The sequence below is a fragment of the Gossypium hirsutum genome, chromosome A04, assembly GCF_007990345.1.
Source record: "Gossypium hirsutum isolate 1008001.06 chromosome A04, Gossypium_hirsutum_v2.1, whole genome shotgun sequence".
Taxonomy (NCBI): Eukaryota; Viridiplantae; Streptophyta; class Magnoliopsida; order Malvales; family Malvaceae; genus Gossypium; species Gossypium hirsutum.
In genome coordinates, this window is record NC_053427.1 from 35,864,194 (window position 1) to 35,936,282 (window position 72,089).

Below are 72,089 nucleotides of genomic sequence, written 5' to 3' on the forward strand. Positions count from 1 at the left end.
CGACAAAGTGTTCTTTTCATCAACTTTGCACCCCATTTCCAAAACGCCACACTACACTAAAGAAAAATTTTCTTTTAGCCTACCCATACACCGTGACATTCTAACCTTTGTAACCATCTTGAAACTGACCCCAAAGCACCAAGACGAGTCGAAAGAAACAAAATACGAGGTTACAAGAGTAAGCTTGAGTGGAAAAAGGCTAGAGTGTGTGAGAACAACCGAGAGTTTGAAAAAAAGCCTAAAACGAGTGCAAACACGAGTGGAGTGTTCATCATTCTTTCTTTCTGAGTGAACTTGTGAGGATTTTGTAGTGAGGACTTTGTGTCTATTTTACTTAACAATTTTCCTTTCAGCGATAACATCATGTCTCGCGAAGAATTTGCCGAATCAGAATATCAATATTTGGTGCAAGAAATGCGAAGAATGGTGACAACTAAGTTTGACAAATTGCACGAGAGATTAGATCGTGTGGAGAAAAGAGACCAACGGGCACGAATGTCATCAAGTTAAAAAGTGGATTCAAGAGCATCACGGAGATACACATCCAATGACTACTCAAGAAGAGATTACGATCGAGATTCTTTTTCATCAAGGAATTCAAGACGAAGAGAAGCCGATTTTGATTTTGAATCCTTCCGAGAAGACGTGCGAGATGAAAGATACACCTCTTGTAAAAAGCAAGCGAGAAAAGAAGAAGACGAAAAGCAAAAAGAGATCAAAAGAAAAGAGAGGCAAGAAAAGATTATGAGAGAAAATGAGAGGATTTTGAATGAAATCGAGAGAAGAAACAAAGAAATGAAAGAAAAAGAAAAAGAGATTGAGAGTGAAAAAGAAAATGAGATTGAAAAAGAGAATGAAAAAGAGTTTGAGAGAGAAAAAGAATGTGAACAAGAAAAAAGAGTGGAAAAAGAAATTGAGATAAAAGAAACGAGTGGTTCAGAAGAAATAGAATCGAGTGAAAATGATGTTAGTGAGCAAGCGAGAATTCTTTCTACTAACACTTATGCTCGATCTTTTAGTGATCTTTCTTTTCAGGTTCCTAAAAGTCTGTGCGACCAAATCCAACTCCGATACCTTCAAAACGAGAGGCTTTTTCAGTTGTTTGAAAGAGGTAAGTTCGTGGATGACCGCCACCTATTGGAAATCGAAGGTAAGGAAGATAAGGAATATTTGTTTATCGAATCAAGGCCGCCTGATTTAAAAATTATTCATAAAAATTTTGATGGCATAACTTCTGAAAAACTTCCATCTTTTGATCTAGCTAATTATTGTTCACATATTAATGTTAACGATGTTGATTCAATAGATGCCATGAAGATTTCGTTTTATGACATGTTTTATAATGGCAATTCTGTTGATTCTGTTGGACTGGTTCATCCTGCGCAAATTGTGAATGTATGTGATAAAAGGGTTTCACATTTTGATAAGCATGGCTATGTAAATTCTTTGAATTCATCTTTCTGTTTAAACGTGACTATTCAAATGATTTGTGATGGATTTGAATTTCTGAAAGGTCGCATGAACACAACTTCTTTGCTCGATATATATGGTAAAAGATTTTTGCATGAAATATTTAATCTGTTTCATTATGCTCTTCAAGAGAAATCTTTGAATTTCTATGCAAAATATCCATGTTTCGGATTGTTTGTTCGACTAGGATTTGTGAAACATGAATGCTTGTGTATTTGTCAGTTTAAAGTCTCTTTGATTCACTTTTGCGACCTATCTGCGAAAATGAAATTTTTGTTGCAATTTGGGATAAGTGATCAAAACAGTCGTTAAGCTGGGAGTAAGCCAATTCGAGTTGTTTCCAAGAAAAGGTAAGCATTGTGATCTTATTGTAAGTAACTTTGTTTTACCTTCTCATCTTCTTCGAGTCTTATTGATACGGGGTTGCGCGCGGACCAAGATCGAGTTGCCAAGTCACGAGAAACTCCTACGAAAACCCTAAACAATTAGATCTGAAACGAAACAGAAAATTAAAAGATTAGATTTTTGAATTTTCAGATCTGAAATAAAATCCCCAAATCAGCAAAGAATCAAATTGAGAATAGAAATAAGTGTTAGGGTTCTTGAAACCCTCAAGGAGATTGTGATTCTGCCCAATTGAACACCAAGATAGTTTTCCCCAAATTTCGACAATCTAATTTCACCTAAAAAGAGTATGGAAAAACCCTAGAAATTGGGGATTTTTGGGCTGATTCCTTAAGATAGAAAAAGGCTGAAAACACAATAAGAACAGAAAATAGATTAGATAATGATTCAGCACAAGTAGAAATAAAGAAAGAATTGACAGTAAGAAATTAAAAGATAGGTCCTAAGAAGCCTTGAAATCTCGAAAGATCTCACAACTCCCTTCAAACGGCTCTAATCTCCCCTCCAAAGAATATCAATGGCAAGAAGAAGGTTGAAGATAGCTCCCACAATCAAAAAGATTGTTAAAACAACTTCTAAAGAAAACTCAAGAGAAAATCCTTGAAGAACTCAAAGAAAATTCTGCTCTCAACAAATCTGAAATTTTAATAATAATGATAAGTGTTTAACAAGGTGGACAGCCATGCCTTTAAATAGGCCTTATAACTAGTCCTAATCTAATTAGAAAACTAAAATAAAAAAAACTCCTAATTATTTTAATATGGAAATTCGGTCAAAGGTCATTTTATCTGGGACTCTTGGACTGAATATTGACATAAAAATTTAAACTAAGTAAATAAATAAATAAAAATAAAAATAAAACTTTACAACTTGGGCCACTTTGACAATTTGGCCTGATTTTCAACTAAGTATGGATGGATTTCTTGATTGGGCTGAGAATTTGCTTATTGGGCCTCGCCTTCAAGAATTTGGGCTTTTGTGACTCATATCATTCCCCCCTTCCTCAAAAAGATTCGTCCTCGAATCTAAAAAATCAAATGAACTCGACTTTCCTCTATCGAACGGGACTAATGGCAATTGAGTCCACTGAAAAGAATAGCCATGAGATAGTAAATAGCAACGGAAACAAGCTTGTAGTCCAATCATAAGCATAACAGAACAGGTATAACGCATGTGAATGGACAGATTCAGATTACCATGCAAACAATCTAATTTACTCACCACTGCCTCGTCAAATATTTGAAACAAAGATGGACATGTTTTAAGGCATTCAGTCGTCTCACATTGTTCCCACAAACCATGAATAAATTGCGAGTAATAAATCAAATGGTAAACATAATCGTCACAAGTAGGTATTTGAAAAGATTCACATGGTTCACAGAGTTGCATAATCATACCATGCATTAATCGACGGTCTATAGATTCACTCACACATGCATTATCAAAAACAAGAATCTTTTTATCAACCATCAAAACAGATAGATCATCAATAAATAAAATAGGACAGTCAAGCACGTTTCGATCTAAGTGTTCATCAACACGATCTTTATCACTATCCGAGGAGTACAAAAGTGTTTCAAAGGTTTCAAGCATCTTACCTCGATAAGCAGAAGAATAAGGGTCGATTTTACCTTTTTCATTTAAAACAAACCTTCGCTCATCGGGGGCATAGTGTAGTTGAATCTCCGTTGTTGAGTTAACCTTTGTCAAATGGAACTCAAACTTCATGTACAACCACATAAACTGTTTAAGGCACGAATATAAATTGAAAACAAATTTGGAAAATTTCGTTACCTTATTCTCCAAAACAGATTCGGACAAATTCGAGGATTTTACACAAGGTAAATCAAGAGAATAACAAATCACGCTTCTTTTCGTAATGACTTTATCAACCACAATCGAAGAGTAACAATTAATCGGATCAAAATGAGGGGATCTTTTAAGAACTAAGTCACCAAAAGTTTTATCAATAATTTTCAAATCTGCAATGGACTCGGTTTCTAAAATTTCCTTACCTCGCTTACCTTCGGGATCATGTAGTGTGATTTCATCTTTGCCTAAGTTGATCGTATGAAAGCGTTTTTCATTTGAGAGGTATTGAAGTTGAAAGTTATCTTTCGATCTTTCAGGAACCTGAAAAGTAGCAACACAAGAAAAATTCATATCTTGGTTAGTGGAAACATTCCTCACTAGCCTTTCCTCGTCTTTTTCTTTTGTTTCTTTTTCTAACTCATTTTCTCTTCTTTCTTCAACTTCTTTTTCAAATTTCTTTTCTGTTTCACATTCCTTTTCACTCGCAATCTCTTTTTGCTCTTTTTCATTCTCTTTTTCTTTTTCCTCACTTGTTTTAACAGAATTTCTCAGTTTGATTTGGTCCTCATGGACTTGTTCCGGAGTGAGCGGCACTAAGGTAAGTTTCTTTCCTTGATGCTTGAAAGAATACCTATTGGTACGACCATCGTGAGTGACTTTTCGATCCAGTTGCCATGGTTCTCCTAGCAATAAATGGCAGGCTTGAATAGGTACTACGTCGCACACGACTTCGTCTTGATATTTACCGATAGAAAAGGCGATGCGCACTTGTTGAGTGACCTTAAATTGGCTTTCGTTGCTAAGCCCTTGTAGTTGATAAGGTCGTGGATGCTTGGTAGTGGTTAAGCAAAGCTTTTCCACCATCGTCGTGCTGGCTACGTTCGAGTAACTTTCACCATCAATAATAACTCTACAAAGCTTACCTTGTACATGGCAGCGAGTATGAAAGAGATGTTCTCGTTGCTGCTCGCTCTTTGGTTTTGCCAAAGAGGGTTGTCCACGATCATGAAGATCATAATCAGTTCTAGGGACACGCTGAGGAGCGCGCCTATGAGCAGGAGGCTGGTTATCCACATCGTCTTTAATTTGATCTCGATATTGAGGCTCTTGAATCAACCGCACCTCATTGATAGTAGCAGTCAATGCTCGAAGTGCAGCAGCCTGTTCGTCCAACTGTTGTTGGAATTTTTTAAATATGTCACTAGTATTATCACTTGTAGACATTTTTTTTTAAAACCTGCAAAACACTCAACACTCAAAAATAAAAGTTATCAAACCTCACTGTTAATCACTCAAAAAAAAATCAAATTCTCAATGAGGTCGAATTCAATCTTGTGAGTTCTTTATCAGAGTTTATATCAACCAATTAGAGAGTGTGAACCAAACTACCAAAGAATCCTAATTTGCACTAGGATGCTAAAAACTGATGAGACACCAATTGATTCGTGTTGCACCAAGGAAGAAGTTGTGCACACGTTTAAATCCTACTAACACAAGAAACAAGAAGGTGTTAGATAACGTAAAGGAAGAATAAAGGAAAACAAATGAAAACCTACAGCTAAGAATCAATAAAAATTGCTGAAAACAGAAAACCCGAAAAACTGCGGAGTAACTTGACAACTTCGTTCGAGGTGTTCCCGATCTCCAAAAATCACGAAATTAAATCTGGAGTGTCCTTATTTATTGAATTTTTGATCTGGAAATTTTGGGCACCAAATTCAACCCGCTAAATCTTTTTTAAAATTTTTATTAAATTTCGTATTTTTTGATTTTTTTGACTTTTTTGACTGATTTTTTTGCGGGAATAATTTTTTTATATTCAATCACAGTGCCAAAAATATGTATGTAAAATTTCAGATCAATCGGACAACGTTTACCCACTCAAATAAATTTTTTTTAAACAATTTTTCTGGGTAAAACTGCCGTTTATGCTTTAAAAAATAGAGATCAGTTTAGAAATCAACCAAGAACACCCAAAACACCCAAAATCTGATACCAAATGATACGGGGTTGCGCGCGGACCAAGATCGAGTTGCCAAGTCACGGGAAACTCCTACGAAAACCCTAAACAATTAGATCTGAAACGAAACAGAAAATTAAAAGATTAGATTTTTGAATTTTCAGATCTGAAATAAAATCCCCAAATCAGCAAAGAATCAAATTGAGAATAGAAATAAGTGTTAGGGTTCTTGAAACCCTCAAGGAGATTGTGATTCTGCCCAATTGAACACCAAGATAGTTTTCCCCAAATTTCGACAATCTAATTTCACCCAAAAAGAGTATGGAAAAACCCTAGAAATTGGGGATTTTTGGGCTGATTCCTTAAGATAGAAAAAGGCTGAAAACACAATAAGAACAAAAAATAGATTAGATAATGATTCAGCACAAGTAGAAATAAAGAAAGAATTGACAGTAAGAAATTAAAAGACAAGTCCTAAGAAGCCTTGAAATCTCGAAAGATCTCACAACTCCCTTCAAACGGCTCTAATCTCCCCTCCAAAGAATATCAATGGCAAGAAGAAGGTTGAAGATAGCTCCCACAATCAAAAAGATTGTTAAAACAACTTCTAAAGAAAACTCAAGAGAAAATCCTTGAAGAACTCAAAGAAAATTCTGCTCTCAACAAATCTGAAATTTTAATAATAATGATAAGTGTTTAACAAGGTGGACAGCCATGCCTTTAAATAGGCCTTATAACTAGTCCTAATCTAATTAGAAAACTAAAATAAAAAAACTCCTAATTATTTTAATATGGAAATTCGGTCAAAGGTCATTTTATCTGGGACTCTTGGACTGAATATTGACATAAAAATTTAAACTAAGTAAATAAATAAATAAAAATAAAAATAAAACTTTACAACTTGGGCCACTTTGACAATTTGGCCTGATTTTCAACTAAGTATGGATGGATTTCTTGATTAGGCTGGGAATTTGCTTATTGGGCCTCGCCTTTAAGAATTTGGGCTTTTGTGACTCGTATCACTTATCTTTATTTTTGGAAATTAAGCATGTGGCTGGATTACAAAATCAAAACCTAGTTTTTGATTTTGAAAATTTTAATTTTGATCCCGACATTAGTTTATTTGCCCAACTTTGGAATAAGAAGCTGGAGCGAGATTGTATGTTCTTCTTTCAGTGTTTCCTTAAGCTTCTTCATTATTTTGTTGTTGAAACTTTGAAATGGCCTATCCAAAAAGAGGAAGGACATATGACTAATATTTTGTCTTTTCGAGTCTTGTATGACTTTCAGGTTATTGTGAGCCATTCTACCCCATTCGACGACCAAGGGTCTAGTGACGACGAAAGCTTTTTCGCAAGCAAATGGCCCGACTTGAGGACAAGTCGCTTTGAAGACGAGGGGAATGATGTGAGCACACCCGGGGCATCTTTGAATGCAAACCAAGATCTAAACGAGCTGCCTAAAGGACTTATAACTCAAGCTCATGCTAAACATTTCCTAGAAGCTATTTTAGCTTCTAATGAAAAACCTTGGTTCGAAACAAGGGCCAATGCTCATAAAATCAGCTTGAAGCAACTATCCAAAGGACCCTTGCATTGTTGGCAAGCTGATCCAGGCTCATTTCCAACTCCTCGAGCTCTGTCCAGCTCAACTCAGCTCATTTGAGCTCGTTTGAGCTCAACCGAGCTTACTTTCAGCTCCTTCTTTCTTCCTTTCAATAAACTAAGTCTTAATTTAGTTTATAATTAAGTTTGCTACAGCTCATGCCGAAACCCCTAGCTCAATTTCAGCTCATTAAGTGTTTTGACTATTTTTGAGCTAGCCGAATTTACTTCATAAGTTGACTTATAATTATTATGTTTGAATTTAGTTAATTTCATTAAATTGTTTAATTATTAATTATGATTTTTATGAATAGTTGTATTTTAATTAATTGTGTGTTAATTCATGTAGGTTAGCCGAATGTGGAAGGTACATTCATGAAGAGATGCATGAACGGGAAAGTTCAATGAACGGGAAGATTCATGCACGGCCTGGTTCAATGCTTGGAGGGAATTAAGTTCATATACATGGGAGGTTAATTACATGCATGTGGATTAAGAAGATACATTCACTTTAGACGGCACACATGCATGAATGAAGGCATTTATTGCATGTTCATGTATGGCCAGATTCAAGCTCCCTTCTAGTTCATGCATGGCCGAATGTATGTGGGTGAAATACATGAATTGTTTGCTGTCCAATTGACTTCCCTATGTGTCTATTTGGCCAAGAGACACTTTTTGAATGATTCATTCATCCCATGGCTGAATTTAGGCAAGCTATTGAGTTCCCAAGACATCACATTCATCCAAGATGCTTTGCTTACACATGAAGCTGTCCAATGGAGTTCCCATTAGCCGAATTTAGTCCTAGCTAATTAAAGACTTGTTCTAGATTATTCTAGTGCATTCATAGCTGAATTTATTTAGTCTTTAAAGCTATTAGTTTGTCCATTCGGCTACTACTTATTAGCCTATAAATAGTTTGCACATTTCATTGTAAAGGGACTTTTTAACAAAATTGTTAATGAACATTTGTTCTTGTGAGGTTGCTTCCTCTCATATCTCGTACAAGTTTCGAAAGACTTATCTGGCTTGTGCTAGTGGCGTAAATCGTCTTGTTTGAACTTATCACCAATCTTGGTGTGGCGTTCACCTATCCATCTTTTCACCTTAACAATATAGGAATCGGAGTGACACTTCTTAGTGTTGAATCATTCCTGACGTTAAGTTCGTTTTCCATTCCCATCCTTCGAATTATTTTCTTGTTATTCCAAACCGAGCCATTTAACCATCATCCATCTTTGCTACTAAATCGAACCTATTACTAAATTCACCCTTCTTTGAAACCTTCCGCTTACCCGTATCTTTTCATTCACTTCTAGTTCTAAAACCCGAAGCACGAATGACTCTCTCGAACGACGATCGGGCAACTAAGTGAATTCGACTCATCATCCCGAGCCGAATCACATCACCAAGAGTAAGAAAAATATTAAGACTGATACGGCCACGCCTCGGGCACACTTTTGGACCAGCTCCCTAAGCATTGCTTGCAAATCCATGCAAGCTGAAATAGTTCAATTTCTTTTCGTTGAGCTCCGTTTAGCTCGTTTCCAGCTCACTCGAGCTCAAGTCAGCTCAATCGAGCTCATATTAGCTTCTTTCCAGCTCGTTAATTTTATTATTTGAATAATTTGAGTGATAGTTTTATTTTAATTATTTTTACTACAGCTCATAACTGAATTTTCTAGCTCAATTCAGCTCATCAAGAATTTTGACTATCATTGAGCTAGCCGAATTTATTATTAATTATATTTTATTTATGTCTTTATTTTAATTTGTTAAATATGTCTTGATATTATTTAATTTAAGCTGAATGTACCTTGAATCTAATTTGTTTATATCTTTTGTAGGTACATCCACATGTGGGAACACAATTAATGAGGATTCATGAACATTTCTGGTTCAATGTATGTTCGGGTACATGCATGACTACCTACAACGAATGGTTGCCTTAAAGATGATGCATGAATGATTCAATACAATGAATGGAAGAGTGCATGAATATCCACCTACATGCATCGGTGGCTGACCATTGAATTTCCTATGCACCTATTCGGCCAAAAGATATCTTTTGAAGTGTCCATTCACACCTTGGCCGAATCTAGACAAAGCTATTGGCATCCCATGCATTCATCAGCCCTCAAGTGAGCCGAATTTGGAAGAGACATTTAGCAAGGTGCATTCACATCAGATTCAATGAACTTGATGACACATACATGGATCTTCAAGTGAATGTTCAGCTGACCGAATTCATTCCCCAAAACAGCATAATGCCGTTCACACTTGGAGTTCACACCCATGTCTATTCAGTTGGCCATGTTCACACCTAAAGGACTCTTCAAGGCTGACTTTTCACACTTATTTTGGCCATTCACGTTCTCCTTTAATGCTGGTATTTTTTCAGCCAAGAGTTGCATCTTAATGAGCTCATTTAAGCTCATTGGCCGAACCTAGCTGCTGCCATGCACCTTTCCAAGCATTCCAAGTTCATTTGCTTAGTCAAGAAGCTGCCTATTGGATTTCAATCAGCTGAATTTAGCTACAACAACTTAATGCTTCAATTCTAGAATTTTCTAGCTTAATTTGCTTAGCCATGAAGATGACCATTCGGCTAGCTAGTACTTAGTCTATAAATAGTTTGCTATTTCATTTTGTGAGAGGACTTTTTGTCAAATTTTTGAATGAACTATTGTTCTTGTGAGGTTACCTCCTCTCTTCTTTCGTTCGAGTCTCGAAGCGACTTATCTAGCTTGCTAGTGGTGTCAATCCGAACTCCATTGAACTTATCACCGAATCGGTGTGGCGTTCAACCATATTTTTATACCTTTGGTTCTTACCTCTATTGATGTGATCCGGCCCAGGTTAATCGAGTCGTTTCACAAAGTTGCCCGATCGTCGACGAGAAGTTCGTTCGAAATTGTTTTAAGATGAAGATTGTTTTCAGTTTAAGCGGAAGACTTTTAAAAGGGTTCAAAAGATAGGCTAAATTCGGATATTTTGTAGGTTCGGTTTAATAAGAAAAGAAATAAAGTTTATATTTAATAAATAGGATGGAGATGAAAAAAAAATGAACTTAAGTATTAAGAACGATTCAATACTATGTAAAGTATTGCCCCGGGACTTATATTGCTTAAGGTGAAATTTGTGGAAGGATAGAAGCGAACCTTGACCCAATACCTATATAGAGGTAAGAACCAAAGGTATAAAAATATGGTTGAACGCCACACCGATTCGGTGATAAGTTCAATGGAGTTCGGATTGACACCACTAGCAAGCTAGATAAGTCGCTTCGAGACTCGAACGAAAGAAGAGAGGAGGTAACCTCACAAGAACAATAGTTCATTCAAAAATTTGACAAAAAGTCCTTTACAATTGAAAATAACCAACTATTTATACTAGTATCTTATGCTAGCCGAATAGTCCATTCATGAACTTAACAATTAAGTAATGTACCTAATTAAAACATGAAACTTCTAGAAAAATGTCCAATGATGTTCTTGTCCATGTTCGGCCGAATGGGAGGTGAGTGGTTAGCTTCATGAATATGCATTGATGTACTTGGATAAATGTTCTTCATGCATGCATGGCTAGATTCGGCTAACTCCTTTAATGGAGCCTTTAATTCATGTTGTTTCACCATGAGTGGCTTAATTAAATGAAGCTTCATGAAGGATCAAACTTGGTGTGAACAAGGAGCTTGAGTAGACTCTTGTGTGTGAACATCCAACTAAATGGTCATCATGGTGTGAACACAAGGTGTGAACACATGATCAATACATGAACCGTCCAATGCATGGTCCATCATTAATTTGATCCATGAATCTTCAAATACATGAATGACCATCATGAACATGCAAATGCCTCTTGATTGCCGTCCATTGAACCTTTCTATGCATGCACCTTGCATTAATTCCTTACATGCATGTGCCGTCCAAAGGGATGTACCTTCACATTCATTGAATCTACATGCATGAATCTGCCCAATGTATCTTCAAATTTGGGTGCACCTACATAAGACAAATGAACTTAATTAAAACATAATGTGAACATCCTAATTAACATTGAGACAACTTAAATATTAACAAATCATAACACATAAATTCGGCTGGACAAATTTAAAACATGTAATAATTTAGACAAATTAAATGACATCTAGACACCTTTAATTCAGCCAAATCAAGACATATTAAACACTTGTAATAAATTAAGACATATTTAAAAGCTGTAATGAAACTTATTTACATGCTTATTTAAATGGTCTAAAACTCCAGCAAATAAAATTAATTTAGCTAAAAGCTAATAATGAGCTGAATTGAATTTAAACCAAGCTCAAACGAGCTGAATTAAGCTCATGTGAGCTAAAATAAAATTCGGTGAGCTGAACCAAGCTAAATGGAGCTTGAGGAGCTGAATTCAAGCTGAAATCAAGGGCATCCTTGACCAGGGTCATATCATTCCCCCCTTCTTTAGAACGACTTGTCCTCAAGTCGAGCCATTGGTTCACTCGATCGCAGCAACTTTTACTTAGCTTTCCTCGGTCGAACGGGATGGATTGGAATTGGGACAACTGAAAGGAATAACCATGAGTTAACAAAAATGGTTTCAAATAAATTTGTAATCCAAATGCAAGAAAAATAGAATAAGAAAATCCCATGGGAGTGGACGGATGCAAAGCAACATGTTCACAACCATGCAAACAAACTAATTTACTCGTTAATGCCTCGTCAATTATTCGAAACGTAAATGAACATGTTCTAAGGCAATCAAATGTCTCAAATCGTTTCCACAAGTCATAACCAATATGTGAATAACGAATCAAATCAACAAAACAATCTTTGGCACCACCTAAAGAGAACAACGATGTTTCAAAAAGTTCATGAGCCTTACCTTTAAAAGTAGTAAAACAAAGATCATTTTTAAATAAAGCTGAACAGTTAAACACATCACAATTTAAATTCCTTGCAACAACCAATTCTTCAACAAAAATTTTATTACCAACCGAATAGGGCAGAGAAATTTTAAAGTTATCGTAAATCATACCTTGTTTACCTCGAGGGATGGAAAAACAAGGATCATTTTTACCTTTGTCAATTATCATAAATCTTCTCTCCTCGGAAATGTAGTCTAGTCGAATCTCTGTGGCTGAATTAACCTTAACGAAATGAAATGCGAACTTCAAATACAACCACAAAAATGGATTAAGGAATGAATTTAAATTGAAATCAAATTTTTCATACCTCAGTTCCTTATTCAACACCCAATTATCAAAACAATAGAAATTGTTCACACAAAATTGATGAAGCTTGACTTTCCCATAAAACGAACCAAAATAGATTCCGGGTTTAAAAACTTGATTTTGAGTATTCATGCCAAAATGTAGCAAAAATTTCATTAAACCAAACATGTTAAACCAATGGGATTTTTGCATACATAGGGACAAACAATTAAAACTTTTTACATTCATCAATTCATACTTGCACAAATTCATGGATTTTCCACAAAGCGTTAATTGGTGCACAAAATTGTCACAAATGAAGAATTTAATCGCCTTTCGTGAAATACCATCATCATGCAAAACCAAATCTTTAGTTTGTCGTTCGTACCGAACAACATCAACCACATTCAAAGAATAGAAATTAATCGAATGAAAATAAGAGAATTTTTTTAAAACAAAGTCATTTTCAACAACTTTCAAACTTGATGGCCATGACTCGATTTTTAAAACTTCCTTACCTCGCTTACCTTCAAGCTCGTGTGGTTTGATTTCAACTTCATCATTACCTTTTTTGGTCATGCAAAATCATCGCTCGTTAGGAAGATATTGAAGTTGATATTCGTCACAAAGATTTGTCGGAACCTGAAAAGAAGGAACAGAACAAAAACAAACATCACGGGGGTTAGTTAAAATTTCGTTCTCCTTTTCTTGTTCTCGCTCACTATCTTCATTTTCTCTCGTTTCTTCTTCAACATCTTTTTCTTTTTCAATTTTTTTCTCAATCTCAATTTCTTTTTCAATTTTCTTTTCTTCATTTTCTTTTTCACTCACTATTTTGATTTCTTTTTCTTTTTCACTACAATGTGCGGATGACACGAAAGAATCAAAGAGATAATCATTTGGCTCAAAGAAAGAGAAAATATTTTCATAAGCTTCTCGTCCATTTCTTCGAGAACAATCCTTTGGGAAGGACTTCTTTGAAGCATACGAGGAAAAGCTCGTCCTTTCTCGCTCATCTCGAGTGATTTTTGACTCAAAGTTTTCTTCTCGCGGTCTGGAAAGCCTTGTTGAATAGGAGTCTTGATATGTGTCTCTTCTCGAATAATGTCGTTGTGATGAACTTAACTCTATTTCTCGACTCGGTGTAGTTTGCTTCCGTCGGGCTTTTTCCTCCACTCGGTCCAAACGACTTTTTAATGGGCTTAGTTTTTCCTCCAATATTCGACCCATCTCGTTCACCAAGTATTGAAATTCATCGGTAGAGAATTCTTCTTGAGACATGATTCAAGAAAATGTTAGAAAATCGAAAGATAGAATAAATAGTAAATGAACCTCACCAATTCAAAATCCTCACCAATCTCTCACAAAGAAATAATGATTTTCACTCGCACTCGTGTTTACACTCTTCTAGGCTTTTTCTTTGATGTAAAACACACGTGCCTTTTACCTCTCGACCTCGTCTCACAATTTCGTAATACGTCTCGACAGACTTAATTTGCTGCTTGAGGGTCGGTTTCAAAATAGGTTACAAAGGAATGATGTGGGTGTTGGGTAGGCTAAACAAAATAAAATCAAGGCTAAGTGTGGCGTTGGGATGGGTAAATAATGGTAGGAAGGGAAAACTTGATGATCGGAGCAAATAAGAGAGAAAAAAAATAAAAACTCGCAAGACTTTTCACTTTTTTTTTTTAACTTGATCTTTTTGGTCACCTTTTTTTTTTTGCTCGATTTTTTTTTTCACTTTTTTTTTTTGAATTTTTTTTTTCAATCAATTTTTTTTTTCGAATTTTTTTTGATTTTTTTTTGTTACTCCAATACAATAGTAAGCTAAATACAAGGGAAAAAAAATTAAATTACAACTCAAACTTTTTTTTATTTTTTTTTTCACGTTTCGAACCTACTTGCGGCCTTATTACGAACGTCGGCGCTCCTCGTTTTAGTAGCTCTGATACCAAATGATGTGATCCGGCCCAGGTTAATCGAGTCGTTTCACAAAGTTGCCCGATCGTCGACGAGAAGTTCGTTCGAAATTGTTTTAAGATGAAGATTGTTTTCAGTTTAAGCGGAAGACTTTTAAAAGGGTTCAAAAGATAGGCTAAATTCGGATATTTTGTAGGTTCGGTTTAATAAGAAAAGAAATAAAGTTTATATTTAATAAATAGGATGGAGATGAAAAAAAAAATGAACTTAAGTATTAAGAACGATTCAATACTATGTAAAGTATTGCCCCGGGACTTATATTGCTTAAGGTGAAATTTGTGGAAGGATAGAAGCGAACCTTGACCCAATACCTATATAGAGGTAAGAACCAAAGGTATAAAAATATGGTTGAACGCCACACCGATTCGGTGATAAGTTCAATGGAGTTCGGATTGACACCACTAGCAAGCTAGATAAGTCGCTTCGAGACTCGAACGAAAGAAGAGAGGAGGTAACCTCACAAGAACAATAGTTCATTCAAAAATTTGACAAAAAGTCCTTTACAATTGAAAATAACCAACTATTTATACTAGTATCTTATGCTAGCCGAATAGTCCATTCATGAACTTAACAATTAAGTAATGTACCTAATTAAAACATGAAACTTCTAGAAAAATGTCCAATGATGTTCTTGTCCATGTTCGGCCGAATGGGAGGTGAGTGGTTAGCTTCATGAATATGCATTGATGTACTTGGATAAATGTTCTTCATGCATGCATGGCTAGATTCGGCTAACTCCTTTAATGGAGCCTTTAATTCATGTTGTTTCACCATGAGTGGCTTAATTAAATGAAGCTTCATGAAGGATCAAACTTGGTGTGAACAAGGAGCTTGAGTAGACTCTTGTGTGTGAACATCCAACTAAATGGTCATCATGGTGTGAACACAAGGTGTGAACACATGATCAATACATGAACCGTCCAATGCATGGTCCATCATTAATTTGATCCATGAATCTTCAAATACATGAATGACCATCATGAACATGCAAATGCCTCTTGATTGCCGTCCATTGAACCTTTCTATGCATGCACCTTGCATTAATTCCTTACATGCATGTGCCGTCCAAAGGGATGTACCTTCACATTCATTGAATCTACATGCATGAATCTGCCCAATGTATCTTCAAATTTGGGTGCACCTACATAAGACAAATGAACTTAATTAAAACATAATGTGAACATCCTAATTAACATTGAGACAACTTAAATATTAACAAATCATAACACATAAATTCGGCTGGACAAATTTAAAACATGTAATAATTTAGACAAATTAAATGACATCTAGACACCTTTAATTCAGCCAAATCAAGACATATTAAACACTTGTAATAAATTAAGACATATTTAAAAGCTGTAATGAAACTTATTTACATGCTTATTTAAATGGTCTAAAACTCCAGCAAATAAAATTAATTTAGCTAAAAGCTAATAATGAGCTGAATTGAATTTAAACCAAGCTCAAACGAGCTGAATTAAGCTCATGTGAGCTAAAATAAAATTCGGTGAGCTGAACCAAGCTAAATGGAGCTTGAGGAGCTGAATTCAAGCTGAAATCAAGGGCATCCTTGACCAAGGTCATATCATCTATATAGGTATTGGGTCAAGGTTCGCTTCTATCCTTCCACAAATTTCACCTTAAGCAATATAAGTCCCGGGGCAATACTTTACATAGTATTGAATCGTTCTTAATACTTAAGTTCATTTTTCCATCTCCATCCTATTTATTAAATATAAACTTTATTTCTTTTCTTATTAAACTGAACCTACAAAATATCCGAATTTAGCCTATCTTTTGAACCCTTTTAAAAGTCTTCCGCTTAAACTGAAAACAATCTTCATCTTAAAACAATTTCGAACGAACTTCTCGTCGACGATCGGGCAATCAAGTGAATCGACTCAATCAACCGAGCCGGATCACATCATTTGGTATCAGAGCTACTAAAACGAGGAGCGCCGACGTTCGTAATAAGGCCGCAAGTAGGTTCGAAACGTGAAAAAAAATCAAAAAAAAAAAATTGAGTTGTAATTTAATTTTTTTTCCCTTGTATTTAGCTTACTATTGTATTGGAGTAACAAAAAAAAATCAAAAAAAAATTTGAAAAAAAAATTGATTGAAAAAAAAATTCAAAAAAAAAAAGTGAAAAAAAAAATCGAGCAAAAAAAAAAGGTGACCAAAAAAAATCAAGTTAAAAAAAAAGTGAAAAGTCTTGCGAGTTTTTATTTATTTATTTTTCTCTCTTATTTGCTCCGATCATCAAGTTTCCCTTCCTACCATTATTTACCCATCCCAACGCCACACTTAGCCTTGATTTTATTTTGTTTAGCCTACCCTACACCCACATCATTCCTTTGTAACCTATTTTGAAACCGACCCTCAAGCAACAAATTAAGTCTATCGAGACGTATTACGAAATTGTGAGACGAGGTCGAGTGGTAAAAGGCAAGAGTGAAATACATCAAAAGAAAAAGCCAAAAATTGAGTCTAAACACGAGTACGAGTGAAAATCATTATTTCTTTGTGAGAGATTGGTGAGGATTTTGAATTGGTGAGGTTCATTTACTATTTATTCTATCTTTCGATTTTCGAACATTTTCTTGAATCATGTCTCAAGAAGAATTCTCTACCGATGAATTTCAATACTTGGTGAACGAGATGGGCCGAATATTAGAGGAAAAACTAAGCCCATTAAAAAGACATTTGGACCGAGTGGAGGAAAAAGCCCGACGGAAGCAAACTCCACCGAGTCGAGAAATAGAGTCAAGTTCATCACGACAACATTATTCGAGAAGAGACACATATCAAGACTCCTATTCAACAAGGCTTTCGAGACCGCGAGAAGAAAACTTCGAGTCAAAAATCACTCGAGATGAGCGAGAAAGGACGAGCTATTCTTCGTATGCTTCAAAGAAGTCCTTCCCAAAGGATTGTTCCCGAAGAAATGGACGAGAAGTTTATGAAAATATTTTCTCTTTCTTTGAGCCAAATGATTATATTTTTGATTCTTTCGTGTCGACTGCACATTGTAATGAAATCGAAAAAGCGAGAGAAAAAGAAAATGAAGAGAAAGAATTCGAAAAAGAAATTGAGATTGTACAAGAGTACGAGCGAGAAAAAGAAATCGAAAGAAAAGAAAAAGAGATTGAAAAGAAAAAGAAATCCAAAAAGAGAGTGAGGTCGAAAATAAAAGTGAAAATGAGAGAGGAAATGAAAAGAGAAAAAAAGAAGTTGAGATTAGAAAAGAAACGAGAGAAAAAGAGATAAACGAACCAGAAAAAGTGAGGAGCATTTCGACTAATCCATATGAAACTTGTTCTTGTTCTGTTTCTTCTTTCCAGGTGCCCGAGATATCAAACGATAATTTTCAACTTCACTACCTTTCCGATGAAAGACATTTTCATATGGTCAGTATAGGTAAGGTTGAAGATGAAAACGTGCCTCAAGAGTTCAAAGGTAAGAGAGGTGAGGAAATGTTAACGATCGAGTCACGACCCCCAGGTTTGAAAATTGTTGAAATACTTTTTAGTGACTTAATTTCTAAACGCTCTCCTTATTTTGGTCTGATTAATTGCTACTCCCTGAATGTGGTTGATTTTTGTTCCAATCAACAAACCAAAGGTTTAATTTTGCGTGATGACGGTTTTTCACGAAAGGCGATTAAATTCTTCATTTGTGACAATTTTGTGCACCAATTAACGCTTTGTGGAAAATCCATGAATTTGTGCAAGTATGAATTGATGAATGTAAAAAGTTTTAATTGTTTGTCCCTGTGTATGCAAAAATCCCATTGGTTTAACGTGTTTGGTTTAATGAAATTTTTGCTACATTTTGGCATGAATACTCAAAATCAAGTTTTTAAACCCGGAATCTATTTTGGTTCGTTTTATGGGAAAGTCAAGCTTCATCAATTTTGTGTGAACAATTTCTATTGTTTTGATAATTGGGTGTTGAATAAGGAACTGAGGTATGAAAGATTTTATTTCAATTTAAATTCATTCCTTAATCCATTTTTGTGGTTGTATTTGAAGTTCGCATTTCATTTCGTTAAGGTTAATTCAGCCACAGAGATTCGACTAGACTACATTTCCGAGGAGAGAAGATTTATGATGATTGACAAAGGTAAAAATGATCCTTGTTTTTCCATCCCTCGAGGTAAACAAGGTATGATTTACGATAACTTTAAAATTTCTCTGCCCTATTCGATTGGTAATAAAATTTTTGTTGAAGAATTGGTTGTTGCAAGGAATTTAAATTGTGATGTGTTTAACTGTTCAGCTTTATTTAAAAATGATCTTTGTTTTACTACTTTTAAAGGTAAGGCTCATGAACTTTTTGAAACATCGTTGTTCTCTTTAGGTGGTGCCAAAGATTGTTTTGTTGATTTGATTCATTATTCACATATTGGTTATGACTTGTGGAAACAATTTGAGACATTTGAATGCCTTAGAACATGTTCATTTTCGTTTCGAATAATTGACGAGGCATTAACGAGTACATTAGTTTGTTTGCATGGTTGTGAACATGTTGTTTTGCATCCGTCCACTCCCATGGGATTTTCTTATTCTATTTTCTTGCATTTGGATTACAAATTTATTTGAAACCATTTTTGTTAACTCATGGTTATTCCTTTCAGTTGTCCCAATTCCAATCCATCCCGTTCGACCGAGGAAAGCTAAGTAAAAGTTGCTGCGATCGAGTGAACCAATGGCTCGATTTGGGGACAAATCGCTTTAAAGAGGGAGGGGATGATACGGCCACGCCTCGGGCACACTTTTGGACCAGCTCCCTAAGCATTGCTTGCAAATCCATGCAAGCTGAAATAGTTCAATTTCTTTTCGTTGAGCTCCGTTTAGCTCGTTTCCAGCTCACTCGAGCTCAAGTCAGCTCAATCGAGCTCAATTTAGCTTCTTTCCAGCTCGTTAATTTTATTATTTGAATAATTTGAGTGATAGTTTTATTTTAATTATTTTTACTACAGCTCATAACTGAATTTTCTAGCTCAATTCAGCTCATCAAGAATTTTGACTATCATTGAGCTAGCCGAATTTATTATTAATTATATTTTATTTATGTCTTTATTTTAATTTGTTAAATATGTCTTGATATTATTTAATTTAAGCTGAATGTACCTTGAATCTAATTTGTTTATATCTTTTGTAGGTACATCCACATGTGGGAACACAATTAATGAGGATTCATGAACATTTCTGGTTCAATGTATGTTCGGGTACATGCATGACTACCTACAACGAATGGTTGCCTTAAAGATGATGCATGAATGATTCAATACAATGAATGGAAAAGTGCATGAATATCCACCTACATGCATCGGTGGCTGACCATTGAATTTCCTATGCACCTATTCGGCCAAAAGATATCTTTTGAAGTGTCCATTCACACCTTGGCCGAATCTAGACAAAGCTATTGGCATCCCATGCATTCATCAGCCCTCAAGTGAGCCGAATTTGGAAGAGACATTTAGCAAGGTGCATTCACATCAGATTCAATGAACTTGATGACACATACATGGATCTTCAAGTGAATGTTCAGCTGACCGAATTCATTCCCCAAAACAGCATAATGCCGTTCACACTTGGAGTTCACACCCATGTCTATTCAGTTGGCCATGTTCACACCTAAAGGACTCTTCAAGGCTGACTTTTCACACTTATTTTGGCCATTCACGTTCTCCTTTAATGCTGGTATTTTTTCAGCCAAGAGTTGCATCTTAATGAGCTCATTTAAGCTCATTGGCCGAACCTAGCTGCTGCCATGCACCTTTCCAAGCATTCCAAGTTCATTTGCTTAGTCAAGAAGCTGCCTATTGGATTTCAATCAGCTGAATTTAGCTACAACAACTTAATGCTTCAATTCTAGAATTTTCTAGCTTAATTTGCTTAGCCATGAAGATGACCATTCGGCTAGCTAGTACTTAGTCTATAAATAGTTTGCTATTTCATTTTGTGAGAGGACTTTTTGTCAAATTTTTGAATGAACTATTGTTCTTGTGAGGTTACCTCCTCTCTTCTTTCGTTCGAGTCTCGAAGCGACTTATCTAGCTTGCTAGTGGTGTCAATCCGAACTCCATTGAACTTATCACCGAATCGGTGTGGCGTTCAACCATATTTTTATACCTTTGGTTCTTACCTCTATATAGGTATTGGGTCAAGGTTCGCTTCTATCCTTCCACAAATTTCACCTTAAGCAATATAAGTCCCGGGGCAATACTTTACATAGTATTGAATCGTTCTTAATACTTAAGTTCATTTTTCCATCTCCATCCTATTTATTAAATATAAACTTTATTTCTTTTCTTATTAAACCGAACCTACAAAATATCCGAATTTAGCCTATCTTTTGAACCCTTTTAAAAGTCTTCCGCTTAAACTGAAAACAATCTTCATCTTAAAACAATTTCGAACGAACTTCTCGTCGACGATCGGGCAATCAAGTGAATCGACTCAATCAACCGAGCCGGATCACATCAAAGACTGTGGTTAAGAATCATCAAATAATTGATAAAATGGACCTTTTTTATTTCAAAATTTATCAAGATCAAGAAAGCAGCCCATCCAATAAAAAAGGAAGCCATTTTGATTGGATGGGACTGAATGAAGAAATACTAAGTCATCCTATACCGAATCTAGAACTTTGGTTCTTCCTAGAATTTGTGCTGCTATATAATGCATATAAGGTTAAACCATGGATCATACTAATAAAATTACTTCTTTTCAATTTTAATGGAAATAAGAACATTAATAAAAATATTATTGAAAATAAAAAAGGGACTCCCTTATAGCACCAAACGAAAAACAAATTATTGGATTAGAGAATCGAAATCAAGAAGAAAAAGAACCCATAGGTGAAGGGGGTCTTGTATCAGATGCACAAAAACAAGGAAATTTTAAATCTGTTCTCTCAAACCAAGAAAAAGATGTTGAAGAAGATTATGATAAATCAGACAAAAAAAAATAGAAAGAAAAAGCAATACAAAAGCAACACAGAAGCAGAGCTTGATTTCTTCCTAAAAAGGTATTTGTGTTTTCAATTGAGATGGATGATTCTTTAAATCAAAGAATAATCAATAATATCAAAGTATATTGCCTCCTGCTTAGACTGATAAATCCAAACGAAATTGTTTTATCTTCTATTCAACGGGGAGAGATGAATCTGGATATTTTGATGATTCAGAAGGATTTAACTCTTAGAGAATTAATGAAAAAAGGAATATTGATTATCGATCCAGTTCATCTATCGGTAAAAAATGATGGATAATTTATTCTATATCAAACTATAAGTATTTTGCTGGTTCATAAAAATAAACACCAAATTAATCAAAGATACCAAGAAAAAACTATATTGATAAAAATCATTTTTATGAATTTATTGCAAGACATCAAAAGATGACTGAAAATAAAGACAAAAATCATTATGATTTGTTTGTTCCTGAAAATATTTTATCCCCTAACCACCGGCGAGAATTGCGGATTCGAATTTCTTTCAATTCTAGGGATAAAAATCGTATGCATAGAAATGCAGTATTTTTAAATAATGTAAAAAACTGTGGTCAAGTTTTGACTAAAAACAAACATCTTGATAGTGATAAAAAGAAACTAATCAAATTAAAGTTTTTTCTTTGGCCCAATTATCGATTAGAAGATTTAGCTTGTATGAATCGATATTGGTTTAATACTAATAACGGCAGTCGTTTCAGTATGATAAGGATCCGTATGTATCCGCGTCTGAAAATTCGTTAATGGTACATTTTAATGGTACATTTTCCCCTATATTATGTATGTATCGTGCCGGGTATGTGAAAACAAATAGATGGTCACAAGGATTGTCTTACATTTTATTCTGATGCACGATACTAATTTAATGACATACATATCAATTAAATCGACAAATGAATCAACAAAATCCTCTTATTTGAACTCTAAAATTTTCTCTTTTGTAGAAATCTCTCACTCTTTTGTATCCCTATACGAATCAAATCGAAACCCGGATTGATTAATTTTATTTGAAAAAAATGATAAAGTTCATAACGAACTTAAAATCATCGTGTATATCAAAATGACTGGTATTATTATTACTGATCAGTAAAATTCACATTCAAAAAAGGGGGAAATTTCTTGGTTTTATGGTAAAAAATTCATTCATCTCAGTTATTTTTCAAGAAAAAAAAGAAGAAAATAGGGGGTTTGTTGAATTTCAAATAGTTAGTTTCACCAATAAGATACGAAGACTTACTTCACATTTGGAATTGCACAAAAAAGACTATTTATCTCAGAGAGGTCTACGTAAAATTCTAGGAAAATGTCAACGACTGCTATCTTATTTATCAAAGACAAATAAAATACGTTATAAAGAATTAATTGGTGAGTTGGATATTCGGGAATCAAAAAATTGTTAATTTGAAAAATTTGAATTAGTCGATTTATTAGATTTTCATTTTGATGTACTTGTTTTCGTTTTCAACAATTCATGTAAGAATGAATCGAGGAAAAACTTATGAATCTATCAGCTACAGAAAAAGACCTTATGATAGTCAATATGGGGCCTCACCACCCATCAATGCATGGTGTTCTTCGTCTCATCGTTACTCTAGATGGTGAAGATGTTGTTGACTATGAACCAATATTAGGTTATTTACACAGAGGAATGGAAAAAATTACGGAAAACCGAACAATTATACAATATTTGCCTTATGTAATGCGTTGGGATTATTTAGCCACTATGTTCACGGAAGCAATAACCGTAAATGAACCAGAACAGTTGGGGAATATTCAAGTCCCTAAAAGGGCCAGCTATATCAGAGTAATTATGTTGGAGTTGAGTCGTATAGCTTCTCATCTATTATGGCTTGGACCTTTTATGGCAGATATTGGTGCACAGACCCCCTTTTTCAATATTTTCAGAGAAAGAGAATTAGTATATGATCTATTTGAAGCTGCCACCGATATGAGAATGATGCATAATTATTTTCATATCGGAGGAGTGGCGGCCGATCTACCTTACGGCTGGCTAGATAAATGTTTGGATTTCTGTGATTATTTTTTAACAGGAATTGTTGAATATCAAAAACTTATTATGCGAAATCCTATTTTTTTAGAATGAGTTGAAGGGATAGGCATTATTGGTGGAGAAGAAGCAATAAATTGGGGTTTATCCGGCCCAATGCTACGAGCATCTGGAACCAAATGGGATCTTCGAAAAGTTGATCATTATGAGTGTTACAACGAATTTGATTGGGAAATCCAGTGGAAAAAAGAAGGAGATTCATTAGCTCGTAGCATTGGAATTCTATAAAAATAATTCAACAGGCCCTGGAAGGAATTCTGGGAGGTCCCTATGAGAATTTAGAAATTCGATGCTTTGATCGTGATACGAGCACGCCCCGCGAACTTTATCGAGCAAGTATGTCAAGCCGAGCAATGACATGTTGGCAAGCTAATCTGATACGAGTCACAAAAGCCCAAATTCTTGAAGGCGAGGCCCAATAAGCAAATTCCCAGCCCAATCAAGAAATCCATCCATACTTAGTTGAAAATCAGGCCAAATTGTCAAAGTGGCCCAAGTTGTAAAGTTTTATTTTTATTTTTATTTATTTATTTATTTATTTACTTAGTTTAAATTTTTATGTCAATATTCAGTCCAAGAGTCCCAGATAAAATGACCTTTGACCAAATATCCATATTAAAATAATTAGGAGTTTTCTAATTAGATTAGGACTAGTTATAAGGCCTATTTAAAGGCATGGCTGTCCACCTTGTTAAAACACTTATCATTATTATTAAAATTTCAGATTTGTTGAGAGCAGAATTTTCTTTGAGTTTTCTCCAAGATTTCTCTCTTGATTTTTCTTTAGAAGTTGTTTTAACAATCTTGTGATTGTGGGAGCCATCTTCAACCTTCTTCTTGCCATTGATATTCTTTGGAGGGGAGATTAGAGCCGTTTGAAGGGAGTTGTGAGATCTTTCGAGATTTCAAGGCTTCTTAGGACTTATCTTTTAATTTCTTACTGTCAATTCTTTCTTTATTTCTACTTGTGCTGAATCATTATCTAATCTATTTTCTGTTCTTATTGTGTTTTCAGCCTTTTTCTATCTTAAGGAATCAGCCCAAAAATCCCCAATTTCTAGGGTTTTTCCATACTCTTTTTGGGTGAAATTAGATTGTCGAAATTTGGGGAAAACTATCTTGGTGTTCAATTGGGAAGAACACAATCTCCTTGAGGGTTTCAAGAACCCTAACACTTATCTCTATTCTCAATTTGATTCTTTGCTGATTTGGGGATTTTATTTCAGATCTGGAAATTCAAAGTTCTAATCTTTTAATTTTTCTGTTTCGTTTCGGATCTGATTGTTTAGGGTTTTCGTAGGAGTTTCCCGTGACTTGGCAACTCGATCTTGGTCCGCGCGCAACCCGTATCATTTGGTATCAGATTTTGGGCGTTTTGGGTGTTCTTGGTTGATTTCTAAACTGATCTCTATTTTTTAAAGCACAAACAGCAGTTTTACCCAGAAAAATTGTTCAAAAAAATTCATTTGAGTGGGTAAACGTTGTCCGATTGATCTGAAATTTTACATACATGTTTTTGGCACTGTGATTGAATATAAAAAAATTATTCCCGCAAAAAAATCAGTCAAAAAAGTCAAAATAATAAAAAAAAAGACGAAATTCAATAAAAATTTAAAAAAAGATTCAGCGGGTTGGATTTGGTGCCCAAAATTTCCAGATAAAAAATTCAATATAGAAGGACACTCCAGATTTAATTTCGTGATTTTTGGAGATCGGGAACACCTCGAACGAAGTTGTCAAGTTACTCCGTAGTTTTTCGGGTTTTCTGTTTTCAGCAATTTTTTATTGATTCTTAGCTGTAGGTTTTCATTTGTTTACCTTTATTCTTCCTTTACGTTATCTAACACCTTGTTGTTTCTTGTGTTAGTAGGATTTAAACGTGTGCACAACTTCTTCCTCGGTGCAACACAAATCAATTGGTGTCTCGTCAGTTTTTGGCATCCTAGTGCAAATTAGGATTCTTTGGTAGTTTGGTTCACACTCTCTAATTGGTTGATATAAACTCTGATAAAGAACTCACAAGATTGAATTCGACCTCATTGAGAATTTGATTTTTCTTTTTGAGTGATTAATGGTGAGGTTTGCTAACTTTTATTTTTGAGTGTTGAGTGTTTATTTTTTACAGGTTTTGAAGATGTCTAAAGGTGATAATAATGATGCACTTATGAAAGTCCAACAACAGTTAGACAGACATACTACTGCAATCACACAAATAAATGCTACACTTCAAGCATTGAATACTACTTTGAATGAGGTATGAGTGAATCAAAAACATCAATATCGAGATCCAATTAAGGAAGATAGGGATAACCAGCCCCATAGGTGCAACCCTCAACGTGTCCCTAGAATGGATGATGATTGTCATGATCATGGACAATCATCTTTGGCAAAACCAAAGAGCGAGCAGCAACGAGAACATCTCTTTCATACTCGCTGCCATGTACAAGGTAAGCTTTGTAGAGTTATTATTGATGGTGAAAGTTGCTCGAACATAGCCAGCACGACGATGGTGGAAAAGCTTTGCTTAAACCACTACCAAGCATCCACAACCTTATCAACTACAAGGGCTTAGCAACGAAGGCCAATTTAGGGTCACTCAACAAGTGCGCATTGCCTTTTCTATCGGTAAGTATCAAGACGAAGTTGTGTGCGACGTAATGCCTATTCAAGCCTGCCATTTGTTGCTAGGAGAACCGTGGCAACTAGATCGAAAGTTCACTCACGATGGTCGTACCAATAGGTATTCTTTCAAGCATCAAGGAAAGAAACTTACCTTAGTGCCGCTCACTCTGGAACAAGTCCATGAGGACCAAATCAAACTGAAAAATTCTGTTAAAACAAGTGAGGAAAAAGAAAAAGAGAATGAAAAAGAGCAAAAAGAGATTGAGAGTGAAAAAGAAATTGAAGAAAGAAGAGAAAATGAATTAGAAAAAGAAACAAAAGAAAAAGACGTGGAAAGGGTAGTGAGGAATGTTTCCACTAACCAAGATATGAATTTTTCTTGTGTTGCTACTTTTCAGGTTCCCGAAAGATCGAAAGATAACTTTCAACTTCAATACCTCTCAAATGAAAGACGCTTTCATACGATCAACTTAAGCAAAGATGAAATCACACTACATGATCCCGAAGGTAAGCGAGGTAAGGAAATTTTAGAAACCGAGTCCAGTGCAGATTTGAAAACTTTTGGTGACTTAGTTCTTAAAAGATCCCCTCATTTTGATCCGATTAATTGTTACTCTTCGATTGTGGTTGATAAAGTCATTACGAAAAGAAGCGTGATTTGTTATTCTCTTGATTTACCTTGTGTAAAATCCTTGAATTTGTCCAAATCTGTTTTGGAGAATAAGGTAACGAAAATTTCCAAATTTGTTTTCAATTTATATTCGTGCCTTAAACAGTTTATGTGGTTGTACATGAAGTTTGAGTTCCATTTGACAAAGGTTAACTCAACAACGGAGATTCGACTACACTATGCCCCCGATGAGCGAAGGTTTGTTTTAAATGAAAAAGGTAAAATCGACCCTTATTCTTCTGCTTATCGAGGTAAGATGCTTGAAACCTTTGAAACACTTTTGTACTCCTCGGATAGTGATAAAGATCGTGTTGATGAACACTTAGATCGAAACGTGCTTGACTGTCCTATTTTATTTATTGATGATCTATCTGTTTTGATGGTTGATAAAAAGATTCTTGTTTTTGATAATGCATGTGTGAGTGAATCTATAGACGACGATTAATGCATGGTATGATTATGCAACTCTGTGAACCATGTGAATCTTTTCAAATACCTACTTGTGACGATTATGTTTACCATTTGATTTATCACTCGCAATTTATTCATGGTTTGTGGGAACAATGTGAGACGACTGAATGCCTTAAAACATGTCCATCTTTGTTTCAAATATTTGACGAGGCAGTGGTGAGTAAATTAGATTGTTTGCATGGTAATCTGAATCTGTCCATTCACATGCGTTATACCTGTTCTGTTATGCTTATGATTGGACTACAAGCTTGTTTCCGTTGCTATTTACTATCTCATGGCTATTCTTTTCAGTGGACTCAATTGCCATTAGTCCCGTTCGATAGAGGAAAGTTGATGCGATCCGGCTCGGTTGATGGAGTCAAGTTCACTTAAGTTGCCCGATCGTCGACGAGAAGTATTGGTTGATGTCAAATTGAGATAACTTTATGGAGTTGTTTTAAGCGGAAGTAATTAAAAGGGTTCAAAAATGGCTTGGTTTGGAGAATGGATGGTTCGATTTAACAAAGAAAATAAAGTTTAAGTAGATAGATAAAATGGAATGGAAATTGAACTCAAGCGAAGAACGATTCAATACTATGTAAAGTATTGCCCCGGGACTTATATTGCTCAAGGTGGATTAAATGGATTGTAGAAGATGGACCTTGACCCGTTACCTATAGAGAGGTAGGAACCAAAGGTATAAAAAGGTGGATGAACGCCACACCAGGATGGTGATAAGTTCAAGAAGTCGGGTTGACGCCACTAGCGAGCTAGATAAGTCAGAACGAGACTCGTACGAAATAGGATAGGAGGAAACCTCACAATCAAGTTTTCAATAATCAAATTCTGTAACCTTTTACAATAAACAAGTAAGCTATTTATAAGCCTAAAATGCCTATTGATATTCGGCATCTATGTTGTTCACACTAACTTAAATTCTGTTCACACAGGTATTTAACATGTTCACACAAATAGCATTAAAATCCAGTTCATGCTTGAAGATGGAACATGAATTGGCCGAACCATCATGATGCTTCACTTGATGCATTCATGCATCCTTAGCCTTGAAGAATCTCCATAATTCCATGAATGTGCAGCTCTTTAATGATCCTACATCTCCCTTGGCTGAATGAGGCATTAATGTGCCTAAAATACTTGAATGGTCATCTTGAAAATGCATGAATCATGCATGAAACGTCCCATGTATTTTCCCCCATAAATATGATCCATGAATCTTCAAATACATGAACTTTCAGCAACTCCCTCTTGCATGAACGTCCCAAATGCATGTGCTCCTTTAAATGCCATCCATTGAACCTCAATTGTGCATGCACACTCCCATACATTGCACCAATCCGTTCATGAACCTGCATCAAATTAAATCAGCAAGTTAAATGCATTTCAAACACATTAAATTAGCAGCATATGAACTCAATAATTTGCACATTAAATTTGGCCATACATATTAACAATTTTAGACATATTTAAAACATCATAATTAATTAAGTATTTAATTTAGATATAATTAAAAAACTTAATTAATTATTTGTCCAGATTTTAACAAATTAACTAACTTAAGATAAACAACTAATTTAACTAATGACAAATTAAATGGTTTATTTCAGCAAAATAAATGCAAGCTAAAGAAAGCTAAAAATAAGCTCATTGGGTTAAGATTGAGCTGAATTGAGCTTGAGTGAGTTGACTTGAGCTCGAGTGAGCTGGAAACGAGCTAAACGGAGCTTAACGAAATGAAATTGAACTAATTCAGCTCGCATGGATTTGCAAACAATGCTTAGGGAGCTGATCCAAAAGTGTGCCCGGGGCATGGTCGTATCAAAAGTCGAGTTCATTTGATTTTTTAGATTCGAGGACGAATCTTTTTGAGGAAGGGGGGAATGATACGAGTCACAAAAGCCCAAATTCTTGAAGGCGAGGCCCAATAAGCAAATTCCCAGCCCAATCAAGAAATCCATCCATACATAGTTGAAAATCAGGCCAAATTGTCAAAGTGGCCCAAGTTGTAAAGTTTTATTTTTATTTTTATTTTTATTTATTTATTTATTTATTTATTTACTTAGTTTAAATTTTTATGTCAATATTCAGTCCAAGAGTCCCAGATAAAATGACCTTTGACCGAATTTCCATATTAAAATAATTAGGAGTTTTTTTATTTTAGTTTTCTAATTAGATTAGGACTAGTTATCAGGCCTATTTAAAGGCATGGCTGTCCACCTTGTTAAAACACTTATCATTATTATTAAAATTTCAGATTTGTTGAGAGCAGAATTTTCTTTGAGTTTTCTCCAAGATTTCTCTCTTGAGTTTTCTTTAGAAGTTGTTTTAACAATCTTGTGATTGTGGGAGCCATCTTCAACCTTCTTCTTGCCATTGATATTCTTTGGAGGGGAGATTAGAGCCGTTTGAAGGGAGTTGTGAGATCTTTCAAGATTTCAAGGCTTCTTAGGACTTATCTTTTGATTTCTTACTGTCAATTCTTTCTTTATTTCTACTTGTGCTGAATCATTATCTAATCTATTTTCTGTTCTTATTGTGTTTTCAGCCTTTTTCTATCTTAAGGAATCAGCCCAAAAATCCCCAATTTCTAGGATTTTTCCATACTCTTTTTGGGTGAAATTAGATTGTCGAAATTTGGGGAAAACTATCTTGGTGTTCAATTGGGCAGAATCACAATCTCCTTGAGGGTTTCAAGAACCCTAACACTTATTTCTATTCTCAATTTGATTCTTTGCTGATTTGGGGATTTTATTTCAGATCTGGAAATTCAAAGTTCTAATCTTTTAATTTTTCTGTTTCGTTTCGGATTTGATTGTTTAGGGTTTTCGTAGGAGTTTCCCGTGACTTGGCAACTCGATCTTGGTCCGCGCGCAACCCCGTATCATAATCCCAGTTCGTTTCCAGCTCCACGAGCTCTGTCCAACTCAAATCCAGCTTATTCGAGCTCAATCCATCTTGCCTGAGCTAAACCGAGCTCACTCCTAGCTCACTTTCAACTCACGAGCTAAACCTTAGCTCAACTTCAGCTTAGGAGTTTAGCCTCAGCTCAACTTTAGCTCACGAGCTAAAGCTTAGCTCATTTTAGTTTAAACTCGGTTTTTTCTTTAATGCATTAAATAAAAATTTGCACATATTTATTTAAGCATTAAACTTGTCTTATATTAATACTTGTTATTAATATGTCATAGTCATTACATAAATTGATTATGTTCACATAGCTAAATTAATGCATGACAGTAATGTGTTCACATCATGCCGAATTTATGAGTGTTCATGAGATATCTTAATGACTTGTTTATTTCATGTAGGTACATCCCTTTGGACGGTACAATGTATGGATGAAGAAACATCTCTTTTGGGCATTCCACACTCATGAATGAAGAAGTATTAAATGCTGGTGCATGTATGGCTAGATGCAAGGTTTCTACAAATTCATGCATGTGTCGAATGCATGTATGGACATTGAAGGCTAGTCCATGAATGGATCAAATGCATGGGATGATAGAATGCATGAATGGCTTAAGTGCATGTATGGTGGCTGTCTCCTAACTTTCCAAGGCACTTATTCGGCCAAGAAGTAGTTGTTCACACTTTGAATTGACCTATAAGCTACTACACATGCATGGATGGGTTCAAGAACGTCCAAAGGAAGGAATTAACTCAATAATTGAACACATTGATTGAACTAAGTGTATACACAAAGGGGAGAACGAATTTACTAGGTTCATGCTGCCATTTATGAACCTACATGCTATTAAAGAGTTTAATTATGAGGATACATGTTCCATACAAGTGCATGAACGTCCCAAGGAGATGAATGCAACCTTTGGTGCACATACAAGTCACTTGAAGCCTTTCTTTATGATTAAGTATTCATGCACACACTTGGGGGGAAGAAAGTGTCCATTGAACTAGTTCATGAATCTGCCGAATTTATGAACTATTTTAATACATTAGTGTGAACGTTTTTATTATTGTGTGAACACCTAGATGCCGAATTTGAATGGTCATCTATGTGCCTATAAATATTTGTTTTTCTTTCAATTGTAAGGGACTTTTTGCTAAAATTTTTATTGAATTTAATCTTGTGAGAATTTTCTTCTCTAAACTTTGTTTGAGACTTTGTTGACTTATCTACCTAGTAGTGGCTTCAACCCTGTTTCGTTCACCCATATACCGAGGTTCCTACTTTGTTAAGTAGTGGGTCGAGGTTCTATCATTTTCATTTTCGCCTTGAAAGCCTATAAGCATTTGGGTCGATATTTTCTAATATTGGTTCGTGCTTGCTTTTGAGTTCCTTCTTTCCATTCTTTCATTTACTTTAAATCGAACCTTAATATTCATATTTTAAACCCTTCATTTGAACCCCTTGAATAGCTTCCGCATAATTTATTTAGGAACATTTTTTTTGAACAAATCGAACGATACTTTCTCGTAGACAATCGGGCAAACTCGCATACGACTCGACTCTCCCCGAGGCGGTTCATATCAGATCGAGAAAAGGATCCAGAATGGAATGATTTTGAATATCAATTCATTAGTAAAAAACCTTCTCCCACATTTGAATTACCGAGACAAGAACTTTATGCGAGAATGGAAGCCCCAAAGGGAGAATTAGGAATTTTTCTAATAGGGGATCAAAGCAGTTTTCCTTGGAGATGGAAAATTCACCCGCCGGGTTTTATCAATTTGCAAATTCTTCCTCAGTTAGTTAAAAGAATGAAATTGGCTGATATTATGACGATACTAGGTAGCATAGATATCATTATGGGAGAAGTGGATCGTTGAAATGATAATTTATACGACAGAAGTAGAAGATATCAATTCTTTTTACACATTGGAATCTTTAAAAGAGGTCTATGGGATCATATGGATGTTGGTCCCTATTTTGACTCTTGTATTAGGAATCACAATAGGTGTACTAGTAATTTATACGACAGAAGTAGAAGATATCAATTCCTTTTACACATTGGAATCTTTAAAAGAGGTCTATGGGATCATATGGATGTTGGTCCCTATTTTGACTCTTGTATTGGGAATCACAATAGGTGTACTAGTTGTATGGTTAGAAAGAGAAATATCTGCAGGAATACAACAACGTATTAGGCCTGAATACGCCGGTCCTTTGGGCATTCTTCAAGCGCTAGTAGATGGAACAAAACTGCTTTTCAAAGAAAATATTCTTCCATCTAGAGGCAATACTCGTTTATTTAGTATTGGACCGGCTATAGCAGTCATATCAATTTTACTAAGTTTTTCAGTAATTCCTTTTAGCTCTCGCCTTATTTTAGCCGATCTCAATATCGGTATTTTTTTATGGATTGCCATTTCAAGTATTGCTCCCGTTGGACTTCTTATGTCAGGATACAGATCAAATAATAAATATTCCTTTTTAGGTGGTCTGCGAGCTGCTGCTCAATCGATTAGTTATGAAATACCATTAACTCTATGTGTTTTATCAATATCTCTACGTCCGATTCATTGAACTAGAAACTTTCATTTTTACCTATTCCTTTCGTTCTAGAAAATAAGTTGAGTTGATAAACTAAATTAGATAGTTATATATGAGTGAAAGAAAACAGCTTATATATTCGCAATAAATTAAACAAAAAAATAGAATCTCATTTCCTATGTACAAAAGTTAAGTGGAAGAAAACGTAAGCGGAAGGAGTCTTTACCCCAAGACGGGTTGATTAGTCAATCTAGCTTGAAGCGGGCTCAAAAGATCAACTGATACGAGCACGCCCCACGAACTTTATCAAACAAGTCTGTCAAGCCGAGCATTGACATGTTGGCAAGCTGATCCCAGCTCGTTTCCAGCTCCACGAGCTCCGTCTAGCTCAAATCCAGCTTATTCAAGCTCGATTCAACTTGCCTGAGCTAAACCGAGCTCACTCCTAGCTCATATTCAGCTCACGAGCTAAACCTTAGCTCAACTTCAGCTTAGGAGTTTAGCCTCAGCTCAACTTTAGCTCACGAGCTAAAGCTTAGCTCATTTTAGTTTAAACTTGGTTTTGTCTTTAATACATTAAATAAAAATTTGCACATATTCATTTAAGCATTAAACTTGTCTTATATTAATATTTGTTATTAATATGTCATTGTCATTATATAAATTGATTATGTTCACATAGCCGAATTAATGCATGACATTAATGTGTTCACATCATGCCGAATTTATGAGTGTTCATGAGATGTCTTAATGACTTGTTTATTTCATGTAGGTACATTCCTTTGGACGGTACAATGTATGGATGAAGAAACATCTCTTTTGGGCATTCCACACTCATGAATGAAGAAGTATTAAATGCTGGTGCATGTACGGCTAGATGCAATGTTTTTACAAATTCATGCATGTGTCGAATGCATGTATGGACATTAAAGGCTAGTCCATGAATGGATCAAATGCATGGGATAATAGAATGCATGAATGGCTTAAGTGCATGTATGGTGGCTGTCTTTTAACTTTCTAAGGCACTTATTCGGCCAAGAAGTAGCTGCTAACTAATTCTATGTTGACCATAGAGCTCCTTGAACATGTTCACACTTTGAATTGACCTATAGGCTACTACACATGCATGGATGGGTTCAAGAATGTCCAAGGGAAGGAATTAACTCAATAATTCAACACATTGATTGAATTAAGTGCATGCACAAAGGGGAGAACGAATTTACTAGGTTCATGCTGCCATTTATGAACTTACATGCCATTAAAATGTTTAATTATGAAGATACATGTTCTATACAAGTGCATGAACGTCCCAAGGAGATGAATGCAACCTTTTGGTGCACATACAAGTCACTTGAAGTCTTTCTTTATGACTAAGCATTCATGCACAAACCAAGGGGGAAGAAAGTGTCCATTCAGCTAGGGCATGAATCTGCCGAATTTATGAACTATTTTAATACATTAGTGTGAACGTTTTTATTATTGTGTGAACACCTAGATGCCGAATTTGAATGGTCATCTATGTGCCTATAAATATTTGTTTTCTTTCATTTGTAGAGGACTTTTTTGCCAAAATTGTTAGTGAACATTTGTTCTTGTGAGGTTGCTTCCTCTCATATCTCGTACAGGTTTCGAAAGACTTATCTGGCTTGTGCTAGTGGCGTCAATCATCTTGTTTGAACTTATCACCAATCTTGGTGTGGCGTTCACCTATCCATCTATCCATACTTTCACCTTAACAACATAGGAACCGGGGTGACACTTCTTAGTGTTGAATCATTCCTGACGTTGAGTTCTTTTTCCATTCCCATCCTTCAAATTATTTTCTTGTTATACCAAACCGACCCATTTATCCATCACCCATCTTTGCTACACATAACCGAACCTATTACTAAACTTACCCTTCTTGAAACCTTCCGCTTATTCTAATCCATTATTTTACTTTTATTACTAAAATCCGAGACACGAACGACTCTCTCGAACTACGATCGGGCAACTACGTGAATTCGACTCATCTACCCGGGCCGGATCACATCATCAACCGTATAGAGTTTTCGCTATCCTTTGTATGGATTCCCATACATGTATTGCTAAACAAACGCGGGATTGAACAAAAAACGAGTGGATGGTTAGGAACACCAAAATACATAAAGGATTGGTAATGGAGATTATGTAAATTATATAAAAAGAGACTTCTGGATAACATAAATAGAATACTAATTGGGGCTTTAAATTCGTAGAAATGACTAGGCAGTACTCCCCATGATTCCGGTCCAGAGTATCCTCCTATCTGCCGATTAAAGTATATGACTATCAGGAACGAAATAATCCTTTACTATTTTTGAGTTTAAGCCCCATTCGTTGTTTTATTAGATCCGAAAGCAGAATCGGAACGAAAAAGAAATAATAAAGAATAAAAAAGAAATCTTTTTTTTATTCTTTCTTTCATAGATATAAATAGATCTAATCCGTGTCATGATTTATGAGCTAATTGAATGTTTCATTTTTTTCGTAATAGAAAACAATGGGTTGAAATATCTATTGATATTCTACAAGAAGTATTTTATTGAAGGCTTAAGTTATTACTCAACAAATAAAAATTGAAATTATGAACGAGCGAGATCAATTCAGAAGTACATTTTTTTATTCTTTAGAATATAGCAGACAGAATTCCATTGGTATAATTTTGGACCTTCCAAACTATTTTTTCTCTATCTATTCTACAAATATACGAAGATAAATAATACTGATTCGGTCCTAAAATTTATTTGTGACCCACGAGGAGCCGTATGAGGTGAAAATCTCATGTACGGTTTTGGACTAGCGATGTAAACAGTGATGTTATCATCGACTATAATTATCTAATAGTTCAAGTACAGTTGATATAGTTGAGGCGCAATCAAAATATGGTTTTTGGGGATGGAATTTGTGGCGTCAGCCAATAGGGTTTATCGTTTTTCTAATTTCTTCTCTAGCAGAATGCGAGAGATTACCTGTTGATTTACCAGAAGCGGAGGAAGAATTAGTAGCAGGGTATCAAACCGAATATTCAGGTATCAAATTTGGTTTATTTTACGTTGCTTCCTATCTAAATCTATTACTTTCTTCGTTATTTGTAACAGTTCTTTACTTGGGGGGTTGGAATACTTCCATTCCGTACGTATTCGTCCCTGAGCTATTTGAAATAAATAAAATAAATGGAATCATTGGAACGACAATTGGTATCTTTATTACATTAGCTAAAACTTATTTGCTTTTGTTTATTTCTTTCGCAACACGATGGACTTTACCTAGGTTAAGAATGGACCAATTATTAAATCTAGGGTGGAAATTTCTTTTACCCATTTCTCTCGGTAATCTATTATTAACAACTTCTTTCCAACTTCTTTCACTGTAAAGAAAAAAAGAATATGAGATTCATGACTTGGTTCAAACAAGAGAAAAAACAAACATAAAATTATTCATAGATATTCACGATATGTTCCCTATGGAAACTGGGTTCATGAATTATGGCCACCAAACAGTCCGAGCAGCAAGGTACATTGGTCAAGGTTTCATGATTACCTTATCCCATGCAAATCGTTTACCCGTAACTATTCAATATCCTTATGAAAAATTAATCACATCAGAGCGTTTCCGCGGACGAATCCATTTTGAATTTGATAAATGCATTGCTTGTGAAGTATGTGTTCGTGTATGCCCTATAGATCTACCCGTTGTTGATTGGAAATTTGAAACGGATATTCAAAAAAAATGATTGCTTAATTACAGTATTGATTTCGGAATTTGTATATTTTGTGGTAACTGCGTTGAGTATTGTCCAACAAATTGTTTATCAATGACTGAAGAATATGAACTTTCTACTTACGACCGTCACGAATTGAATTATAATCAAATTGCTTTAGGCTGTTTACCAATGACAGTAATTGACGATTATACAATTCGAACAATTTTGAATTCAATTCAAAGAAAAACTCAGTAAGTAAACCTCTTGTTCTATTAAAGTAAAGAGAAATTTCCCATTCATTCTTTTAAGGTTCCATTTTGGTTTAAGTTAAAACACTGTTTGGTTTGAATTAAAAAAAGAATGAGGCATTTGGTCAATAAATAAAAATTCAATTACAAATTAACAGGTTGATAAGAATTTCAGATTCCTTTTTATTGAAAATTAAAATATATTAATATATTCGTAATTATTTCGAAATATATAGTTTCAAAAAACAAAATACCCTTTTCTTTTGAACAAAAAAGAATAAAAACGAAACTATCCAATAATTGTGCTTAGAGCAATTCACGCCTAATAGATTAGGATTTTATTCAATTAGGAACATATCATAAAAAAAATTCCTGGTCGGGTCAATAAGATCATGAAAAGCATTTCAATTTATTTATCTCTTATTTTACACAGAATGGATTTGCCTGGACCAATACACGATTTTCTTTTAGTTTTTCTGGGATCGGGTCTTATATTAGGAGGCCTGGGAGTGGTATTACTTACCAATCCAATTTATTCTTCCTTTTCATTGGGATTGGTTCTTGTTTGTATATCCTTATTTTATATTCTCTCAAATTCTCATTTTGTAGTTGCTGCCCAGCTCCTTATTTATGTGGGAGCCATAAATGTTTTAATCCTATTTGCTGTGATGTTCATTAATGGTTCAGAATATTATAAAGATTTTAATCTGTGGACCATTGGAATGGCCTTACTTCGTTGGTTTGTACAAGTATTCTTGTTTCGCTAATTACTACTATATTAGATACATCATGGTACGGGATTATTTGGAATATAAGATCAAATCAAATTATAGAACAAGATTTGATAAGTAATAGTCAACAAATTGGAATTCATTTAGCAACCGATTTTTTTCTTCCATTTGAATTCATTTCAATAATTCTTTTAGTTGCTTTGATAGGTGCAATTGCTGTGGCTCGTCAGTAATAAATCTTTCTAACTAGGAATAGCAAGCAATCAAAATGAAACCTTTTTCTGTTTTTTCTATCTTATCGCATCCAATCATTTCAACAAATGAACATTGCTCGTGTATAAAATAGAAATTCGTTGATTCGATATATTTCCAATAGATTCTTTTTTTTTGTTATACTCTAGTCAATCAAATCTGTTGAATTATTGTTCATATTAATAATGAATCGAAATTGATAAGAAGTTGGTCAATGATGCTCGAACATATACTTGTTTTGAGTGCCTATTTATTTTCTATCGGTATTTATGGATTGATCACGAGTCGAAATATGGTTAGAGCCCTTATGTGTCTTGAACTTATACTGAATGCGGTTAATATAAATTTTGTAACATTTTCTGATTTTTTTGATAGTCGGCAATTAAAGGGAAATATTTTCTCAATTTTTGTTATAGCTATTGCAGCCGCTGAAGCAGCTATTGGATCAGCTATTGTGTCCTCGATTTATCGTAACAGAAAATCAACGCGTATCAATCAATCAACTTTGTTGAATAAGTAATATTAATAATATTAAATTATAAGATTCACCAATTTGAATTAGGAAGTACAATATGTTGGAATCTACATCATGTTTTCGAAAACATAAGAAATCAAAGTATCTTGGTCCTTTCTTATGAGTTGATCCCGAAGGAAATTGATTAGAAAATTTCTGGTAAATCGTTGATTCATTTGGTGTTTAACTATATTTATTTACAATTTTACTAGATTGAAATTTTATGATGTTCAAAAATTTATAGATCCCATGTCACATTCAGTAAAAATTTATGATACATGTATTGGGTGTACTCAATGTGTCCGAACCTGATACGATCCGCCTCGGAAGAGTCGAGTCGTATTAGTGTGCCCGATCGTCAACAAGAAGTTATATTGGTTTAATTGAAAAGGTCGGATGAAGGAAGGAAGGATATTGGTTTTGGGTTCGGATTAGAATAGGTAAGAAGAATTTGAAAGTTCGAGTTTGGAGCCTGAATAGGTATGGATGAAGGAATTGGTTCAATTAGGTAAGGGGAAATTGAAGAAATGGAATAGTCGGTTTAGGTACAATTGGTAAATGGAGAAATGGGGTTGAACAAAAAGTGCAAACAAGAACCAATACCGATTTGGTATCGACCCGTTGTTTATAAGCTCTTTTAGTTCGGTTTGGAATTGGTAAATGAAAACCTCGACCCACTATCTAACAAGATAGGAACCTCGGTATGTTTGAACGCCATACTACGAGTAGTGATAAGTTCGGTTTCGACAAAGAACAACGGTTGACACACTAGACGCTAGGAAGCCAATCGAATCTTTGAACGAAATTTGAGAAAAAGTTTTGCCTAACAAATTCGGCAGCATAACATTAACAAAAGTCTCAAAAGTTCTTTACATGAAAAAAATAACAAGTATTTATAGGCCTAAAGTCTAGGTAGCCGAATGGCTTTTCATGCTTACAAATTAAGTAAAAGAAAATTCTAGAAAATTAATCCTTAATGTGCATGACTAGATTCTGCTATGGAACATGAATTGTGAATGCTTCACGTTTAAGAAATGACAAGTGAATGAATGAAGCTCCAAGGGACACTTGCTAGGTTCGGCCTCCCTTGTTTAATAAGCAATTAAGTGGCAACCTTTAGCCAAAAATCATGAATTAAATGGTGTAACTCCAAGGGCCAACCTTTACCGTTATCTTGTTGATTGGGCGACAATCAACACACATACGAAACGTACCATCTTTCTTTGGCACCAATAAGACAGGAACAGCACAAGAACTTAGGCTCTCACGAATGTACCCTTTGTCTAGTAATTCCTCCACTTGCCTTTGCAATTCCTTTTCTCCTCGGGATTGCATCTATAGGCTGGTCGATTTGGGATTGAAGCTCCAAGTACTAAGTCAATTTGATGTTCTATCCCTCGCAAAGGTGGTAAACCTTTAGGGGCCTCACTAAAAACATCCTCATAATCCTGCAAAAGAGATTGAAACACACTAGGCAAATTTTCGTTAATGTTAGATAAAGATAAATAATTTTGCCTAAACCTCACAAGGATACAAGGCTGTTTATTAAGTAGGGCTCTCTTCACATCTTTTTTTGTTGCCAAAAGATTTTTGCCGCTCATTTTACCACTAGAGGATTCACTCACCTTTGGGCTTTTTAAATTTTGACTTTTTCCACTACTATTAGCCTCTTTTCTCTCTGTCTTTTGTACTTGCTCTTTCTCCCTTACCCCCTCACAAAATTTTATCATCCTCAATTGATCTTTATATACATCAATAGGATTTAAAGGAGAAAAAGTGAATTTCTTGCCTTTATATACAAGGGAGTATCGATTAAGTTTACCTTGGTGTGTAACATCGTGATCAAATTGCCAAGGTCGTCCAAGGAGCAAGTGTGCCGCATGCATGGGGACTACATCACACCATACGTCATCCTCATAATTGCCGAGTTTAAAAGTGACCAAGGAATGTTTCGTAACTTTAACTTCGGAACATTCATTAAGCCAATGAAGGTGATATGGCTTAGGGTGTTTGGTACAAGGCAACTTTAAAGAATCCACCAAATAACTACTCACTACATTCGAGCAACTCCCACTATCAATAATGAGTGAACATAAGTTACCTTTAATAAAACACCGAGAATGGAAAATATTGGTCCTTTGGCTCTCATCATCTTTTATCTGAATGTTAAGGGTTCGACGAACTACAAGGCATTGAAAATTAGCAAAGTCCCCTTCCTTTGGTGGTTCGACCAACTCGTCGCCATTATCACTGTCATCCACAAGTTCTGGCATATCTGGATCTGTATTATCAGAGTCGGAAGTGTACTCACCGTTATCTTTTAGAAGAAGTAATCTCGTGTTAGGGCATTCTCTACTATAATGACCACGCCCTTTGCACTTAAAGCATTCAATCTCACGAGTCCTCTTCGCACTCGAATCACCTAAATTGGGCTGCTTAGAAGGTGTTTGCGTTTTTGCAGGAGCCCCTTTTTTCCAATCTGATTGTTTACTTCCATTACTCAAAGAAGACTTGTTAGTAACAAAAGGTGGTTTTGAACTCTTAAAATCAGAATTGGAATTGTTACCTCGATAATATTGTGAAGTAGATAAGGACCCAAACCTTTGTTCCTTTAATTGTTGCTCGATCTCAATGGCTTTGTGAACTGCTTCTTCCAAATCAATGTAAGTTTGTAGCCTCAGTGTATTAGCTATCGGCCTGTTCAAACCATCAATGAATCGAACCATAGTTGTTTCTTCATCTTCCTCCACATTAGCTCTCTGAATGAGCATCTCCATCTCTTTAAAATATTCATCCACCGTCCTACTACCTTGGATAAGTCTTCTCAACTTTGTTTTAATTTCTCTATAGTAGTGAGGTGGAATAAACCTTTTACGCATAATCTGTTTCAACTCATCCCATGTTGAAATCTCACCTTCATAATTCCGATGGCAGTTTACCCCAAGTTGAGTCCACCAACTTAATGCATAATCAGAAAATTCCAGTGTTGCTAACGCTACCTTTTCATCATCCGGACATTTATAATACCGAAACATGAGTTCAATCTTAGATTCCCATTCACAATAAGCGTCAGGATCATTCTTACCACAAAATTGGGGAATTGTGAATTTCGGTTTTGCCAAAGAAGGTTGTCCACGATCATGAAAATCATCATCCATTCTAGGGACACGTCGAGGGCCGCGCCTATGGGGCTGGTTATTCCTATCTTCCCTGATTGGATCTCGATATTAAAGTTCTTGATTCATTCGTACCTCATTCAAAGTAGTATTCAATGCTTGAAGGGTAGCATTTATTTGTGTGATTGCAGCAGCGTGTCCTTCTAACTGTTGTTGGACTTCCATAAGTGTATCATTATGGTCATCTTTAGACATCTTCCAAAAAAGCTGCAAAAATAAACACTCAACACTCAAAAATAAAAGTTATCAAACCTCACTGTTAATCACTCAAAAAGAAAAAAATTAAATTCTCAATGAGGTCGAATTCAATCTTGTGAGTTCTTTATCAGAGTTTATATCAACCAATTAGAGAGTGTGAACCAAACTACCAAAGAATCCTAATTTGCACTAGGATGCCAAAAACTGACGAGACACCAATTGATTCGTGTTGCACCGAGGAAGAAGTTGTGCACACGTTTAAATCCTACTAACACAAGAAACAAGAAGGTGTTAGATAACGTAAAGGAAGAATAAAGGTAAACAAATGAAAACCTACAGCTAAGAATCAATAAAAAATTACTGAAAACAGAAAACCTGAAAAACTGCGGAGTAACTTGACAACTTCGTTCGAGGTGTTCCCGATCTCCAAAAATCACGAAATTAAATCTGGAGTGTCCTTATATATTGAATTTTTGATCTGGAAATTTTGGGCACCAAATTCAACCTGCTGAATCTTTTTTTAAATTTTTATTGAATTTCGTCTTTTTTTATTATTTTGACTTTTTTGACTGATTTTTTGCGGGAATAATTTTTTTATATTCAATCACAGTGCCAAAAACATGTATGTAAAATTTCAGATCAATCGGACAACGTTTACCCACTCAAATGAATTTTTTTGAACAATTTTTCTGGGTAAAACTGCTGTTTGTGCTTTAAAAAATAGAGATCAGTTTAGAAATCAACCAAGAACACCCAAAACGCCCAAAATCTGATACCAAATGATACGGGGTTGCGCGCGGACCAAGATCGAGTTGCCAAGTCACGAGAAACTCTTACGAAAACCCTAAACAATTAGATCTGAAACGAAACAGAAAATTAAAAGATTAGATTTTTGAATTTTCAGATCTGAAATAAAATCCCCAAAACAGTAAAGAATCAAATAGAGAATAGAAATAAGTGTTAATAAGGAATCTTGAAACCGTAGAAGAGATTGCGATTCTGCCCAATTGAACACCCAGATAGTTTTCCCCAAATTTCGGCAATCTAATTTCTCCCAAAAAAGAGTATGGATGAATCGGCAAGAACCCTAGAAATTGGGGATTTTTGGGCTAATTCCTTAAGATAGAAAAAGGCTGAAAACACAATAAGAACAGAAAATAAATTAGATAAAGATTCGGCACAAGCAGAAATAAAGAAAGAATTGACAGTAAGAAATTAAAAGGTAAGTCCTAAGAAGCCTTGAAATCCCGAAAGATCTCACAACTCCCTTCAAACGGCTCTAATCTCCCCTCCAAAGAATATCAATGGCAAGAAGAAGGTTGAAGATGGCTCCCACAATCAAAAAGATTGTTAAAACAACTTCTAAAGAAAACTCAAGAGAAAATCCTTGAAGAACTCAAAGAGAATTTTCACTCAAATCAAACCTGAAATTTTCAATGTAATTGTAATGTAATGTAGGGTGGCTGGCCAAGCCATATAAATAGGCCTTTCAAATGTTTTCCTAATTTAATTAGAACACTAAAACTAAAACTAAAAAAAAACTCCTAATTATTTTAATATGGAAATTCGGCCAAGGGTCTTTTATTTGGGACTCTTGGACTGAATATAAAAATTTAAACTAAGTAAAATAAATAAATAAATAAATAAAAATAAAACTTTACAACTTGGGCCACTTTGACAATTTGGCCTGATTTTCAACTAAGTATGGGTGGATTTCTTGATTGGGCTTGGAAGAATTTGGGCTTGTGATCCATCTCCTACCGAAATTGAATCGTTGATGCTCGTAATGGAGATCCAATGCGCTTTGGCTGCAAGATTTGGTGTCTTGGACCAAGATTCCCAATATTTGAAATCTTGATTTTCCCTTTCTTTTGTGTACGCATCTAAGGCCTTACTAACAAACTCCTGGATGGTCCCATTTAGTTTGGAACGCATTTGTCGGGCCTTTGATCTCGTATCAGACAACCTGTTCTTGTACTTCTGTAAAAGGAAACTTTAATTACTACTAACGATTTGCCCGACACCCTTCCCTCTCCTGTTCTTTCTTTGTTGCAGGATTTCAAAGACGTTTTCCCAGAAGAAGTCCCAAGTGGTCTCCCACCACTTCGTGGGATCGAACATCAAATAGATTTTATGCCGAGAGCTGTAATCCCAAACTGACTTGCCTACTGAGCCAATTCGGAGGAAACTAAAGAATTACAATGGCAAATCCAAGAGTTGATGGAAAAAGGCTACATACGCGAGAGCCTTAGCCCCTGCGCTATTCCTGTTCTGTTGGTGTCAAAAAAAGACTGGACATGGTGGATGTGAGTTGATTGCCAAGCCGTCAATAAAATTAAAATCAAATATCGTCATCCCATTCCTCGCTTAGATGACATGTTAGACGAACTTAGTGGAGCCACGGTTTTCTCAAAAATCGACTTGAAAAGCGACTACCACCAAATCTGAATACGAGAGGGCGATGAATGGAAAACAGCGTTCAAGACCAAATACGAGTTATACGAGTGGTTGGTTATGCCTTTTGGTCTTACCAACGCGCCTATCACGTTTATTAGGTTAATGAATTACGTAATAAGTCCTTTATCGGTAAGTTTTGTGTTGTATATTTTAACGATATATTGATCTATAGCAAATCCATTGACGAGCATGTAAGATATCTGAAATCTGTTTTAGAAGTTTTGCGAAAAGAGACATTATATGCTAACCTAAAAAAATGTTCATTTTGTTCTGATAAAGTTGTCTTTCTAGGTTTTGTGGTTAGCGCGAATGGTCTCGAGGTAGATCAAGAGAAGATTAAGGCCATTCAAGATTGGCCAACACCTATGACTGTCACTCAAGTTAGGAGATTTCATGGACTTGCGAGTTTTTACCGACGCTTCATACCAAACTTTAGCACTATCGCTGCTCCTCTTACGAGCGTCATCAAAAAGAATTTCTCTTTCTGTTGGAGTGATGAACAAGAAACTTCATTTAATAAAATTAAAGTTTGCTTAACTAACGCTGATTTACTTGTTCTTCCAGATTTTGCGAAGACTTTCGAGATCCAGTGCGATGCCTCAGGTGTTGGAATCAGTGCTATTTTGACACAAGAGGGCCGACCTGTGGCTTACTTTAGTAAGAAACTCAGTGGAGCCGTACTCAACTATCCGGTGTACGACAAAGAGATGTACGCACTCATACGGGCACTTGAGACGTGGTAATATTATTTGTGGCCAAAGGAGTTCGTCATACACTCCGATCATGAATCCTTGAAGCATATCAAAGGCCAACATAAATTGAACTGCCGCCGTGCGAAGTGGGTTGAATATCTCGAGTCATTCCCATATGTCATCAAGCACAAGAAAGGTAAAGATAATATAGTGGTCGATGCGCTTTCGAGAAGGTGTACCTTGTTATCATATTTGGATTCCAAAATTCTAGGTTTTGCTTTATTGAAAGATTCTTATGCTAATGACTTTGATTTTGGTGAAATCTATGTTACTTGCGAAAACGGTGTTTTTGACACTTTTTATAGGTATGAGGGCTTCCTTTTGAAGGAAGGTAAATTATGCATTCCCTGCGGATTTGTTCGAGACTTACTAGTGCACGAGGCACATAGTGGCGGGCTTATGGGCCATTTCAGAGTCAATAAGATGCTTGCCACTCTCCACGAACACCTCTATTGGCCACGAATGCGAAAGGACATGGAGCGGGTTTGTGAGAGGTGTATAGCATGTAAGCAAGCTAAATCGAAGGTTCAACCCCATGGCTTATACACGCCACTGCCCATCCCTGAAGCGCCGTGGGTCGTCATTTTTATGGACTTTGTTCTTGGACTACCGCGCAAAAAAACGGGGAAGGACTCTATCTTTGTAGTTGTTGATAGATTCTCAAAAACGTCTCATTTTATTGCCTGTACTAAGACTGACAATGCTGTACATGTTGCAAACTTGTTTTTCAGGGACATAGTATGACTCCATGGCATCCCTTGCACCATTGTGTCGGATCGAGATTGATACGAGCACGCCTTGCGAACTTTATCGAGCAAGTCTGTCAAGCCGAGCAATGACATGTTGGCAAGCTGATCCAAGCTTGTTTCCAGCTCCACGAGCTCTGTCCAGCTCAAATCCAGCTTATTCGAGCTTAATCCATCTTGCCTGAGCTAAACCGAGCTCACTCCTAGCTCACTTTCAACTTATGAGCTAAACCTTAGCTCAACTTCAGCTTAGGAGTTTAGCCTCAGCTCAACTTTAGCTCACGAGCTAAAGCTTAACGCATTTTAGTTTAAACTCGGTTTTCTCTTTAATGCATTAAATAAAAATTTGCACATATTTATTTAAGCATTAAACTTGTCTTATATTAATATTTGTTATTAATATGCCATAGTCATTACATAAATTGATTATGTTCACATAGTTGAATTAATGCATAACATTAATGTGTTCACATCATGCCGAATTTATGAGTGTCCATAAGATATCTTATTGACTTGTTTATTTCATGTAGGTACATTCCTTTGGACGGTACAATGTATGGATGAAGAAACATCTCTTTTGGGCATTCCACACTCATGAATGAAGAAGTATTAAATGCTGGTGCATGTACGGCTAGATGCAATGTTTCTACAAATTCATGCATGTGTCAAATGCATGTATGGACATTAAAGGCTAGTCCATGAATGGATCAAATGCATGGGATGATAGAATGCATTAATGGCTTAAGTGCATGTATGGTGGCTGTCTCCTAACTTTCCAAGGCACTTATTCGGCCAAGAAGTGGCTGCTAACTAATTCTATGTTGACCATAGAGCTCCTTGAACATGTTCACACTTTGAATTGAACTATAGGCTACTACACATGCATGGATGGGTTCAAGAACGTCCAAGGGAAGGAATTAACTCAATAATTCAACACATTGATTGAATTAAGTGCATGCACAAAAGAGAGAACAAATTTACTAGGTTCATGCTGCCATTTATGAACTTACATGCCATTAAAGTGTTTAATTATGAAGATACATGTTCCATACAAGTGCATGAACGTCCCAAGGAGATGAATGCAACCTTTTGGTGCACATACAAGTTACTTGAAGCCTTTCTTTATGACTAAGCATTCATGCACAAACCAAGGGGGAAGAAAGTTTCCATTCAGCTAGTGCATGAATCTGCCGAATTTATGAACTATTTTAATACATTAGTGTGAACGTTTTTATTATTGTGTGAACACCTAGATGCCGAATTTGAATGGTCATCTATGTGCCTATAAATATTTGTTTTCTTTCATTTGTAAAGGACTTTTGCCAAAATTGTTAATGAACATTTGTTCTTGTGAGGTTGCTTCCTCTCATATCTCGTACAAGTTTCGAAAGACTTATTTGGCTTGTGCTAGTGGCGTCAATCGTCTTGTTTGAACTTATCACCAATCTTGGTGTGGTGTTCACCTATCCATCTATCCATCTTTTCACCTTAACAATATAGGAACCGAGGTGACACTTCTTAGTGTTGAATCATTCCTGACGTTGAGTTCGTTTTTCCATTCCCCATCTTTCAACTTTTCCTTCTTGTAATCAAACCGACTCATTTATCCATCACCCATCTTTGGTACACATAACCGAACCTATTACTAAACTTACCCTTCTTGAAACCTTCCGCTTATTCTAATCCATTATTTTACTTTTATTACTAAAATCCGAGGCACGAACGACTCTCTCGAACTACGATCGGGCAACTACGTGAATTCGACTCATCTACCCGAGCTGGATCACATCAGAAGCTTATATTAACTCTTCCAGATATTTGTTATTAATATGTCATAGATATCACATATCTTAAATGTGTTCACATTGTGCTGAATTTATGTGTGTTCACATGATGTCTTATGAATTGTTTTATTTCTTATAGGTGCAATGCTCATGGACGGCGCAATGAATGCTTGAAGAAACATCTCTTTTGGACATCCCACATGCATGAATGAACAACATTTAATTAGGTGCATGCATGACCAGATTCAAGGTGTTTACAAGTTCATGTATTTGTCAAATACATGAATACACAAAATACATGAATGTTTGGGTTCAAATGCACATTTGGTTACATGAATGATGAAGATTCATGTAACACCCCGTACCCGAGACCGTTGCCGGAGTCGGACACGAGGGGTTCACAGACTAAATTCGCTTACTATCGCAGTCCGTTTTAAATTTTTCCAGACAGCTGGCTAACTGTGTCGCTGTTACCTTAAAAATCATATCTTGAGTTTCACAACTCGAAAATCAGTTTCGTGATTTTTCCCTGAAACTAGACTCCTATGTCCATCTACATATTTTTTTCTAGAATTTTTGGTCAGGCCAAATAGTACAGTTTATTAGTTAAAGTCTCCCCTGTTACAGGGTGCGACTACACTGACCTTCATGCATTACAATTCGGATATCTCCCTGTACAGGGCTTCAATACTGATACCGTTTGTTTCTATAGAAACCAGACTCAGAGAGGAATCTATACATATATGGCATGACTCCTAATTATCTCTGGTTAATTTATAATGAATTTCCAAATTCGGAACAGGGAATCCAGAAACCGTTCTGGCCCTGTCTCACGAAAACCTAATTATCTCTTAACATACCACTCATATGACCGTTTTGTTTCTTCCATATGAAAGTGGATTCATCAAGGTTCATTTAAATAATTGATTCACTATTTAATTCTATTCCTACTATTTTTAGTGATTTTCCAAATCTACATTACTGCTGCTGTCAGCATCTGCCTTTAAGGTAGACTTTACCTATTTCATAGTTTCCATGATTCAACTAGCCCTTTTAGCATAAATAGCACAAATTATGATAGTGATTAACCATTCCCATGGCCAATCCTTGTTAAGCATATCCACACCTCTCAATAACCATATCCATACCAAATGATTATAACATTATGCTCAAACATATATAAGCCATTTTCGCATGGCTATCCAAAATTATACAAATCCAAAGGGTCCATGACCCACTACAAAAAGGGTAGTCCTATACATGCCATTTTCAGAGTTCAACCAAAGTGTACCAAAAGGGCTTTGATAGTGTGGGCAACTTCGACTTCAATAATCCCGAGTCCGATAGCTGACGAACCAAAATCTATAAAACAGAGATTCAAAGAACGGAGTAAGCATTTAATGCTTAGTAAGTTTTAAGCAAGACAAAGTGTTCTCAATCACTATTATTGGTCATTCATTTCAACTGTTCGATGAAGTTAATTTAGAGCTTCATCTCGATCTATAATATCATTAAATGCAACACTTGGCTGCCACATATATACTTTCGAATAATAATGACCTAGATGGTCAAATATTTCCAAAGCACATTCTTCATCGATTTTCAACTTTCAATAATCCTTTCCACTTGTTCATAATCACATCCATACTTTTAAGTATTTCAACATGACAAGTACTAAATTACCATAGGCACATAAAGAACCAACATATTCCTTATCACATATATGTAAGCTTACAAATCATAATCCTTACCTTGTACTGGCACATCTAGCTCAACCCAACCCATACTCAGATCATAAGGCTTTTGGGCAGAATATGCACTAATACATAAGAATATTTCATCACATACTTTATTATACAAACATACCATTACCAATTAGATCATTCTCACATTTGGAGTTATAATATTAATCACATTTACCTACCTCTTTGATACTGATAATTCACCTCGAAATCACTCCACCGATGAGTAAGTAATACGTACCTGAACATCTTGAATACATAATACTTATTTGATGGTAACTTAATGCAGATACTCAATATCAAAGTCTTACTTGAATCCTAGCATTTAGCCGTCGGGTCTTTAAAGCTCGGATATAGTACGAGCACGAAGCTTACGGACATTAATCAGGATAATATTCTCGCATAAAGCCTGCGGGGTTTTAACCCGGATATAGTACTGACACAATTGCCCTTCGGGACTTATCACATTTATACACTTCCACATCCATCACATTGGCCATTCGGCCTTATCACATATATACACTTTCACATTCATCACATTGGCCATTCGGCCTTATCACACATACACATGTTCACATTCATCACATTGGCCATTCGGCCTTATCACACATACACATGTTCACATTCATCACATTGGCCATTCGGCCTTATCACGCATATATATACTTTCACATTCATCACATTGGCCATTCGGCCCTACCACATATATATACTTGTACATCAATTTCATCATAACAAAATTGACTAGGTATACTAGTCATTTGTGGCTTATAGCTTCACTTTAATACGAATTTGGTACTTTGATTACCAATGTTTAATCGATAGCTTATAAGCAACTCAAATGGTTTTATTAAGGTTTACAACAAAATTCCAAATTCAGCACAAGCTGTTTTTTTCTGAGCAATAGTCATTAAATTATTCGTAAATGGAGCTACGAAACTCCAAATGGAGTACCGTTAATTTTCCCTGGAAATAGACTCATACATATCTTATCCAGAAAATTTTCAGAATTTTTGGTTTGGCCAATCAATACCAGATTTTTCTTAAATTTTCCCCTGTTTCACTGTTTAACTAATCTGACCACTCTTCACTACGAATCAAATTTCTCATTGTACGGAATTAAAAATGTGTTCTATTTGATTTCATTTGAAACTAGACTCATTAAGGAGTCTAGGCATATAAATTTTATCTTATAACCATTTTTGTACAAATTATAATGATTTTTCTAAAAACAGAACAGGGGATTTCGGAGTCATTCTGACACTGTCCCACACAAATTTAAATATCTCTTTATAGGAAATTTCTTTGATTCCACGGTCTCTTTTATAAGAAACTAGACTAAATAAACTTTGATTACATATTTTATTCAGCCTATAATTCCACACCAACAATTTATAGTGATTTTCTAAAATCACGTTACTGCTGCTGTCCAAAGCAAATTATTACAATTTGCTCTTAAATTTCCAAGTCCAAACACTTATGAACTTACCATTTGAGTTTAAGACATATCATGGCCACATCATATCTTATTAAATCAACTCATTATGTCCTATTATGACTGAATTTACTCAACGTTTAATCACTTAAAACTTACCTCGGAGGTGGTCGAACGATTTCGGCGGCTATTCGATCACTTTTTTCCTTCCCTTTATCGGATTTAGTTCCCCTTTGCTCTTGAGCTTAATTTAACAAATAAATTGATTTAATCATTTGAACATCGAAAAGAGAAAATCAAGGTACTTAACCCATATATATATACATTAGACATTAAAGTCACATACATATGAAATCATGAATCAACTCAACATATTAACCCACACTCTCTTTTAGCCGATTGTCTAAGCCAAGATTAAGCCACCAATATGCTTACTTATGGCCGAACATACACATCAACTTATGTACCCATTCATGTGGCCGAACATACATGTCTATGTTGAGGCCGATTGCAACACTTAATACATTCTACAAGTATGGTCACTTGTATTGACTAAACACCATTTTGTTTCAAGTTCAAAACTTGGCCAATACACATATATACACTAGTAAAGCATCCTCTCCCTTTCCATCAATTCAACACATGCATTACTCATTAATATACAAAATTATATTCGGCCTTAGCACACAACTTGCTAGTCGATTCTTCTCCATCTAGCAACTAATGCACATATGTGCTCATTTGTTAGACTCTACTTCATCTAACAACAACCATATTTTCCCTTCTACTTCCTACCATGGTCGGATGCTCAAGATACCTCAATATCGAAACTTTTAGCTTGGATTGCTTAAAGAACTTGGTGATGAGTTCAAATTTACCTAACACCTCAAGCCTCATAACACATCTATATAGCTAACATGCTAATAGTCTCAAGGCTTCAACTAAAACTTTTGAAGCCTCTTAGTCGAATACTAACTCTCTAATAATCCCAAATCCATCCATGAGATAGTTAGAATTTAGACTAATCATCCAAGGGATGTATGAACTTTCAAAGCAACACTAAACATACCTTAATCTAGTGAGCCTTCATAGCCGATTTTTCTCCAAGCTCATTCCCTTCCTTTCTTTCTTCTATTCGGCCAAAGATGTTCAAGGATGAACACTTTTTTTTTCTTTGTTTCCTTTCTTCCATTCACGGCAAAGGGGGGGCATGGATGAGACCATTTTTTTTTCATCACTCCACCTTTTTGTATTACTTTAATCCTAACCCTTTTTTTTATTCTTTCTAACATAACTCACTAACACAACATGTTTGCAACATGTTTCCACCCATAGCATGGCCGGCCACTATGCTTTAATTTTGGGTAATTTGACATGCAAACCCATCATTTCACAACATGCATTATTAGGCCACTTTACATTTGCCTAGCACATTTCCAAATTTTCTCACATAAGTCCTATTTGATAAAATTCACTTACTATTAACAAAATTCAAACATGAAATTTTCACACATGCATATGTACATATAATGAGCATCAACTATGACGGTTAATTATCTTTATGACTCGGTTTAGTGGTCCCGAAACCACTTTCCAACTAGGGTCACTTTAGGGGTGTCACAATTCATGCATGAATGTATCTAGAAGATCCAATCCCTTTGGACGACACACATTCATGCATGGAAGGAAATTAATGCAAGTTCATGTAGGGCTTGGTGCAATGTATGAAGAGGTGCATATAGAATTGAGGTTCAATGGATAGCATTTAAGGGAGTACATGTATTGGAGATGTTCATGCAAGTAGGGGCTATTTAATGTTCATGTTTTTGAAGGTTCATGGACCGAATTTATGGAGGAACATACATTGGGACGTTTCATGCATGATCCATGCATTTTCAAGCTAACCATTCAAGTATTCAAGGTGCATTAAAGCTTCATTCGGCCAAGGGGGATGATGGAACATTAAAAGGATGCACATTCATGGATATTCATGATTTTTATTCTAGAATTATCTAGGTGTTTATGGCCGAATTTCTTAGCTTCTAAGCTTGTCCATTCGGCTACTTTTATTTAGGCTATAAATATATGTTATTTCATTTGTAAGAGGTTAGACTTTTCACTTAATGAAACTTTGTTAAACTTTCATGGAATTTGTGAGATTTCTTTTTCTCATATTTTGTTGAGGACTTCATTGGCTTATCTAGGAAGCCTAGTGGCATCAACCCTGCTCTTCACTATCCCAAACTTATCACTATCAAATAGTGTGGCGTTCACCCATTTACCGAGGTTCCTACTTTGTTAAGTAGTGGGTCGAGGTTCTATCATTTTCATTTTCACCTTGAAAGCGTATAAGTACTTGGGTCAATATTTCCTAATATTGGTTCTTACTTGCTTTTAAGTTCACCATCTTCCATAACCATCATTTATTAAACTACCTTCAATCTATTTTCATTCTTTTGTTTCTTTTAAAACCGAACCTTTAATATTCATATTTCAAACCCATCTTCAAACCCTTTTTAAAAAGCTTCCGTATTATTTAACCTAAAAACATTGATACGAGTCACAAAGGCCCAACCCAAGCTTAAGAAGGTGATGGGCTCAAATCAAGAAAATCAAGATTCACTTTCTTGTTTTCAAGAAAATCAAGAAACCGAATCTTGGACCAATTTTGCTGTTCGGAGCGATTTCAAGAATCAAGAAAATCAAGATTTCAAATCTTGGAAATCTTGGTCTAAGAAACCGAATCTTGCAGCCAAAGCGCGTTGGATCTCCATTACGAGCGTCAACAACCCAATTTCGGTAGGAGATGGATCACAAGCCCAAATTCTTAAAGGCGAGGCCCAATAAGCAAATTCTCAGCCCAATCAAGAAATCCATACATATTTAGTTGAAAATCAGGCCAAAATGTCAAAGGGCCCAATTTGTAAACATTTTAGTTGTTTAAGTTAATTTTTAAGTTTTAGGAATATCACATGTTAAATTCGGCCCAAAACAGCCCAATAGGATGCATGGCCGAATTTTCCTTTATTTTTTTAATTAAGTTTAAATTTTTTAAGTTTTCTAATTAGATTAGGATTTGTTGGAGGCCTATATAAGCATTGGCCAGCCACCCTTTGTAAACATCTTATTATTATTTTTTCTATCAAATTTCAGATTTGTTGAGTGCAGAATTTTCTTTGGGGTTTTCTCCAAGAATTCTCTCTTGAGTTTTCTTTAGAAGTTGTTTTAACAATCTTTTGATTGTGGGAGCCATCTTCAACCTTCTTCTTGCCATCGATATTCTTTGGAGGGGAGATTAGAGCCGTTTGAAGGAATTTGTGAATTCTTTCGGGAATTCAAGGGTTCTTAGGACTTTTCTTTATTTCTTGCTGTTTCGATTTGTTTCTTTATTCCTACTTGTGCTGATTCATCATCTAATATTTTGCTATTCTTGTTTGTGTTTCAGCCTTGATTCAAACTCCAAGAACTCTTCATTTAATCGGTTCTTTTATTGGCCACATATAATCGACTCAAAATTCCCCAAAATTTAGGGTTCTTGCCGTTTTCTATTTCTTCTTGTTGGGTGAAATTCGGCTGCTGAAATTTGGGCAATTCATATTGGGTGTTCAATTGGAACGAATCGCAACTTAAATTCACTTCTTGAACTGTTCAATTTCACCTATTTCTTTCTTTTCTTTTCTTTTTTGCCGCCCAAATCCCTAATCTCCCAATTAAAAATCTGATTGTTTCAATCTACTTACTGTTTTGGTGTTCTTGGCAGATTCGGCTTGTGGGAGTTCATTCTTGGGAATCAATTTCGTGTTCTTGGTTTCAAGAAACCTCTTTCATAAGTGTTTCGTTCCTTGATTAGATCTTGCTGATTTTTAGGGTTCTTATTCCAGATTTTAATTTTTCCAGATTTAATCTCGTTCTTTGTTTGATTTCAGATCCGTTCGTTTAGAGCTTTCGTAGGAGTTTCTCGTGACTTGGCAACTCGATCTTGGTCCGCGCGCATTCCTCTATCATTTGCAAAAAAAAAAAGAAATAGGTGAAATTGAACAGTTCAAGAAGTGAATTTAAGTTGCGATTCGTTCCAATTGAACACCCAATATGAATTGCCCAAATTTCAGCAGCCGAATTTCACCCAACAAGAAGAAATAGAAAACGACAAGAACCCTAAATTTTGGGGAATTTTGAGTCGATTATATGTGGCCAATAAAAGAACCGATTAAATGAAGAGTTCTTGGAGTTTGAATCAAGGCTGAAACACAAACAAGAATAGCAAAATATTAGATGATGAATCGGCACAAGTAGGAATAAAGAAACAAATCGAAACAGCAAGAAATAAAGAAAAGTCCTAAGAACCCTTGAATTCCCGAAAGAATTCACAAATTCCTTCAAACGGCTCTAATCTCCCCTCCAAAGAATATCGATGGCAAGAAGAAGGTTGAAGATGGCTCCCACAATCAAAAGATTGTTAAAACAACTTCTAAAGAAAACTCAAGAGAGAATTCTTGGAGAAAACCCCGAAGAAAATTCTGCACTCAAAAATCTGAAATTTGATAGAAAAAATAATAATAAGATGTTTACAAAGGGTGGCTGGCCAATGCTTATATAGGCCTCCAAAAAATCCTAATCTAATTAGAAAACTTAAAAAATTTAAACTTAATTAAAAAAACAAAGGAAAATTCGGCCATGCATCCTATTGGGCTATTTTGGGCCGAATTTAACATGTGATATTTCTAAAACTTAAAAATTAACTTAAACAACTAAAATGTTTACAAATTGGGCCCTTTGACATTTTGGCCTGATTTTCAACTAAATATGTATGGATTTCTTGATTGGGCTGGGAATTTGCTTATTGGGCCTCGCCTTTAAGAATTTGGGCTTGTGATCCATCTCCTACCGAAATTGGGTTGTTGACACTCGTAATGGAGATCCAACGCGCTTTGGCTGCAAGATTCGGTTTCTTGGACCAAGATTTCCAAGATTTGAAATCTTGATTTTCTTGATTCTTGAAATCGCTCCGAACAGCAAAATTGGGCCAAGATTCGATTTCTTGATTTTCTTGAAAACAAGAAAGTGAATCTTGATTTTCTTGATTTGAGCCCATCACCTTCTTAAGCTTGGGTTGGGCCTTTGTGACTCGTATCAAACATCTTCTTTAAAAGAGCCGAATGATACTTCCTCGTAGACGATCGGGAAAACTCAGATACAACTCGACTCACCCCGAGGCGGATCGTATCAATTTTTCCCTTCTATAGCAACATCAAATTCACACTCTAAGATGTACTTATGAATATTAGGTATTTTTACCGATTAAGCCCTTTTTCTCATTTTCACTTAAAACCGAGTAGCACAAGTTGTCTAACATAATTTAAAACCTCATATTCTATCATAAAACACCAAAATACAAAAATTTCACCTATGGGTATTTTTCCAAATATGAACCCTAGGTGGAATTATTGCTAGCATAAGTTAAATTGAGCTACCGGGATTCCAAAAACATAAAAATCATTAAAAACGGGGCTTGAAATCACTTACTATGAAGCTTGGAAGTTGAAGAAACCCTAGCTATGGAGAGAGGTAAGGTTCGGCCAAGGTAAGAAGAAGATGAACACATTTTGGCCTTAATTTCCCTTTTAATTAATTTTAATTACCAAATGACCAAAATACCCTTAATACCTTTCTTTGAAAATTTTCATGTACAAGCCCATTTTTGTCCAAAATTTTAGAAATTGGTCAAATTTCTATTTAAGACCTCCTCATTAATATTTTAAAGCAATTTCATACTAAAAACTTCTCGAATGCAAGTTTTGCAAATTATTCGATTTAGTCCCTAATTTCAACTTAAGCACTTTATGCATAGAATTTTGTCATGAAATTTTCACACAATCATGCAATCATATCATAATCCTCAAAATAATTATAAAATAATTATTTCTATCTCAAATTTGTGGTCACGAAACCACTATTCCAATTAGGCCCTAATTTGGGATATTACAGATATGCTCGATGAACTAAGTGGAGCTCAATTGTTCTCCAAAATTGACCGCAAAAGAGGATACCATCAAATATGGATGCATGAGGGAGATGAGTGGAAAACAATGTTTAAAACCAAACACGGTTTGTACGAGTGGTTGGTAATGCCATTCTGTCTTACTAACGCTCCTAGTACTTTTGTGCATTTAATAAACCATGTTCTACGTGCTTACATTGGTAAATTTTGTGTGGTTTACTTTGATGACATTCTTGTTTATAGTAGGCCTTTATATGATCATTTGAGGCATTTACGAGCTGTTCTATTGTGTTGCGAAAGGAAACTTTATATGCCAATCTTAAGAAATGCACATTTTGTTCTAACAAAGTCATTTTCTTAGGATTTGTTGTCAGCTCACAAGGACTCGAAGTCGATCAAGAAAAGGTAAAAGCCATCCGAGAGTGGCCTAGACCGACCAGCATAAGCCAAGTATGAAGTTTCCATGGCTTGGCGAGTTTCTACCGTCGGTTCGTCCCAAATTTCAACACATTGGCCGCACCACCTCTCACTAGCGTGATCAAAAAGAATTCGGCCTTTTTTTGGAGTGAGGAGCAAGAAAAATCTTTCATTTCACTTAAAGATCATTTAACTAATGCCCCATTACTCGTATTACCTGATTTTGACAAAACATTTGAAATTGAATGTGATGCCTCAGGTATCGGGATTGGTGCTGTGTTGATCCAAGAAGGGAAGCCCGTGGCATATTTTAGTGAAAAGCTAAGTGGCGCACCACTGAATTATCCCACATATGATATGGAAATGTACGTTTTGATCCGGGCATTGGAAACGTGGCAACATTATTTGTGGTCGAAGGAGTTTGTCATCCATTCGGACCATGAATCGCTCAAGCACATCAAAGGCTAGCACAAGCTCAACAAAAGGCACGAAAAATGGGTAGAATTTCTTGAATCCTTCCCTTATTTTATACGGTATAAAAAAGGTAAGGAAAATATTGTGGCTGATGCACTGTCCCGTCAATATACCTTGTTAAATCATTTGGATTCAAAACTGGTTGGGTTTGCATTTTTGAAAGACTTGTATAACTCTGATGCTAATTTTGGGAATGTATATAAATTGTGTGAACATGCTGCTATTGATAAGTTTTTCAGGTTCGATGGCTTCCTTTTTCGAGAAGGTAAGCTCTGTACCCCGCAAAGTTTTGTGCGAGAGTTGCTCGTACTCGAGGCACATGGTGGTGGTCTCATGGGCTATTTTGGCATTGCAAAGACTTTGGCTATGCTACAAGAACACTTCTTTTGGCCACGGATGAAATGGGATGTTGAGAAAATATGTTCGCGATGTTTGATTTGTAAGAAGGAAAAATCGAAGGTTAACCCACATGGGCTGTACACGCCTTTGCCTATTCCCGAAGGGCCTTAGGTTGATCTTTCAATGGATTTTATCTTAGGTCTACCGCAAACTCGAACCGGAAAAGACTCCACTTTTGTTATAGTAGATCGGTTCTAAAAAATGTCACATTTTATTACATGTTCAAAAACTGATGATGCTGTTAATATTGCTAACCTCTTCTTTAAAGAAGTTGTCAGGTTGTATGGAATTTTGAAGACGATAGTGTCCGACCGCGATTCAAAATTTCTTAGCCATTTTTAGAGGACACTTTGAAGCAAGCTAGGCACGAAGCTCTTATTCTCCACGACATGTCATCCCCAAACAGATGGACAAACCAAGGTGGTGAACTGTGTAATATCCACTCTACTACGGGCCATTATCCGTAAAAATCTCAAGTCGTGGGAGGAGTGCCTGGCTCACATAGAGTTTGCTTATAACCAAACTGTTCACTCTGCTACTAAATTCTCTCCATTTGAAATAGTTTATGGTTTTAATCCATTTATCTCCTCTTGATTTAATTCCATTACCTAACGATCATATTGTTAATGTAGATGCCTAGAAGAAAGCAGACTATGTGAAATAATTGCATCAAAAGGTTAAAGCTAATATCGAGGCAAGGACGGAGCAATATGTGCGCAAGGCCAACAAAGGGCGAAAACAAGTCATATTTGAACCAGGAGATTAGGTGTGGGTTCATATGCGAAAGGAAAGATTTCTGGCTCAGCAAAAGTCAAAGTTGCTACCAAGGGGAGATGGGCCATTTCAAGTTTTGGAATGAATAAATGATAATTCTTATAAACTTGATCTCCCAGGTGAGTACAATGTAAGTGCTACCTTTAATGTAGTTGATCTCTCTTTCTATGATATAGGTGGCGATTTGGGGGCAAATTGCCTTGAAGAGAGAGGGAATGATACAGACACACCTCCCGAGTTGTCGGCTGCCAATGTAGATCCTCTCGAGTTGCCCGTAGGACCAATCACCTGAGCTCGAGCAAAGAGATTCAAAGATGCAACAACAGCCTTAATTGATAGAGTTTGGGGCGAAACCGTTGCTGGACTTCTTGAAAGCTCTTGGACCAGCAAGCCAAGCAAACCATACATACTAATTCAAGCTCAAATCAGCTCCACTTCAACTTAACTTAGCTCAACGAGCTCGTTTCAGCTCATTTCATTATTGCATTTATTATGCTGGAATAAATCATTTAAGTTGCTGTTAGTTAAATTAGTTATTTAGTTTAATAATTAATTTTTCATAATCAGGACATGTTTTAATTATGTTCTAAATTGAGTACTTAATTAATTAGGACCAATTAAATATGTCTTAACTATTACAAAGATTAATTATGTCCAGCCTAATTTATAGTGAAAGATTTATTTGTTTTATGTTGCCGAATTTAATGTGTCTAAAAGGGATTAATTTGCTGATTTAATTGTTGTAGGTACATTACCCCTTGGACGGCATAGGTGCATGGATGATTTAAAGATCGTGTGCTGATCTTTGGTGTCCCCTAAGTGACCATTCGACCAACCCTTGCAACTTTTCAAGAAGACCGATTGGCTGCCTAAGACAAATTAAGGCTATTCACACCCACTTGATTATTCCTTTCACACCAAAGGCTGTTCGGTTTTGTTTGTTCACACATGTTTGGCTGTTCAAATCAGTTTGTTCACATTCTAAGACTATTGAAGTGCTCTAGACAGCTCCTTAATCACATGAACATTCGGCTGAACCAAGCAGCAGCATTAAATCAAATTCAAGCATTTGGTTGAACCTATTGATTGCATTTTAGCTCCCAAACAACCCATTTAATTTTCCTATTGAATCAAGGCATCTAGAACCTGTCCCTTGTTGTTCTCTATGTCCCTTGTTGTTCTCTATGCACAAGAAACTTCAAGGAAGCTTCATCAGAAATTTTGGACTTTTCAGCTAACCATTTAGCTACCTCAAGAGCCTATTCGGCTATTCCTTGTATTCACTATAAATTTTGGCTTGTGTTACTTTGTAAAAGACTTTTGCCAAATTTATAGTCGAACCTTTGTTCTTGTGAGAATTTTCTTCTCTAAGTCTCGTTTAAGATTTTGTTGGCTTATCTACCTAGTAGTGGCATCAACCTATTTCTTTTACGAAACCGAACTTATCACTAGTTTTAGTGTGGCGTTCAAAACCCTTAATACCGAGGTTCCTATCTGCCTAGATAGTGGGTCGAGGTCCATTTTGTTTCAGCCATCCCTTTTTAAGAACTCATAAGTCTCGGGTCAATATTTGCTAATATCGGTTCAACTTGTTCTTAGGACCAACCTTACCATACTTCGTCCATTTCCCAAATATTCCAATCAACCATATTTCATTCCTTTTTTTTTTCGAACCAAAACCAAGTTACCAATAACCTAACTCATTTTCTTTCTAAACCTAAGATTAATTAACCATTTTTGAACCCAATTTAAACAACCAAATTAACTTCAATCCAAATTATCTATTTCCTTCTATTTTCGTCGACACTTTCTCATAGATGATCGGGCATCTATCATACAACTCAATTCAAGCCGAGGCGAGCTCGTATCATTGTTCATGTACGGCCAGATTCAAGTCCCCCTTCTAGTTCCATGCATGGCCGAATGTATGTGGATGAACCATTGGTGTTCCTAAGTGCTTATTCGGCCAAAGGGTAGCTGCAAATTAATTTCTAAATTCAATTCATGAATGAAGCCTAAGAGAAGATGCATGGACAGCAAGCTACAACGAATGGGAGAATGCATCTAATTCTTGATACATGAATCGTTTGCTACCCAAATGACTTCCCTAGGTGTCTATTCGGCCAAAAGACACTTCTTTAATGCTCCAATCAATCCATGGACGAATTTAGACAAGCTATTGAGCTGCCATTCATTCACATTCATCCAAGTCAATATTGCTTAACCATGAAGCTGCCCATTGAAGTTCCAATCAGCTGAATGTGGACTTAACCCTTTAATGATTTATTCTAGAATATTCTATTGCATTCTTAGCTAACTTACTTAGCCTTTAAGCTAGATAACTTGACCATTCGGCTATCACTTGTTAGACTATAAATAGTTTGTTTATTTCTTTGTAAAAGGACAATAATGATGTGATCCGACTCAGGTGATTGAGTCAAATTCACGTAGTTGCCTGATCGTAGACGAGAAGAGTCATTCTTGCCTCAATTTTAGAAATAGAATTGAAAGAATAGGTTTGAATTAGCGGAAGGTTTTCAAAAGATATGCAAAAGGGTAGTGATAGGTTCGACTAAGGAAACAAGAAAGGATGTTGAAGAGATGGTTCAGTTTTAAAACAATAAGAAAGAGTTAATGTAAGGTGGGGATGGAATAGTGAACTTAACGTCAGAAATGATTCAACACTAAAAAGTGTCACCCCGGTTCCTATATTGCTAAGGTGAAAAGATGGATAGAAGGATAGGTGAATGCCACACCAAGAATGGTGATAAGTTCAAACAAGGTCGATTGACGCCACTAGCACAAACTAGGTAAGTCTTTCGAAGCTTGTATGAGATATGAGAGGAAGCAACCCCACAAGAACAATGTTCATTCAATAATTTGGCAAAAAGTCCTTTTACAAAAAAATAAACAAACTATTTATAGTCTAACAAGTGATAGCCGAATGGTTAAGTTATCTAGCTTAAAGGATAAGTAATTTAGCTAAAAATGCACTAGAATATTCTAGAATAAATCATTAAAGGGTTAAGTCTACATTCGACTGATTGGAACTTCAATGGGCAGCTTCACGGTTAAGCAAAATTGATTGGATGAATGTGAATGAATGGCAGCTCAATAGCTTGTCTAAATTCGTCCATGGATTGATTGGAGCATTAAAGAAGTGTCTTTTGGCCGAATAGACACCTAGGGAAGTCATTTGGGTAGCAAACGATTCATGTATCAAGAATTAGATGCATTCTCCCATTCGTTGTAGCTTGCTGTCCATGCATATTCTCTTAGGCTTCATGAATTGAATTTCGAAATTAATTTGCAGCGCACTTAGGAACACCAATGGTTCATCCACATACATTTGGCCGTGCATGGAACTAGAAGGGGGACTTGAATATGGCCGTACATGAACATTCATTAAATGCTTTCTGTTCATGCATGTGTGATGTCCAAAGTGAATGTATCTTCATGGATTCATTGTATCATCCAAGTGGTAATGTATGGCATTAATCCATATACATGTATCCAAGCCATCCATGAACATGAACTTAATTCCTCCAAACATTGAACCGAAACATGCATGAATTTCCCAATGCATTGAACTTGTTCGTACATGCACCTAGCTTTTAATGTACCTCCATAATCGGCTGAACCTTCAAAGACATGAACACATTTAATTATATCATTTAATCATAATTAAACAGCAACTAACAACTTAAATAACAACTGATACGATCCGCCTCGAGGTGAGTCGAGTCGTATGTGAGTTTACCCGATCGTCTACGAAGAAGTATTGTTCGATTTGTTCAGAGGATGTTTTAAGTAAATAATGGCAGAAGTTATGTAAAAAAAAGGTTCAAAGATGGGTTTATGGATATGAAGTTTTTGTAGATTCGGTTATAGAAAAAAATAAAGGATGGAGATAAATATAGTAATTGGATAACAAACAATGAATGTGAAGTGAATTGATGGTTTGATTATGATGAAATGAAAGGATGAAACAGAATGGAATGAAAATGATCTCAAAAACAAACACGAACTAGTATTAGAAAATATTGACCCAAATGTTTATAAGTTTTCAGGGTGGTCGGATGGAGAATATGAGAACCTCGACCCACTACTTAGCAAAGTAGGAACCTTGGTATGTTTGAACGCCACACTACGAGTAGTGATAAGTTCGATTTTCGAAAAACAAAGCGGATGACTCAACTAGAACACTAGGTAGCCAACGAATCCTAGAACAAAAATAGAGAAAAGTTTGCCTCACAAATTTGGCAGCATAACATTAACAAAATGTCCAAAAAGTTCTCCCTCAAAAGGCTGATTACACACATATTTATAAGGCTAGGAAAAGGCTAGCTGAATGGTCATATCTTAAAAGCTGAAATAAAGCTCAAGTCTCTTAGAATTCTTGAACTAAATAACTCCACCATTTAATACACTTCAATTCAGCTACATAATTGACCTTGAATCTTGAAAAGTGACTCTTGAAGTGTCCTTTGGTTAGCTGAATAGTTAGCAGCTTCTTTGATGGAAAATTGAATGCATGTAGTGATTACTTGATACGATCTGCCTCAGAAGAGTCGAGTCGTATTAGTGTGCCCGATCGTCAACAAGAAGTTACGTTAGGTTTAATTGAAAAGGTCGGATAAAGGAAGGAAGGATATTGGTTTTGGGTTCGAATTAGAATAGGTAAGAAGAATTTGAAAGTTCAGGTTTGGAGTCTGAATAGGTATGGATGAATGAATTGGTTCAATTAGGTAAAGGGGAATTAAAGAAAAGGACGTAATGGAATGAAAGGTAAGAATGAAATGGTATTAAGAAATGGTTTGAATGGAATAGTCGGTTTAGGTACAATTGGTAAATGGAGAAATGGGGTTGAACAAAAAGTGCAAACAAGAACCAATACCGATTTGGTATCGACCCGTTGTTTATAAGCTCTTTTAGTTCGGTTTGGAATTGGTAAATGAAAAACCTCGACCCACTATCTAACAAGATAGGAACCTCGGTATGTTTGAACGCCACACTACGAGTAGTGATAAGTTCGGTTTCGACAAAGAACAACGGTTGACACACTAGACGCTAAGAAGCCAATCAAATCTTTGAACGAAATTTGAGAAAAAAGTTTTGCCTAACAAATTCGGCAGCATAACATTAACAAAAGTCTCAAAAGTTTTTTTCAAAGTAACACAAGCCACAATTTATAGTGAATGCAAGGGATAGCCGAATAGGCTCTTAAGATAGCTAAATGGTTGCTGAAAATTCTAGAATTTTTTTGATGAAGCTTCCTTGAAGTTTCTTGTGCATGGAGAACGGTAAGGGGCGGCTTCTAGATGCCTTGATTCAATAGAAAAATTGAATGAATTGTTTGGGAGCTCAATAGGTTCGACCAAATGCTTGAATTTGGAATTAATGTTGCTGCTTGATTCAGCCGAATGTTCATGTGATTAAGGAGCTGTCTAGAGCACTTCAATAGTCTTAGAATGTGAACAAACCGATTTGAACAGCCACACATGTGTGAACAAACAAAACCGAACAGCCCTTGGTGTGAAAGGAATAATCGGGTGGGTGTGAACAGCCTTAATTTTGTCTTGGGCAGCCAATCGGTCTTCTTAAAGAGTTGTAAGGTTTGGCTGAAAGGTCACTTAGGGAACACCAAAGATCAACACACCAATTTTAAATCATCCATGCACCTATGCCGTCCAAGGGGTAATGTACCTACAACATTTAATTCAGCAAATTAAATCCCTTTTAGACACATTAAATTCGGCAACATAGACAAATAAATCTTGCACCATAAATTAGGCTGGACATAATTAATCTTTGTAATAGTTAAGACATATTTAATTGGTCCTAATTAATTAAGTACTTAATTTAGAACATAATTAAAACATGTCCAGATTATGACAAATTAATTATTAAAACAAATAACTAATAAAACTAACAGCAACTTAAATGATTTATTCTAGCATAATAAACGCAATAATGAAATGAGCTGAAACGAGCTCGTTGAGCTAAGTTAAGTTGAAGTTGAGCTGATTTGAGCTTGAAGGAGTATGCATGGTTTGCTTGGCTTGCTGGTCCAAGAGCTTTCAAGAAGTCCAGCAACGGTTTCACCCCAAACTCTATCAACTAAGGCTGTTGTTGCGTCTTTGAATCTCTTTGCTCGAGCTCGGGTGAGTCCTACGGCCAATTCGAGAGGATCTTCATTGGCATCCGACAACTCGGGAGGTGTGGTTGTATCATTACTCATGAAGCAAACTGTTATGGAAGATGAAACAAAGATGCTGCCCAATTTAAAGAAGAATAATGCTCTCCTTTAATTGATAAAATAACTTCTTAATGATGTATAAAGCCTCTTTGTAATAGCCCCTTCTTTTGTAACTGAAATCTCTTGAAAAGTCACCTTATTGAATGCATAACAGCCTTTAAATGTGATGTGAGCTGGAAAGTCACCTGCAATTAACACATGCAACCTACACATTTATTCAATTATTAAGCTTAAAACAAATTAACAACTAACTTAAATAAATGAACTAACACTTATGCATCATTTATTTCAGCAACTAGTTTAATTAAAAGAAGCATTATTAAATGAACTTTAACTCATGCATCAATAAATATTCCTAGGAACTAGATTAATTAAGAGCAACACTTATTAAATAAAGTTCAACAAAAACACTTATTAATTAACCTAAGATGAGTTGAATAAATGTCCAGCAACTCATTTATTAAACTAAGATGCTTAAATGCATGGTTTAAAATGCAAACTAAATGAACAAATGAGTTACTTAATGCAAGACTTAATTTAATGAAGCTGACTTAAACTAACATGGGAGTCACATAATGCATGACTTTATTAAATGCAGAACACATAATGCATGTCATAATTAAAATATGTATTTAATAAACAAGACATAATTAAAGACTAAAGTAACTAAAATAAATCAAGTTCTTATTCCAACAACATAAATGAATTTAAAGGTCTCATTTTGCATTTGGGCCCCTCGAGTTTAGGCCAATCTCGATGTCGTCGAGATGTATCAAAACATGATGCGACCGGGATCACATCAACAACTTAACTAATTAGGACAAATTAAATTAAAATTAACTAGCTTATTAATTCAGCTAGCTCAAACTAAATGAAAACATTTAATGAACTTATTTAAGCTAGGATTTTCGTTATTAAGCTGTAGCAAACTAATTAGTATAAAACTAAAACTTAGTTTAATTTATTGAAATAAAAAACGAGCTGAAAGTAAGCTCGGTTAAGCTCAAACGAGTTGAAACAAGCTCAAATGAGCTGAGTTGAGCTGGACGGAGCTCAAGGAGTTGGAAATGAGCTAGGATCAGCTTGCCAACAATGCACGGGTTCTTTGGATAGTTGCTTCGAGCTGATTTTGTGAGCATTGGCCCTTGTTTCGAACTAAGGTTTTGCAGTAGAAGCTAAAACAGCTTCTAGGAAATGTTTAGCATGAGCTCGAGTTATGGGTGCTTTAGGTAGCTCGATTGAATCTTGATATGCACTTAAGGGAGCCCCGGGCGTGCATACATCAGATAGTCTCGGATGTTTGGTGATTGCTAGATCAAGTTTTTCCACCAACATGCTGCTAGCAACATTCGTATAGATATCTCGGTCAATTATCATGCTACACAGCTTGCCTTGGACATGGTATCAAATGTGAAATATGTTCTCACTGCTGTTCATTTTCGTGCTTTGGAGGCTCAAACTTCGCTTAATAACAAGAATTTACCCTTCCACTGTAATATCCTAAATTAGGGCCTAATTGGAATAGTAGTTTCGTGACCACAAATACGAGATAAAAATAATTATTTTATAATTATTTTGAGGTTTGGTATGATTGCATAATTGTGTGAAAGTTTCGTGACAAAATTCTATGCATAAAGTGCTTAAGTTGAAATTAGGGACTAAATCGAATAATTTGCAAAACTTGTATTCTAGAAGTTTTTTGTATGAAATTGCTTTGGAATATTAATAATGAGGTCTTAAATAGCAATTTGACCAATTTCTAAAATTTTGGACAAAAATGGGCTTATACATGAAAATTTTCAAAGAAAGGTATTAAGGGTATTTTAGTCATTTTGTAATTAAAATTAATTAAAAGAGAAATTAAGGCCAAAATGTGTTCATCTTCGTCAAGCCTTGGCCAAATCTTACCTCTCTCCATAGATAGGGTTTCTTCAACTTCCAAGCTTCATAGTAAGTGATTTCAAGCCCCGTTTTTAATGATTTTTATGTTTTTAAAATCCCAGTAGCTGGATTTAGCTTATGCTAGCAATAATTCAACCTAGGGTTCATATTTGGAAAAATACCCATAGGTGAAATTTGTGTATTTTGGTGTTTTATGATAGAATATGAGGTTTTAAATTATGTTAGACAACTTGTGCTACTCGGTTTTAAGTGAAAACGAGTAAAAGGGCTTAATCGGTAAAAATACCTAATATTCATAAGTACATGTTAGAGTGTGAATTTGATGTTGCTATAGAAGGGAAAAATGATCAGCATGTCATAAAACATAAGAAAATAGGATGAGGTTTAATTTACGAGCCTTGGGGCAAAATTGTAAATATGTGAAAGTTTAAGGGCAAAATGGTAATTTTGCCAAAGTTTGTATTAGGGGCTGTTTTGATGAATGTATGTATTAAATAAATTAATTTGGTATTATAGATCAAGCAAAACAAGATTCAAGTCGTGATCGAGGGAAAAACAAAGTTTACGAGGCATAGGCTCGATTGCTAAAATTTTGTATCGAGGTAAGTTCATGTGTAAATAAAGTAACATAAATTTTATTTTAAGTGATTTAATGTTATTTATATGATATGATATTTATTACCATGAAATATTATGCTTTGTGAAAAATGTGAAAGACTATCGAAGTATCGCCATTGGTATTCCAAGGAGAATGGTAAAGGAGTATAGACAAGGAAAGTCCCGTTGAACCTTAGGAATAGACTAGGATATTTGGGCATCCGAGCTCGTTGAGTTGAGTCTGATTTCACTTATGGATGTTAATGTCTGAGCTTATTGAGTTGAGTTCGAGTTCGTGAAATGTAACTAGGCATCCGAGCTTGTTGAGTTGAGTCCGAGTTCACTTATGGATGCGAATGCCTGAGCTCGTTGAGTTGAGTCCGAGTTCGCTTATGGAAGGGTTACATGGTAGCTTGGCTACATAAGTGGCACTTATGTGCAAACTTTCCATGTATCTGAGTTATATTCCGATGTGTTCAACGGGTAAAATTCTAGTGAAATGGAAGAATACTCAAGATGCAAGTGACGTATTGGTAAGTGTTGTGGAATGGGCACTTTGGACAGGTATGTACTTAACCCTCGGGCTGAGACTTGATATGACAACAATAATATGGTAAGATAATGAATGATGTATAGAAATGTGATATATGTTTTGGTGATATTATGCTAATGTTGGTTGGTATAATTGCTTTGTTAAGTTATTTGTTATTTGCATGTGGACTTACTAAGCATTTATACTTACTCCCTCCTTTTCATTCATTGTAGTTTTGACAAGCTGGCTTGAGTATCGGGATAGGTCGAAGGCTCATTCACACTATCCGAAGACCTAAATTGGTAAAATGGCTTGTATATTTTGAATGTGGCATGTATAGCACTATACTCACTTTGTGTAAATGATCTTATGATATGGTAATGGTTTAGTAAGAAAAGGGTTTGTAAATGATTAGCTATTGGAATGGATAATCAAGTTTATATATGATAACATGTATGCTTTATGTCTTAGCTAAACCATGAAAATCCTTAGAAAGGTAAAATTGGCCACAAAACAAAATCAAATAGCAGCAATGACGTGAATTTGAAAAATCACTAAAAATAGTAAGAAATGGAATTAAAAGATGAATAAGTTATGAAATCAAAGCTTGATGAGTCTATTTTCATATGAATGAAACAAAATAGGTAAATAAGTTATATTTTATAAGATATTTAAGTTTTTGTGAAATAGGTCTAGAGCGATTTCTGAGTCCCCTATTATAAATTTGAAAATTCACCAAAAATTGTACAAAAAATAATTAGATGTAATTATTTACATGTACAGATTCCTTATTTAGTCTAGTTTTAATAGAAATAAATAGCATAGTCTTCTGAGTTCTGTACAAAGAGAAAAGTGGTTTGTAGTGAACATGGGTCAAAGCAGTCGAATGGTGAAATAGGGTAAAATTTAACTAATAAACTGTACTAATTGGCCCGACCAAAAATTCTAGAAAAAAATTAGTAGATAGATATATGAGTCTAGTTTCAGGAAAAATTTATGGATATTAATTTTGAGTTTTGGAACTCAAGATATGAATTTTTAAGCTACTATGTCACAGATTGACAGTTTATTGTTAAAGTTGGAATAAATGATTTAAAATTCTTTAAGTGATAAATTAAGTTTAGTAACACCTCAAGCTCGACTCTGGCGACGATCTCGGGTGTGAGGGCGTTACATTTGATGGTATCAAAGCAGGTTTAGTCGGTTCTAGGACTAACGTGTTGTATGTACGGGTTTTGCTAAACTTGCCATATATATATTGAGATAGTGTGACGATTTCTGACCTTTTAGATGATTTTTTTATAGTAAATGGATCCCGATCCAGCTGTGGCTGATGATGTAGAGAGTAATACACCAGCTTCGGTTGAAGGGGCTGTGCCGACTGAAAATCCACCTTCTACTATTGGTCAAGGAGGAGGAGAAGGGGCTCGGGAAGCCTTTCTCCAGATGATGAATGCCTGGTACACTGAGTTCGTTCGTACAAACCCAAATACACAACCTCCCCCACCTCCCCCGATTCCTCAACCTGTACCCCCGGTGCCTCAAGGTTAGATCTGATGAAATTTCACAGAACTCTAGTTGACAGAATCCATAAGCAAGGGGCTAAAGAATTCAGGGAAAATGTTGATGATGATGCCGAGAAAGCAGAGTTTTGGCTTGAGAACTCTATTCGGGTATTTGAAGAATTGTCTTGTACACCTGAGGAATGCTTAAAATGTGCTATATCATTGTTGAGGGATTCAGCTTATCATTGGTGGAAGACATTGTTTTCAGTAGTACCGAAAGAGAAAGTAACTTGGGAGTTCTTTCAAGAAGAATTTCGGAAGAAATACATCAGTGAAAGATTTGTTGATTAGAAGCGTAAAGAGTTTCTTGAGTTGAAGCAGAGCAACATGACAGTTACTGAATACGAAAGGGAGTCCATCAGGTTGAGTAAGTATGCTAGAGAATATGTTCCTACAGAGGCTAAAATGTGCAGACGATTTGAAGACGGACTCAATGAAAACATCAAAGTATTTTTCGGGATTCTTGAATTAAAAGAAATGGTAGTACTTGTTGATCGGGCTTGCAAGGCTGAAGAACTACTTAAAGAGAAGAAAAAAGTAGAGGCTGAGACTAGAAATTGGAAGAAAAGATCGACGAGCAGTTCATTCTCACAGCAATCTAGAAAATCTAGAAATATGAATCCTCATTCTTAGGTTTCGGCGGGACAATCATATGGAAATTCTAAGAAGCAAAATGTGGGTCTTAAATGTCAGACTACTTCCGTGTCTAGTGTGGGGAATTCGAGATTTGTTAAGTCCGAGTGCCAGCGGTGTGGTAGAAATCATTTTGGCCCATGTAGTGCAAATGAATGTTTTCGATGTGGTTCTCCGGATCATTTTATTAGAGACTGCCCAGAGAGAGTTAAAAAGAAAAATTTCAGAGTGTAAAAGCTAGTGGTGCAGACTCGAGAGGAAGATATTCGAGAAAAGCTGGAAATGAAGCAAGCAGCAAGAATGTAGTTAGAGATTCTGCAGCTAAACCTGAAGCAAGGGCTCCAGCTAGAACTTATGCCATAAAGGCACGTGAAAATGCTTCATCACCTGACGTGATTACTGGTATATTTTCTCTTTATGATGTTAATGTTATTGCTTTGATTGATCCCGATTCTACTCATTCATATGTGTGCATGAAATTGGTGTCTAGTATGAATATACCTGTTGAGTACACAGAATTTATGATCAGAGTGTCGAATCCATTAGGCAAATGTGTGATAGTTGATAAAGTATGCAATAATACCCTTTAATGATTCGGGGTCATTACTTTCTGGCTGACTTGATGTTGTTGCCATTTGATGAATTTGATGTTATTTTGGGTATGGATTGGTTGACATTGCATGATGCTATAGTAAATTGCAAAGAAAAGATTATAGAATTAAAGTGTGAAAGTGGTAAAATTTTGCGGTGGAACCAGGCAAATCAGAAGCATTATCTAGTGTGATTTCTTTGATGTCGGCTCAGAGATATTTGAGAAAGGGTTATGAAGCTTATTTGGTGTATGTAATTAATACAAAAGAAATTGAAAACAAAGTTGAATCAATGCCGATTGTGTGTGAATTCGCGGATGTATTTCCAGAAGAGTTGCCGAGTTTGCCTCCAGTCAGGGAAGTAGAATTTGGTATTGAGTTGATACTGGGAACAGCTCTGATCTCGATTGCTCCGTATAGAATGGCAGCAGTAGAGTTGAAAGAATTAAAATCGCAATTGCAACAGTTGATTGATAAAGGCTTTGTGAGACCGAGTTTTTCACCTTGGGGTGCTCCCGTGTTATTTTTGAAAAAGAAGGATGGTTCTATGAGATTGTGTGTTGACTATCGACAATTAAACAAGGTGACAATCAAGAACAAGTATCCGTTGCCGAGAATTGATGATTTGTTTGATTAGCTAAAAGGAGCGACATGGTTTTCAAAGATTGACTTGAGATCTGGGTACTACCAGCTGTGAGTAAAAGAGTCGGATGTGCCTAAAACTGCTTTTAGAATAAGATACAGTCATTATGAATTTTTAGTTATGCCATTTGGATTAATAAACGCTCCTGCTGTGTTTATGGATTTGATGAATCGCATATTTCAGCCATACTTGGACAAATTTGTTGTGGTATTTATAGTTCACATCTTAATTTATTCGAAAGATGAGACAGCGCATGCCGAACACTTGAAGATAGTTTTGCAAGCTTTGAGAACTAAGCAGTTATATGCTAAGTTTAGTAAAAGTGAATTTTGGCTTCGGGAAGTTGGATTTTTGGGTCACATTGTTTCAAGTGATGGTATACGGGTCGATCCTAGTAAAATTTCGGCCATTGTTGATTGGAAACCACCGAAAAATGTAATCGAGGTTAGAAGTTTCTTGGGGCTAGCTGGGTATTATCGGCGATTTGTAAATGGATTTTCTATAATTGCTGCTCCTATGACTAGACTACTTCGAAAGGACGTTAAATTTGAGTGGATGGAAGAATGTCAACAGAGTTTTGAAAAATTGAAAAAGTTATTAATTGAAGCACCGGTATTGGTACAACCCGAATCAGGTAAAGAATTTGTGGTGTATAGTGATGCTTCTCGAAATGGCTTAGGATGTGTACTTATGCAAGAAGGAAAAGTGGTGGCTTATGCTTCGAGGCAGTTAAAATCTCACGAAAGGAATTATCTGACTCATGATTTGGAATTGGCTGCTATAGTGTTTGCTTTGAAGATTTGGT

The 72,089-nt window shown here is 35.7% G+C and overlaps 1 protein-coding gene across 1 annotated transcript; it reads left to right on the top strand.

The window, feature by feature from the left end:
• The first annotated feature begins 23,002 nt into the window (after window positions 1-23,002).
• Window positions 23,003-58,855, top strand: LOC121228062 (NAD(P)H-quinone oxidoreductase subunit H-like). Its single transcript, XM_041111193.1, has 5 exons — window positions 23,003-23,495; window positions 44,334-44,447; window positions 44,607-44,781; window positions 45,100-45,299; window positions 58,683-58,855. Exons 1-5 carry the CDS (start codon window positions 23,003-23,005, stop codon window positions 58,853-58,855), a joined length of 1,155 nt encoding a protein of 384 aa, XP_040967127.1.
• Window positions 58,856-72,089: the final 13,234 nt, after the last annotated feature.

What these genes read in the sequence shown, in the direction of transcription:
- LOC121228062 (XM_041111193.1), top strand. Translation starts at nt 23,003, where the DNA reads ATGGGGCCTCACCACCCATCAATGCATGGTGTTCTTCGTCTCATCGTT. An exon ending in AGATAAATGTTTGGATTTCT is followed by an intron (nt 23,496 to 44,333) that starts GTGATTATTTTT and finishes TTGTCTTTCTAG; the next exon opens with GTTTTGTGGTTAGCGCGAAT. An exon ending in GAGATTTCATGGACTTGCGA is followed by an intron (nt 44,448 to 44,606) that starts GTTTTTACCGAC and finishes TTGTTCTTCCAG; the next exon opens with ATTTTGCGAAGACTTTCGAG.